At 35.6% G+C, this 71,816-nt stretch overlaps 4 protein-coding genes across 8 annotated transcripts; 1 reads left to right on the top strand and 3 right to left on the bottom strand.

Annotated features, from left to right (window-relative positions):
* Window positions 1-18,470: 18,470 nt before the first annotated feature.
* Window positions 18,471-23,614, bottom strand: LOC103931018 (syntaxin-61). Of its 4 annotated transcripts, none has more exons than XM_009340424.3 (8): window positions 23,460-23,614; window positions 22,529-22,608; window positions 21,992-22,105; window positions 20,311-20,424; window positions 19,764-19,948; window positions 19,192-19,282; window positions 18,954-19,019; window positions 18,471-18,797 (listed from the first exon to the last, which is right to left on the bottom strand). In XM_009340424.3, exons 2-8 carry the CDS (start codon window positions 22,580-22,582, stop codon window positions 18,687-18,689), a joined length of 735 nt encoding a protein of 244 aa, XP_009338699.2. In that variant the 5' UTR covers window positions 22,583-22,608; window positions 23,460-23,614; the 3' UTR covers window positions 18,471-18,686. The 4 variants fall into 4 exon arrangements, with proteins under 4 accessions (XP_009338699.2, XP_048420237.1, XP_048420238.1 ...); XM_048564280.1 differs by having other exon boundaries at window positions 22,529-22,603; window positions 23,460-23,577; XM_048564281.1 differs by having other exon boundaries at window positions 20,311-20,428; window positions 22,529-22,603; window positions 23,460-23,534.
* A 14,847-nt stretch (window positions 23,615-38,461) lies between these two features.
* LOC103931041 (receptor-like protein EIX1) lies at window positions 38,462-41,513 on the top strand. Of its 2 annotated transcripts, XM_048564229.1 has the most exons (2): window positions 38,640-38,782; window positions 38,916-41,513. In XM_048564229.1, the coding sequence occupies exon 2, from the start codon at window positions 38,996-38,998 to the stop codon at window positions 41,321-41,323; it is 2,328 nt and encodes a 775-aa protein (XP_048420186.1). In that variant the 5' UTR covers window positions 38,640-38,782; window positions 38,916-38,995; the 3' UTR covers window positions 41,324-41,513. The 2 variants fall into 2 exon arrangements, with proteins under 2 accessions (XP_048420185.1, XP_048420186.1); XM_048564228.1 differs by having other exon boundaries at window positions 38,462-41,513.
* Window positions 41,514-42,986: 1,473 nt separating this feature from the next.
* Window positions 42,987-46,084, bottom strand: LOC103931017. The gene is made up of 6 exons (XM_009340423.3): window positions 45,833-46,084; window positions 45,593-45,723; window positions 45,246-45,415; window positions 44,804-44,881; window positions 44,153-44,297; window positions 42,987-43,554 (listed from the first exon to the last, which is right to left on the bottom strand). The coding sequence occupies exons 1-6, from the start codon at window positions 45,936-45,938 to the stop codon at window positions 43,141-43,143; spliced, it is 1,044 nt and encodes a 347-aa protein (XP_009338698.2). The 5' UTR covers window positions 45,939-46,084; the 3' UTR covers window positions 42,987-43,140.
* A 21,751-nt stretch (window positions 46,085-67,835) lies between these two features.
* Window positions 67,836-70,406, bottom strand: LOC103931014 (uncharacterized protein At4g14342). The gene is made up of 4 exons (XM_009340420.2): window positions 70,250-70,406; window positions 69,375-69,460; window positions 69,150-69,273; window positions 67,836-68,157 (listed from the first exon to the last, which is right to left on the bottom strand). The coding sequence occupies exons 1-4, from the start codon at window positions 70,253-70,255 to the stop codon at window positions 68,110-68,112; spliced, it is 264 nt and encodes an 87-aa protein (XP_009338695.1). The 5' UTR covers window positions 70,256-70,406; the 3' UTR covers window positions 67,836-68,109.
* Between the last annotated feature and the right edge of the window lie 1,410 nt (window positions 70,407-71,816).

Here is a 71,816-nt window from a genome sequence, read left to right as displayed (position 1 = left end):
ATAACAATTTTGATATTCTTTAGTGTATATAAATGAAGATCTATAAAAGGTGATATAAATAAGTAGTGATTAGTAATACCACTCATAGTGTAAATAGTTATAAATAAACACTCGATTTATAAATTGTTAATGCATGAAGGGTTTAATTATAAATAGCCGAAGACAATGAATTATTAAGATTTTGGAGGAAATTAAATAATCATTTTAGCACTTGAGCGTAATATAAGTGTGGTACCCATGAAGGAATATGGGCATTGTTCGGGGTGGCATTACGTTATCTGCAATGAAGTCGTAGTTACCATGGATGAACATAGAGTACTCAAAACATGTATAGAGTGGCCAATCTAGCCTAGGTCAAGGCTAATCTGGTCCAAAATGACCATTTTCGGCATTTAAGAGTTTGGAGCGAGCCATGCGATTTGGATTTCAAGCTCATGTCTACCCAAGCCTTATACCAAACCCTAGTTGTTCGTAATCTTGCTAAATATTCCATATTAAAATTATTAAATTTTCGTAGGGATGCGAACATCAAATAAGAAGAAGCTTCATCGACTTCAGCACAAAAAATGATCATTATTATTATTTCTTTAATAATTTTCAGCCAACATTCTTCCATGTTATGTTCATCAACAATTGACAATGGTTCATATTTTTGTCCAAAGTTATACAAAAATCCGGCTGCTACGTGGTAGATATCGTTTGTGAGACAAGTGAGAGAACTAAACACTAAGAAACATCAACAATGGACAATATAATTCATATTTTTGTTGAAAGCTATACAAAATATGACCATAACGCGATAAAGATTGTCTGTGAGAGAAGCGAGAGAACTAAACAAATGGTGAAAAAGAGATAAATTTAAGAGAAGTGCCGGAGCGCAGTGCATGTGGTCAGCACCTTCCTCTATCCTTCTTGCAATTCTTGAAATTTTCCTTGTCAATATCTGATTTATTTTTGCTTTTCTTTGCACTTTAGAAAGGGAAGACGGGCAGGTGGAGGCCTACTGGCTGTTGCTCATACCCGGTTTCTTGCAATACTTTCTGTTTGGTTGGTGGGAAAATGGTGAGAGGAGAAAGACAAGGGCCAATCTTCTGAAGTTACCATTTAAATTTTCAAAATTAAATAGGAAACAAAAGACATGATTTTTGTGTTCAAAATTTAGTCGGTTTTTATTTTCTAAGATGGTTCAATTTTCTTATCCGATATTTATGTATGAACCTCTTTGGCTCACCCCAACTCCATCATCAGTCCTTCAACATTCTAATTTGCTTTAGTCATTAAATTGACAGAGATTGTTGAGGAAATGTGAGTCGACTAAACTAAACTACAAAGAGCCATTGGAATGTGTCATTGTCTAGCAAGTATGATATTGTGATATATATTTGTTTTCTTTTGGTCAAAGCAACATTTCATTGCAAAAACAAACATTACAAAGCCCAAGTAGTAACTAATTTGAAAGAGACTCGACAATAATTACAAGTAGAAGTTGAGATAACTTCGCGAACTAGCAGCTGCTGCGGCCACAAAGCTCAACATAGTAATCATCAGAACGCAGGTCCAGAAATAGGACATGTGAGGATGGGGGCGAACCAACACATACTCTTTTGGTCAAACAATGGACCGAAAATGATCCTCAACTCCCAAGACCTTGCAATCAATATCCATCTAACATCGAAGATGTGATGTAGGTGAAAGGGGAAAACGGTGGTGAACTTAGCTGTTGGGGGGAATAGTAAGGATGCGTTGGGTTATCAAATTGGGGAAAATAAAGGGCGCAAAAGCTAAATCGGGAGGTGGGAAATGGAAAGATGGATAAAGAGATGAAAGGAGGAGGTGACTGAAGTGAGATGCTAGATTTACACTGGATAAACAAAGAAGAGAACCACCAAATAGGGTGGAAAATCCATCATTACCAAGTATTGTGATATTTGTTTAGTTTAAGAAAATAAACAAAATTATTCTACCAAGTATTGTTACCAAGTTAGTCACCAACTGGACTTTTTTATGTTACCAAGTATTTCTTTCGAAAGTTGGAAGAGGTTTCAGATTGAATTTTCCCCTCCCATTAATGCATGTCACATTTATTGTTTACTCTCGTATCTTAGTGTTTCTAGGACCAAAGAGTCGTCTCAAATGTGGGGTATTGTAGGAATTTGAGACCCTCTTATCTCACATTGGTTAACAGTATTTTTTTACTAGCCTTTATATAGGCTTATTCCTTTTTCTTAGTAATTAGAACTTGGACTATTTGGAAATGGATTGAAGGCTTGGACCTTATAGTTGTGTAGATTAGGCTTGATGATTATACTATAATATTAATATTAATTAATATTAATTAATCAAGACAAGGGCCTTGGGCCTTGGGCACTTGGGGCCAAGGAATTAAAATTAATCTGATCAATTAGTTTTAATTTGAATTAAGTTTTTAATTAAATTAATTAAAAACGTTTTGATTAATAGACACAATTCTTTGGAAAGAGTTGTGTAGCTTCAGATACATCCAAAATGTGTTTGAAGAGGTATGAAAGAGCCTATATAACTGGAGTCCTCAGTTCCATAAAAAATCATCTTTTTCTTCCCCCTTGTCTTCCGTACAAAATTTCCAGAGAGTAAACACACAAAGCAATTCGCTAGAGTTCTATAATCCAGTGCGGGTTGTAGAATTAGGTAGTTGTATCCTGGTCGAGCAGACGTTGTAGAACTACAAGCACATGAAAGGGACGGAAATACTGTTCGAAGGACATAGCGTTTGCGCTAGCCTCTACCTTCAATTCTTTCAAGTTAGTATTCTTTTAATTTTTTGTTACTATAACATAATTGCACTGTATTACAAGTATTTTTTGAATAATAAAATATAAGTATTTCGGTTCTGTATTTTTGTTATTTTATTGTTTCTAAATTGTTCTCCAACATTTGAAACATTTCAGTAAAGTATGCTTAACCTAACACTAACTAGTTCTGAGCAGCTATATAAAAAAAATAAAATAAAAAATAAAAAAAAGAAATCTGGACACAAAAAATTGCTCAAAATTTAATCAAAATTAACAAACTTGCCATGTTTTCTACGTTCAAAACAAATAAAAGATAGATTTTTTTTCTTGGGTTAAAAATTGAGCGAAAAAAAGTAGGTTTCTGCAAATATTTTTGATTGATTGTCCTTCATGTTATGCAAACTACATGCCCTTCTTTATTTGTAAAATTTAAACTTACATCTCCTTAATAGAAATGTTATTCAAACATACAAAATTGAAAATATATTACATCTCCCTAGTTGAAACATTGTTCAAACTTCAAATATACGAAATAGAAAATGTAACTTGGTATCCTATTTTTATAAGTATGTTGTACCCTATTATGTCTCATTTGGAAGAGGAATTTTCCCCTCCGGTGAAGCTGCATTTGCATTAAATGCTAAGTGTGCATTTGATATGGGGTTTCCCACCCGAGAAGTACGTAGATGAATGAACGAAGATCGAATATCATAAGCCATCGGATTAGTCCAAGTGGTGAAAGTAGGTAGAGAAATGAGTTAGAGTTATATATTTATCTTATTGTTGTGTTTTTATGTCATATTTTTGTTACTTTTTTTTCTAGGATTGTGTATTATCTTGGTTAGCTTGTGAAAGTTGTGTGTTGTACCAAAATAAGTGACTTTTGGTAGTTGTGAGCTAGGGGTTCCGGTTGTATGCAATGCCTGAACAAATGGACTTTCTGTTTTCATTTCATTTAGTGTTATTTGCATTCGATATGTTGTCCAATAGAAATATGCAAAACATAATAAATTTACCAAAAGATTTTCGGCCAATGCATTATTCTCTTCAATTGTTCCTTGAAAGAGTGCATTGTCTGCCTGTGTTGCGAATTCTGAAAATGAGATAACATTGTAGCTCTTACCCACAGATCCTCTCAAGGCTGGACTGGTCCACATAAATAACCACTAGCGGGCTGCTACAATTAAACCACCTGCCTCCTTCAATTGGAGATCAATAGTGGCGACCAAATCGATAGTCCTTGAGTGGATCTCTTACTTCATTAGAACTAAAACTTATACAAACTATGAATAGACCTCTAGTTGAACGGTTCACTGTTGATCCACCGACCGACCGTTTCTCTCAGAGTCATACATAATGTATTAAAAACTTAGTGCCGAATGTCAATAATGGCATGCATGATCTACGAGTCCAAATTAATGTTACCCTCGTATATGAACTTTTCATACTAACGCCATGGTCTTAACATATTTATGATTGAAAAATCAAATTCTAATCTACACATTTGATTGTAAAGCTTTAATCTTGACATTAAACATATTTTCAACCAAAATTTTTAAAGGTAATAAACATAGTGAAAACATCAGATTCAACCATAATGTATAAGACCAAGCAGGGCCGGCCTTGAGATTTCAGGGGTCATGTGTGAAAGTGAATATGAGGCCCTAAAAAGCACTAAGAATTTTATTTTTTTATTTTTTTTGTTCAAAAAAATAATTTTAGTTTTCAATTGAACTTCTATAAATTCTAACAACACAAACAAATTTAACAAATCAACAAGTGGAAATGTGGCGTATTGTTTTTTCTTAACTATTTAGAGGGTCAGGGTTCGAATTTTTATGTTATTGTGTGGAATTTTTATATTATTTTATGGAAACTTATGCATTTAATAAAAATAAACTGAAAAGATGATGGAGATGAGTTTCGAACCCATTTCCTAGGCCGCTGTAAAGAAGCAATAATACCACTTGCACTAAGACTCAAGTTTGTAATATTCTACACATACTACTATATATACGTAAATGCATGCAAATTTGAAAAATCGGGGGCCCTGTGCAGTGACACCTATTGCACCCCCTCAGCGCCGGCACTGAGACCAAGTATAGTGAGAAAAATAATCCACAAACACCCCATAATATTTAAATCCAGAAACAAAAAGTGATAGAGAAATGATAACTGATATATTTCATATATTTATATCATCCATTCCTAGTCTCTTTGTGATATTTTTGAGTTAAATTAGTTGCGTTTTACCCTCCTTTGTTTTAATGTGCAGTTAATTGTATTTTAGAGTCCATTTGAGGGTAAATGAGGCACAATAATGCTAAAAGTGAAGAAATGAATAAGAATTCTGATGTAGAGAAAGATTCAAAGTGTACAACTGAATATGATGATGAATATGGCCCTTTAGACCAATAACAGTCAACAAACGTTTGAAATAAATGCTCCATTACTAGGATGTCTTGGCATTCTATAACAGTCTCCTTAACATTATAAAACCTAGTTTTTCAGCTACTTTTACACAAGCTCCCTCTTGGGGACACCCAAAGCACTCTCTCTTCTCTTTCCTTGGTTTTTTTTTTTTTTTTTATTTTTTATTTTACAAAAACCCCATTTGCATTCACCATCTGCTGCCACCAAAGAAACCATGCATCCGTGCTGTTCTTGGAGAAGTTCAACATTAGAGTTGCTTCAAGGGGGTTTCTTCTATGAACTTTTATTTCACTCATGTTGTTCTTGATATTTATATATTTTTTAATCATGTTGTGTAATTAAGTTCATAGCTGAGGATTTCGAACAAAAACCCCATTTCCATTCACCATCCGCTGCCACCAAAGAAACCATGCATCCGCGCTATTCTTGGAGAAGTTCAACATCAGAGTTGCTTTAAGGGGGTTTCTTCTATGAACTTTTATTTCACACATGTTGTTCTTGATATTTATATATTCTGTAATCATGTTGTGTAATTAAGTTCATAGCTAGGGATTTCGATGTAGCCTTGCAAAACTACTCTATGTTATTCAGTTAAAGTATTCAAATTACCAATCTGTTTTCTTGTTTCGTTCACTGGTTTTATTGTTTAATTTGTTTGTTAATCTTAATGTTTGATCACCATTAGTGCTGCTTATGAATTACACATCCTGCTTAATCTTGGTAGACATGTGAATGAATGAAGAAACGTTATGCAAACATCCTGCCATGTGATTTCTTTGGTTCTTTGAAGTTTTCTTGTTCTTAATGGATTCTTAATTGGTAATCTAAGTTGAACTTCACAACTAGGTTGCAAATTATGAGTACTTGATCACAACCACACATCAAATGGATGATAAAAAATAAGTAAAACGAACCCTAGTTGCAGATTGGAGAGTTGAATACGTTTTGACTTAATTTTCATAGAATTGGCTTGTAAATGGAAAAATCGATATTCCTAGTTCCATTCCTATCATTTTTGAATCAATCTATCATTCATCTTTGTCTTTGCTTGCAGTTTTAATTTATTTTAGCTTTCAAAACAAAAATATAAATTCAGTTTGCATTTTCTTTGTTTAGTTAGGGTTCACATAAAGCTAGTAATTGTAGAGGCCTAATCTGTCTCTGTGGTTCGACACCCTTACTTGTGCCATTATACTATCTTTGTATTTGCACTTGAAATGAATACAACAAAGTTTTGGAGCTGTTGTCGGGGACTGATTTTAGTCCCCTATAATTACTTGCTTTATACACCTTATCTGTTTTTCTTTTCTTAGTTTAGATTTTTAATTTACATGTTAGGTTGTTTGATTTTAGGTGGTATAGAGAGATGTATGGCGAATGTCTGTTATGTTCTAAAACTGGCCATCATCTTTAATTCTGCCCAAGGAGAGATGAGTTTCCTACGTTTGTCTGAGAGTACTCACACCTCATGTGTTTCTCTAACCAAGAGCCACTGCAACCATTGCCATACACATATAGCCCTGCTTGGATAAGCTCTGATCATGGCTCTTGGAACAACATAGAAGCTCCAAATCAAGCATTTGCACCTCTATCATAGCAAGAATCCTTTGACACTACTTTGGATGACACTTTGAAGATGCTCGCTCAAAACAATTTGCAATTTCAACAATCAACGAGTAGCATTATTTAGAACCACTCCATAGCACTAATTAAGTTGGAAATTCAAGTGGGTCAGATTGTCCAAGCTTTAATTGAACAACCAAAGGAAGCTTGCTGTGCATATTTTCGTGTGGTTCCTGAGTTTTATGAAGATGAAAAGCCTTACACTCCTCCCAAGCCATATGTTCCATCAATTCCTTTTCTAGGGAGATTTTTCAAACAAAAGCACGATGAGCCACCCATAGATATGCTTGGAGAAATTGTGCCAGACATAGCGTTTGAAGCTCTTCCTCAATCTTCTAATTCAATTGAATGTTATTCAAAATCTATGTCAGATTCTCCATGTTGTTTTACATCTTTTCATGTGTCATATTTGGAGTCTTTGGAAGATGATTTGCTGCCATTTCAAGAGGAAAATGAATTGAAGTTAGATAACAAGACCTTGCTACCATCTCAAACAAAGGAAGATGATATGGTCTCGCATTTTATTCACAAGGAGAGACGAAAACGCGCCATCACAAATGAGTCATTGTGAAAATTCAATGCACCATATTCAAAGTCCCTCGAAAGAAACCACTTATTCTGACCAAGGTTCGGACGTACCTTGATTTTCTACCACCCTAGATGTTCATCTATCATGGTACCATGTCTTGCCTATACGTTAAATAAAGCGCTTTCTAGGAGACAACCTAGCTGAGTTGTGTTCTTTTATTTTATTTTGTGTCTTTTAGTATTTGTTTTATTTCATTCCATGCTTACTTTGGCTTGCTACATTCCATTCATTTTTTACACATCAAGGACAATGCTTAGTTTAGGTTTGGAGGTGTTGGATTGAAATTTTCTGTTTGTTCTTAGTTTTGGCTAAAGTTTGCTTTTGCTTACTAATGTGAATGTATATGAGGGCTATGTTTACAATCAGGACTATGGCGTTGTCATGAAAATGTTTCGTATCATAATTTTTTTTCTTTCACAAAGCTAGTACTCTTCGATTCATTATGGTTAAAGTATCATGCTCATATTCTGGAAGAAGAATAGTGGAGACTAGTGAGCTATTTTGAGCCTATTTGCTTCTTTGAGAGGGTTTAAAGTGTTTTGAATCCTATCTTTTTCTTTCAATTTCACTTCAAATGATCTCATTGCTTCTATTTGATTGAATGCTATGAATTATTCTCTTTTACAGATACCATGTGCTTCTTATCACCTATGAATGAACTCACTGAGAAGATGTTAGACGTTGCATGTTTTAACCACTAAAGGCCTAATTCCATCCCTTTGTGTGCTCCATTCACCCTTGTTGCAGCCAAACACTTTTAACCTGATTATTTCATCACCCACACCAAACTCTACCCATCTTAGCCCATTACAGCCATACCTTATAGTTTGGGGAATACCAAAGTGATGAAGACAAAGATAGGTTGAGCTCTAGTTCAAGAATGTGGCGTGTACCGAGGTAACATGTGCTGGAATTGCAAATATAAAAAAAGTTATAGAAAAAAACAAAAAAAAATCAAAGAGGATGCAATTTCCAAATCTTCCCATTATCACGCGTGGGTCCTGGAAGCCAAGAACAAATAACAAAGACCAATTTAAGTGAAGAGCTTGCTGGTTTCACAAGGAAGGCACTTTGGTATGTCCCAAGCTCTAATATTTCCTACCCATTCTTTCATAGCCCCTTGCCTAAATCTTACATTACAACCTTATGAAAGACTTAGCTGATCTTTGGCGATGTATTCATGGGTGCTGATAAGCATATTTGTTATCTATATTCTTAGTATTTGATTCCTTTCATGGGATTTGCTCAGAAATCGTGCTTTTATTTCATATTTCGTATGTGAGCATTTTAATTCCCTTTTACATAACTTCACTCACATATATTTGTTGAGGGACTACACCTTAGGATCTGTGTGAAAATTTGAGTGATATTTGTGAGGACTAAAGTTGAGGCGAATTTTATCTTTGGCATTTGAGTATGGTGTCTTTGAAGTCATGAGTCATGGAGTAATATTTTTGCGCTAAACACATGATACGATTCATTGACGTGGCAGACTTTTGATTGAATGTATGACTAAGCTTTCATTGGTTCTTATTAGTTTGTGTCAAGTAAGCTTTAACCAATTTGTTTGCAAAGTATGTAGATGTTTGTCGGCGTCATCACTGTAAACCCTCAAGAGACACAACTCTTCATACTAGGGACACCTAGAGGTTTAAAGGCTTGTTGCAAATGCTCAGTGCAATCGTTTAACCAGTGAAAGTGGTCTGGTTAAATTTTTCTTTGTTTTGTTCGTTTCTAGTTTTAGTTTTGCTCGAGGACTAGCAAAAACCAGGTTTGGGGGTATTTGATAAATCATATATTTCATACATTTATACCATCCATTCTTAGTGTGTGATATTTTTGAGTTAAATTAGTTGCATTTTACCCTCTTTTGTTTTAATGTGTAGTTAATTGTATTTTAGAGTCCATTTAAGGGTAAATGAGGCAAAATATGTTGAAAGGAGGGAAATGAATAAGAATTTTGATGTAGAGAGAGATTCAAAGTGTACAACTGAATATGATGATGAATATGGTCCTTTAAGAGACTAATAACAGCAAAAAAACATCTGAAATAAATGCTCCATTATTGGGATGTCTTGGCATTCTATAACAGCCTCTTTAACATTATAAAACCTAGTTTTTCAGTCACTTTTACACAAGCTCCCTCTTGGGGACGCCCAAAACTCTCTCTCTTCTCTTTCTTTGGTTTTTTCCAGAAACAAAATCCCCATTTCTATTCACCATCCACTGCCACCAAAGAAAACACACAGCCGCGCTGTTCTTGGAGAAGTTCAACATCAGAATTGCTTCAAGGGGGTTTCTTCTATGAACTTTTATTTCACTCATGTTGTTCTTGATATTTATATATTTTGTAATCATGTTGTGTAATTAAGTTCATAGCTGAGGATTTCGATGTAGCCTTGCAAAACTACTCTATGTTATTAAGTTAAAGTATTCAAATTATCAATTTGTTTTCTTGTTTCATTCACTGGTTTTATTGTTTAATTTGTTTGTTAATCTTAATGTTTGATCACCATTAGGGCTTCTTATGACTTATTTGATCAAGGTTATAGTACACATCATGCTTAATCGTGGTAGACATGTAAATGAATGAAGAAACTGCTATGCAAACGTCCTGCCATGTGATTTCTTTGGTTCTTTGAAGTTTTCTTGTTCTTAATGGATTCTTAATTGGTAATCTAAGTTGAACATCGCAACTAGGTTGCAAATTAGGAGTATTTGATCACAACCACATATCAAATGGATGATCATAAATAAGTAAAATGAACCTTAGTTGCAGATTGGAGAGTTGAATACGTTTTGACTTAATTTTTATGGAATTGGCTTGTAATGGCGAAATTGATATTCCTAGTTCCATTCCCATCATTTATGAATCAATCTATCATTGTCTTCGCTTGGAATTTTAATGTATTTTAGCATTCAAAATAAAAATCTAAATTCAGTTTGCATTTTCTTTATTTAGTTAGGGTTCACATAAAACTAGCAATTATAGAGGCCTAATCTGTCTTTGTGGTTTGACATCCGTACTTGTGTCATTATACTATCCTTATATTTGCACTTGAAAGGAATACAACAAGAAGTCCAAACATCATTTTGAATTACATGTACTAAAACAAATTCTCACACACTTTGATCTAAACTTGAAACAAATAAATCGCAAAAACCCTAAAACAAAAATTTGCTCAACGCTTTATCACTTCTCTCAAGCTTTGAAGTTTGGTGACCTATTCCCGTCGATCCGAATTGTGTCGTCGACTTATCTTCGTCTTTCAGCTTCGAAATTCAAATTTAAGGTACAAATTCTAATTTCAGGGTAAGAAATCAAGGAGGGGTTTTGTTTAGTTTCAATATCAGTGAGGCATTGTTAACAGCCGGTCGTTAGGAGTTGTAACTGCAAAACTAAGACTTGAATTGTGTAGTTGTTTAATAAAAAGCAACTTTAGTGTTATTGTGAAATTTTTCAAATGTTGTTTGTTGTGCTTGCTGTAAGTAAAACTAAGTTTCTTTATAAAGAGTTACTAATATATAAATAAGGAGGATTTTCTTAATAATAGTATAGATAACTCTATGCACTAAGATAAAACAATCGTGAAAGGTGACGTGTGGCATATGACAAGTGTACAACAGGCCGGCTCGGCTCGACCACTAATTAAATAGCGTTAGCTTTTTGTTAGCTCATATTGAATATAATTCAGCACAAGTACGGGCCATTATCTTATAGTTTGTTTGATAAAGCATAAAATATTCTTAACTACGTTAACTTTATGTTGAATTTCAATAATGCTGTAATCAAATAATTATGCACTTCTATGACTGCTTTGTGCTTATGTTGAACGACATCCCTCCTGGGATTTGAGGTCGTCGATGCTGCAAAGTTGGGGCTTGAGGATGGCTGTGAGACGTTGTGTCCTATGCAAAGTTTCCAGTTGTTACCGCCAGAGGAGGCGTCGTGGCGGTGGTGGTGGGGTGGCTGGTGCGGGGAAGTTGGGACGTCCAGCTTGGCCACGGGGATTATCTGGCACCGAATGCCATTGCCACCGAAGAACTGCCCAGCCCAGATTCCATTCTCACCAAACTGAAGGGAATTTTCTCTACAAAGGGCTTCACGATGGTAGAGATGGTAGCATTGTCGAGATGAGGAGCTGTGGGTTTTTTCGTGATCATGTCCACAACAGCAGGAACAAGGGCTGACAGTACACAACAAGGCTGCAGTCTATATGTCCACCGGTCTGGGGCGATTTGAATGTGGCAGTGCTGGAACCTTGGAGCCCCGACGCCTTTGATGGTGCCTATTACGGCAGCGTAGTCAAGCAAAATGGTTTATTCTAGTCGGACCATGCACTCTTCGATAATGTGACGTCCGAGGTAGAGGAGCGGGTGCTCTGGTACAACAGGAACGACAAACCGTTCCAGGTCGACTTCGCAGTGACAATGGAAATGACGTCCAGCTTAAGCCTGCAAATTCGATCTGACAGGGAAGCACGGGCCAAGTGTCGGCAGAAAAACCCGGCGTAGTTTGATGGAGGATTTTGTTTACTGTGCATCCACTGCACTTTGTATGGCTATGGTGGTTAAGAATAAATAAATACAATTATTCTTATGGAGTTTTCGGAATGTTGAGTAAATTCTGATTTTACTCCCACTGTTAGTGTTTCGTATTTAGCTTTGATTAATTCAATTTTATTAAATTTTACTTGTCGAATTTTTAATGTTAAAACTGAATTCTGCATTAAAAGAAATTCACTTGTGCTTGGACCGTGCTTAGGCCAACGCACTTAAACCACGGGACAAACTGCCTCATTTCATTTAGATAAAACATTAGGCACAACCCTCCCGCGACCCTAGCACATGTAGTGTTAGGCCAATAAATGGACTGGCTTCACCTCACCTAAGTTTAGTTATACTTTCATAGTAAAAGTAAATTGTAACAATATTTTCACAGCTTAATGTGCATGGTGTATAAGGAAGGAAATTGCTTGGAGATATATAGCTATGTCGTGCATATATGTTGTACCATACAAGAAGGATATTTGATCGTCCCTAGCTACTATTAAAACGGGACCGACTACTTAATAAATGGAATGGGCCAACCTAGTTTATTTTAAAGTTTGATCTGTGCACAAAATAAAGTTCAAAGTCTAACTCTTGATCACTAGACCTGCCATACAATTTGGACTTGGATTGCTTGTGTAAGTTGTCATATTCTGTTAGGTGACGAATCAATTCCAAAACAAAATGTTCATCAGCACGCAATTAAAAAAAATTAAAGAACAAGAAACTATATTACAGTTTAAGTGATTTATTATGTATTCATGTTTAGTATCTCTCTTCTTGGAGATCATTAATTTCCATCCATGCTCCACCTTTAGCTCTAGAGGGCATGCTAATTATATATACTACACACCAGCAGCAAATGGGCAATCTCTTCCATAACAGAAATTTTTTTGGAAAACTTTTGATAAGCTGCAGAAGTATGGCCTTTCCTCCTCAATTGCTAATGCTTCACACAACACTTCTAACCCCTATTCCTCAAAGTGTCCTGAAATGATGACTATCGTCGAACGTCATGTCTGCACTGTCATTTATGATGAGACGCGCATGGCAGCCTAGCTCATCAACCTGTTCTTTCACAACTGTTTCGTGAATGTGAGTGTGCAACATCTGCTAGTTCATTTTGTCTTTGTACAATATTTTGCTAACTGTATCTAAACTATACGATGGCATTCATAGTGGATATTAACATTATTTGTTTTCTTCTTTGTAGGGCTGCGATGCCTCCGTTCTTCTGGATGATACGGCAGAAATGATAGGAGAGAAGTCTGCTCCGTAAAACTTGAGATCCCTTCGTGAATTCGAGGTGGTGCACGACATCAAGGCAGCATTGGAGGCTCCCACAACGTGTCTTGTGCTGACATCCAAGTAGTAGCTGCTAGAGATTCTATAGTTGCGGTAAGAAAAACTCATTTTTCTTCTTAAACCCATATCCTGTGGTGTTTATGTTCTCTACTCATCCTAATTTTGAACTTGGAATTTTCCACAATAAAGGCTTTGCCTCAAATTGAAGAACTTAAGAATATATTAAAAGTATGAACTACAATTATTATGTTGTTTAAATGTTTGGATAATCCTAACAGCTTAAAATGAATTTGAGTAGATAATTCAAACCTTGTTTTCTCTAATTAGTTAGGGATCAGGACTAAGTATCATGATTTAGACTGCTTACCATGGATTTTGAAAGTTGAAAAAAAAATAACCAATTTTATTTCTGTCTAAGGCTCTTGATTATTGAGAATGTTAACACTCTAACATGAATATCATTTAGTTAATAATCAATATCTGGTCACTAGAATTGTGTTTTAGAAATAAAATGGGTTGGTCTGTCCCATTTATTAAGTGTATCGACCTAAGCATGGTATAACACATGTATTGACTTTAAATAAATCGGCTAAGACGGCCAACTTGTTTGTCACCTCTACTAAGTGATCCTTTAAATAACAATCTACCCTCCTGATGTAAATTGGATTTGAATTTCGAATTTTCTAATGCAAAGTGGATTGGCATTTGAAAATTTTGGATTCGTGGCAGGTTTGGGCTTACCAAGTTAAAGGAGAAGATGACATAAATGGCGATAAAGAAAATGTTGCAGTCAAGCTCCCTTCTACCTTTGCACTCGAAGGCCAGTCTGGCCCCATGGCTTTTACCAAGAGGTCCAAATTGACAAAACTTACGAGAAATTGCGCCTTCAATTGACAGTTTATTTGCAAAAATTAAAAGTTTTAAAACTAAAAAAGAAGGAATAAGTTCGATGAGCACAAAGACTGGAACATGGGTATAGTCCATTATTACTCTGGGATTTAGATCATCTTTGGATCCCCTCATTAGGGATCTCGGGGATCAATGGATAGTAACCGTTCATCAAAAATCGTGCGGCCACAATTGAATGTTTTTTATATTTTTAAAAATCAAGCAGCTTCGTTTTGCGTGAAAAATATAAAAAAAGAAAAAGTTGTGGCCGCACGATTTTTGATAAACGGTTACTATGCATTGATCATTGGGATCCCCAATGAGAGGATTCGGAGAGGATCTAAATCCATTACTCTGGCTTCCCGTCCACGAATCTTTCACCCAATGAAATTAGGGATGTAAGGTAAAAAAGGAATGGTCATCATCCGAAAAAGCAAATCACATTGGTAGAAGCTTGATGACAATATAGGGTGTTAGGCAAACGAAATAGAAGCATTTTTAGTTCTAAGATAAGAGTCACCAATTTTTAAGATAGATTATATTCACACATCTTAAATTACTTTCTCCACATCCTTTTAACTTTTTAATATTCTTTTATCAAGTGTTAGTGGTGTGTAGAATATCAGAAATATTTTAAAAAAAAAATAAAAAGGTGTCGGAAAAGTAATTTAGGGTGTGTGAATATAATCCATGAGAATTAATTAAGACTTGGGCTAGGAAAAGTCCAGAAGAATGGTGAGGTTTCCACCAACATGCAAGATTAGTCTAGTTAATTCTAGCAAGGGAAGCTAGTGGAATAAATTAGATATTTCTAGAATGATATTCCCATACTTCTCCAAGGTTCCGTCTATGCTAGAAGACATTCACCCCATTTGAATTCAACAAGAACTAAGAAGTGAGACGCAACCAAGAAGTGAGTTCCACTCTAAGTGTGAGTGAGATATAAAGTCTTTGTGAGAAGTGTGAGTGTTCACAGTTTGTCTCTAGAAAGTGAAAATGTCATACCTTCCAAATTGGGCCTTTAAGAGTTTGTGTGTTGTAATATTTGTGAGTGTATTACACGTAATTTGTTTACTTGTTTTGTATCTGAAATATTTTTATTAGAGTTGTGTACCCTAATTTTCTTAACAATTGGTATCATAGCAGTACGAACAGAGATCGACTCTAGTGAAACTTTCGAGAATCGTGAGAAGTTCAGTGCTTTGTAAGATTGTTGATCAATCTTGTTTAGCGTATCGAAGCTTTATCGGCACAATGAGTGATCTTTAAGTAGTTGGAGGAATCAAGAAGCTCAACAACAAAAATTACAACACGTAGACAACGTGCATGGAGTCATACCTACAAGGTCAAGATCTTTGGGAGAGTCATCGATGATAATAAAGTTACGCAACCAGAGACATCAGTGGCATTTTGCATAAATGGAAGATCAAAGCAAGTAAGACTATATTCACCCTAAAACCCACAATGAAAAGGATATGTTGGAGCACATAAGAAAAGCCAAAACATCGAAAAAAGCATGGGACACCTTCGGCACACTCTTTTAGAAAATGAATGATACAAGGCTACAACTTCTCGAGAATGAGTTTTTATCAGTGGCACAAAGGACAAAATGAAAGAAGATTGGAATGTTGAAGCATCATTCTTTATGGATGACCAGAAGTTAGCTCTCACAGCAACAAGTCCAAAATCGATTGACTACAACAATGATTGGATCGTCGATTAGGATCTTCAAATCACATGATGTGTGAAAAGAGAAGTTGTAGTATCTTTTTTAATACAAGGGAAGTTGTGTGGTAGGGATAGCCGATAACACAAAGTTACCGATAACCCATGTCAGTAAGGAGATATTTTTTAGTGTGACTGGAACACGGAGTGGTACACCACGTGTCACTATATTAATGGTGGAATATGTGTGCTGAAAAGTTAATAACTTAAAAAAATACAATTTCCCACCACTTACATAAAAACATGTGATGTACCACCCATATTCCTGTCACAATGAGAATTTCTCATCGGTAAGGTAGTAATGATGTAGTCCTAACCAGGTGTCACTACAAGATGTTTGCCATGTTCTGGGCATGAAGAAGAATCTGCTCTAAGTGGCGTAGTTGGAATCGTCAAGTTACTATTTCTTGTTCGGACCCTAAGATGTGAAGGTGTATCAACACCTCAAGATCTCAAAAAATCTAATGGTGAGGGACAGAGATTGCAGCTAGTCTATGTGCCTGCATATGTCAACAAGACAAGCATAAATGAGGCAATAAATTTGTGGCACATAAGGCTAGGCTACCTTAGCTTGATGTGAGAAAAGACATGCTTTGTGCAAGATGCCAATAAGGTAAAGTACACCAACTACTTGACGAGGAGTCGAAGTTCAAAGCAAAAAAACTATTAGAGTTACTTCACTCTGATGTGTTCAGGCTTATCAAGCAACCATCGATAAGTAGGATGCGGTACATGTTGACGTTCATTGATGACTTCTCTAGGTATGAGTGGGTCTTCTATATGAGAGAAAAATCATTTCAAAGTTTAAAGAGTTTAGAGAGACATTCCAAGGAAACTTGGGAAGGAAGATCTGCTGCCTACACCCAATAATGGAGGAGCATATACCTCGAATGAGTTTTCCCAGTATCTATGAGAATGTAGAATATGTCACCAGTTGACCTGTGCCAACACGCCGCAACAAAATGGTGTAGTAGAAAGATCTATCGAAGTACGCTATATGCCAGAAATGTACCATGAAGGTTTTGGGCTAAAGCCATGAGAACTGTGAGTTATGTGATCAGCAGGCTTCCTCAACCAAGGTTAGATTTGTTTCTCCCTTTGAGAAATTGTGGGATATGAAATCTACAGTTAGCTACTTTCAAATATTTGGTTGTGTGTGCTATCTGTTTGTTCCCAGTCATCCAATAGCAAGTCTGATAAAAAGGCAATTAGATGTATCTTTGTGGGATACGACAACCAGAGAAAAGAGTGAAAGTGTTGTATTCCTACAAATGGAAGATGTACATCACGACATGTGATAAAGCATCGCTTCAGTGGTCCTTACAAAAAGAGGTGTTGTCTGACTTGAGAGAAATTTAAGATAAGATGCGGAGATGATAGGGGAGCAAACTGTCCAAATCTTGTTGATTCAAGATAAGCTTGAAGATTTGCTTGATGGTAAGCAAGAAGTACCTCAGAATCCTTGACAGATTGGTGTGTATCAACAACTAGGAGAAGTTAGGCCTAGTGGAGTGGAAGTTTCAACCTCACAGTCACAACTAAGGAGGTCAACGAGAATATAGAAGCCAAATCTTAAATACACCAATGCATCCATAGAAGAAGTCGTTGAATTTGTGATGTGTGAAGAAATCACAGATTTCCAAGTGGCTTCAAGATATAGGCAGAAGATATCACTGCAATGGAGAAAAATCAAACTTGGAATCTGGTGCCAAAGAGATGTGAAACCCATATCATGCAAATGGGTGAACAAGATTAAGTGTTGACAACTCAATGAGGTAAAAAGAAGAGATGGCGTTGAGGAGGAATGTTGAAGATTAACACCAGCCTAAAGAATAAAGGCCTAGCCTATGAGAACTAATTAACACTTGAGCTAGGGAAAGTCTAGAAGAATGGTGAGGTTTCCACAAACATGCAAGTTTAGCGTAGTTAATTCTAGCAAAGGAAGTTAGTGAAATAAGTTAGATATTTCTAGAATGGTGTTCTCATGCTTCTCCAAGGTAAGGCCTCCACCCCATTTGAATTCACCAAGAACTAAGAAGTCAGAAGCAACCAAGAAGTGATTCCATTAAGAGTGAGATATGAGGTCTTCATGAGGAGTGTGAGTGCTCGAGTTTGTCTCTAAAAAGTGAGTGTCATAACTTCTAAAATTATGTCTTTAAGAGTTTGTGTTTTGTAATATTTTGTAAGTGTAATACAAGTAATTTGTTTACTAATTTTGTCTCTCTAGCTCTTATATTATAGTTGCGTAATCTAATTTTCTTAACAATGCACACCACAAATTTGATCTGTTCCATGATGCTCACGAGAATTGTGAAGTTGTCACACGTCATTGGTTACGTGAGAATTAGCGCCTGAATTAAATAACCAATTCGGAACAGAATTAGCAGACGCAGAAGCTCGAGAAGAGGAAGCAGCAGCAACATAGACTTGCAGCTCGAAGCTTGTTATTGATGCTGTCCCTAGCCAAGTGCTCCTCCTCTTTGGAGTTGGGGACCAAAATCTATAGGGATGGGGCGAGTAAGGAAACACGTACATACACAAGAACGAGCTTTTTGACAGAGAAGAAGTCCCAAGTAATAAACAAATAAAACAAATATAAAGCTTCTGTTTCACATTCATCATCCAACTCTGGTTGTTCAACATCAAATTCTGATTGACCTCAAAACTTTTAAAGAACCTTAAAAAAGTAACGCTTATACGAACAAACCTAGTGTATCCAGTAAATTCTGTACTTGAGAGTTCCATAGTTGTATCTGGAAAGCAGATCCCTCCCTCCCCGAAGACGTGTTCCATTCTTCAGACTAGGTGAGGAAGACCAATACAAAAAGGATGATGAACAGGACGAGTAAAAATAGTATCATCATTAACTGGCCCTTTACACCCGCCTTCTTCATCACTGTAGCCACTTTTTTCTGCAAATATCAGAAAAGCGATAAATCTTTTCATCTCTTCTGGGATCAGTAATTATATATTTCAGTCAATTAGCATGCTGAAGAAAATAAAAGCGAAACTATTCCAGTGGACGGAATCTCTTGGTAGGAGAATCTATCAAGTCAACAAAAACTCACCTGAACAAAATCAAGACGATTTGATGTACCGTCCATTTCTGTGCCCAATTCATCTATAATCTTCTCCTGAAGCACCAAAACACTAAAGAATTTAGTAAATGAAAGTGGAAGTAATAGACACAGGTTCAGAAAATGCATCAAAATGCTGATCTGTTTTCTGTTGCTCCCATTCCATCATATTATTCACAGTTCATATGCAGTAGTCACAATACTGTACAGTGATATACAAAATTCTTACCTGTGCGAGGAGCTCTTCATGAATAGTAAGTCCAACACCTCCAATTCTCTCCACACTTGCACTAAGTTCGTCCAACTCGTCATCCTGTTGCCTACAAGCATCAATTGACAGACATAAGATCAAAAGAAACAGAGTTATACAGACAACTGGCTAAAGGATTCAGGAAATAAAAGAAAAAATGCCTTCAGTAAGAAAGCATTTTTCAAACCCAGTGAGGGAGAGAGGAACAAGGGGAATTCAGATTTCAATTAGCAACATTTGATAAAAGGTGCATACAACTCCGTATTTATGATAACAAAAAAGGTTTACCATCAAATTACAAGCTTGGATGGTTTGACCCAAAGAGAATCTTTATATTTCCTTTTAGAATTTAAAAGCTTTCGTAATTCTGATGATTAATTCAATAACTTTAATAAACAACGTAGACAATTCATTCCAGCTTGTATAAAGTATGAAGTATGAATAAGCACCCGCCAAACGTTGAATTTAACAAACACTTTCCAAACAATTGAAAGCGAATTGTGTGTGAAAGGTTGAAAAATAAAAAACAAAAAGAAAAGTCAAAACCTTACTTTATGAGAAGCAATTGTCTATCTGATTCTGAAGTTATGAAGTCATCGTTATGTTGTGCAGCATACTGCTTGGATCTATCGGTCTCCTGAGAATTCGTCATCCTCATTAGTTCTCGACGCATCCCATTCAAGCTAGTTCCAGAAGACTCCCTTCCAGCTTCCACTGCTTTCTTTACAGAACCCACCTGATAAACTATTTGATTAATTGAGGAACTGCCATACAGTCATCCAAAGGAAAAAAGCAAGCATGTAATATGCTACACAGCAGAGCGTAAACCGCACAAAGGATCGTTATGCAATAAAATATCCAAAAAACACAGAAAAATTGAAGCTGTATTTCTGGTCACAAAACCCCACACTCAGAATGTGAGAACCCCACAATCAGACTGCTGTTAGTAAAAGATGTGGGTAATGTAATTGTAAGTCATCAAGACAAGGTTTGCTATGACTTATGACAACACCACAGGTAACAAGAATTACCAGATATGAGATCTTCAGTCACTAAAATGTTCAAAAGAGTACAGCTTAACACACGATACAATTATACCTGGGCACGAGCAGTGCTTGTCCATCTTCTTCGTTTTTCAAGTTCTACTTCATCAATGCCATACCATGTAGGATCCCTAGCTGCCACGGAAATTGCTTTGTTCAACTCATCTACCTTCCTATCAAGAAAGCATGCTTTCAGTAGTTGCAAATAGAAGTTGAATCAATTAGGATCGCGAAAAGAAAGGAATGAAAATACAAAAACAAGAAAATTACTTTACACCCCAAGTCACCTTATCTCTGACAAGGATAAAATGTCAGTCTACAAAACTATTATTGGATTGGATTTACAGAGTTTTCAATGGATGTATAGAGATCAATAAAAATATTTTTTTTAGGAATTGTTATTAGCACTCCAAAACATTCCAAACTTTCTACATTTAAAAAGAAAAATACACTTGCAAGGAGTGCACAATGAAATTTTTGGAGTGCCAATAAGATTTCCCTTGTTTTTTCAAAATATGAAAATTTGAAGGAAACTTAAAGATTTGCTAAACCAATCTTTGATGCATCAAGTATATGACATGTAAAGTTAATTTAGCGCACACCACTAACCAGTATGGATATAATGCTTCTACTACAGTGTAGAAACTATCTTTAGTCATTTAGTCCTCAATATTTAGCACAACAACAACAAAGCCTTTTCCCACTAAGTGGGGTCGGCTGTATGAATCCTAGAATGCCATTATGCTCGGTTCTGTGCCACATCTTCTGTTTGATCCAAAAGTACTCTAAGTCTTTTCTTAGAGTCCCTTCCAAAGTCTTCCTAGGTCTTCCTCTACCACTTCGGCCCTAAACCCAATATTTAGCACATAAAAAACATAAAAGCATACATTGGATGTTTCATGCCTTTGTGCACTAACTGTGGGAATGATTTTTATTTTAACATATTTGGTTAACGGAGTGGTTAATGGATGGATACAGTAAATAACCATTAGTTGGTCACATGGGTTCATCTTCTATATTTTCCGTTTTTCTTTTTAGATGAGTATTTGTGCAGTCTTGCTGACGAAGTAACACATAACCAATTCTTGGGCTTAATACCACAAAAAATCTCAATGCTGTACATGTCTGAGGTCAAGGGAAATTTGCTACAATAACAGATATTTTCATTTGAGCGATGGACATATAATAAGCTATACTTAAAAAGTTAAATTGAATGCAGTATTCCATTTCTTTAATTATTTTGAGAAATTGTCTTGCTAACAAACCCAATTTAAATGGTCTTCAGCCAGCCTATTTCCAAGACATATAATAAGCTATACTTAAAAAGATAAATTGAATACAGTACTCCATTTCTTTAATTATTTTGAGAAATTGTCCTGCTGACAAACCCAATTTAAATGGTCTTAAGCCAGCCTATTTCCAAGAAGTAAAGAATCAACTCTCTTGTTTAACTAATCACAGTTTCTATGACAGGCCACTCACATTGAGAAGAAAATTTTAGTCGTTATTGATATGTTCATGAATATTCAACAAATACCACTGAAATTGTTATGTGTTACCAGCTATTTCTATTGTTTCATTCAGACATCCATGTGATCACCAATGTGCCACTAAAAGTCCCATATTTTGGTTATATGCCAACTCCTGCATCACAGCACTGACAACCACCTATGATCCATTCTTTATAATAGAGAAACACAGATAGAATTAAATCAAATGTGGTAGTATTAACGCACCTGCCATTCAATGCTACCACAAGAAGCAAGCAGCTCCTTTGTGAGATGTGCTTGCTCTCCATTATCAGACGAAATACGCTCCCATTGGTGAAAAGAAGACTGCAACTTATCAATCTATTCAAGAAGGAAATGTCATAGTCTGGATTAATTCCTACTCTCAAACATAATGCACGGAAAAAAAAAAAATTCTGCACATATACTCAATACCAAAATCATCTGTCAGTGAAAAATTGGAAGATGTGGATGACAGTGTGTTGAGGCATCTGGGTTTCTCTGTGTGTGTGTGTGTGTGTGTGTGTGTGTGTGTGTGTGTGTGTGTGTGTGTGTGTGTGTGTGAGAGAGAGAGAGAGAGAGAGAGAGAGAGAGAGAGAGAGAGTGTGTGTGTGTGTGTGTCAAGAGCAGAAAGTAACACTCCAAAGAAAGTATAAGAGTCTACTAAAGGGGGGCTTTGAACTGGATAATATGTATAAAATGAAACATATAAATTATACATCATTCCGGGAGCTTCCAAATGACTTAAGTAATTTGACAACTTACAGATTCTTGAATCTCCTCTTTCACAACATAGAACGGATCTTGTGCTGATGGCATTGTGAACCTTACGGAACTAACCTATCCTATGAGTATCCGAAAAAGAAACTTCTGTTAGAAAAACCATATCCCTAACTGCAACTAAACATGAGAATACATGCATATATAAACAAGAAATTCAATTCTACTGAAAGATCCACTAAATAAATCAACTGAAACAGAACATTCAGCAAGAGTTAGTGAAAAGTGTTTGGTCGGCCTTAGCCCCAATACATTTTGATTAGCGTGAACTGAAACTCAATTTCCGAATATCCAAATGAGTTTTAAGTAGAACCGATCTGCACCTTTTCCTTCATTTTATGTTTCCAAATATGCAAATGAGTTTTTTTATCTTGTATTTAATAATTTTTTTGAAATGGCAACCGAGTAATCCTTAATGTCATGAAAAATCAACAATCATCTTTTGCCATCAATGCCATAATAATATTCCCGAAAAATATAATTACAAGTTAACCATACACAAAAATAATCAAGTCCTACAACAACCAGATTCAGACAAGGAATTTTCGACATTCATTAGTGACATACAACTGCATCGAAGAATGAAAGTACAAATTACTTGGATAATTAGCTGAATTAGATCCACTTAAGCATATTATATGCATACTACTTGCTTAATCACATGAACAACTGATCAAATCATTGAATCCATTCCCCACTTCGGATCAGTAACTAATCAGACAGAATTTCAGATCAAAATCACCCAAGAATTGAATAACCCGACTGATTTTCCGCATACCGAACACGTCATACGAATCAAAATTCTCGCCCAATACACCAAAATTCCGATTTGAAACAGCAAACAGACATGGAGATATATATATACATATATATATATGGGGACAGAAAATTTGAGAATAGTGAGGGAGGGGCATACCTGTACGGACTGAACGGAGAGACGGGGACCTGATGTGTGAGATCCTCGTGAGGACTAATGCACGGAAGCAGACGGAAGAAGCTTTGAGAAGACGAAGTTGTGAGAGAAGAATTGTGTGGGCTTCGGTTTTGGACATGGAAGAGCTTTAACTTTTACTAAGGCCCAGAAAGGCCCATATATTGTTTTTATGAATCCCATATACCCTATATTCTTATTATTGGTAGAAACGAAGTAAGCCGTGGCAGTTTTTCTTAACACGTCTTTAATCTCTAATATGAGAAAGTCAGTAATCAATTTTGGTGTCTTAAGGCTTCATCAATGTGGTCATTCCGTTAAAAATCTGTCAAAAATTCTGTTATGCGCTGATATGACACATAATTGGGCCCCACAATATAATAACTATTATTATAAGAATTAAAAATATTTAATTAATAAAAAACAAATTTTCTTTTTGCATAAGGGCGGTTGCTCGTTCAGTCAAGCTTTGTACTCCTTTAAGGTAGTTAAAGATTTCATCTCTAGGATTGCTCGAATTTGTTTGGGATGTGCTTCAATTCCTCTTTGGTACTATGTACCCCAAAAAGCTGCCTGCAAATACTCCAAATGTGCATTTGGCGGGATTGAGCCTCATCTTGTACTTTCTAAGGATGTTGAAAGTTTTTGCTGAGTTGCTGATGTGGTCTGATCGCTGCTTGCCCTTCAGCATGATGTCATCGACATAGACTTCCATGGTTACTCCAACTTGCTTCTTAAACATCATGTTTACTAACCTTTGGTAAGTGGCTCCCGCGTTCTTGAGGCCAAAGGGCATGACCTTGTAACAGTAGGTGCCTCGCTCGATCACGAACGTAGTTTTTTCCTTATCGGGCTTGTACATGGCTATTTGGTTATAGCCGGACTATGCGTCCAAGAAGCTGAGCAGCTGGTTCCCAGAAGTTGAATCTAGTAATAGATCAATTCGGGGAAGTGGATAAGGATCATTTAGGCATGCTTTATTGAGGTTGGTGTAGTCTACACAAACCTTCAATTTGCCCTTCTTTTTTTTCTTTACTAGCACAACGTTGGCAAGCTATACTGAGTTTGCTACCTCTTATATGAATATGGCCTCCAGTAGATTGTCAATTTCTGCTTTAACGATCGTCACTCGTTCTGGTACAAAATGCCTTCTTTTTTAGATCACTGATTTGGCAGCGGGGTCGACATGCAGCTTGTGGGAAGCTATCTTGGGGTCGATGTCGGGCATGTTAGAAGGTGACCATGCGAAGATCTTTCAATTTTCCCTAAGAACTGTGAGTTCTTTCTTTTCCTTCGGGCTCAGACGTGAACTGATACTAGCAGTCTTCTCTAGCTGCTGGGGATCAAAAATGATGTGCTCGGCATCATTTTAGGGTTTTCATCCCGTTTCGTCTGCTGGCGCGTTGGTTTGGGCACCATCTTCTTGATCCGTCTATTGTAATTGCTATTTGGAAACTCCCTTGTCCCATCGAACCTCAATAGCCTTTACGAGGGTAAAAGTCTTCTTCTTTGATTCCTTCAATACTTGCACAGTGCATAGTCAAAATGTAGCCTGGTCAAACTTAATTTCTCCGACTCCTCCTCCTGAGATGCGAAATCGGATTTTTTGAAATTTGACAGAAGTGATGGTGTCTAACTTTATCAGCCAAGGTCGTCCTAAAATCCCATTGTAGGGAGACGTGTCACTTACTATCATGAACGTATTCTTTAAGACAACTGGCGATGTTTTCACATCTTCACATCAAGTGTGATGTAGTCGATAACAGTTGTGCTGCCTACTCCAATGTGAGGTGGATGATGCTTCTTGTGGACCTAGCCGCAAATGAACACTTAACCTAAAAGGTTGTTCATGTTGATCATTGGAGTATGGGCCCAACTGTGAGTGTATGCTTGTTTGCGGGCCTAACCGAGAGTCCATGCTTCTCCGCTCACTAAGACGGGAGTATACGCTATCTTAGGGCCTAGTCGGGAGTGTACACTGCTGAAACGCTCGATCTTCAGTTGGTCAAGTGGCTGCTTACCAGGACTTTGCTGGAAAGGTTCTTCGTCTGTCCTTGTCCTACTTCGGGACATCTCGTCAAGGGAACGTTGCATCGCGGTGCGCTGCAAAAGCTGATTCACCAAGGTCGTCTGTTGTACGAGGGTGCTCATCAACTCTATAACTTGTCGAGACAAGTGTTGTTCTCCATTTGGGTTGGAAGATCTTGGAAAGAATGCATCTCCTTGAGTAGTGGAAGTGAGGTAGACTCCGAGGGCAAGATTTGAGTTAGGAAATGTCAAATCAGCGAAAAATAGGGTGAAAATGCCCTCGGTTCAATCGTTGACCCAGAAATTTAGAGCCAGGATAGTGGAACCAGTCTTAGACAGGCTTGGGCTGCTTGGGACACCACGAAAGTGGGCTGGATTGCATGTGGCGCAAGTTGGGCTTGGGCTCAGCACGATAGGTCCTGGGCTCGACTCTGCAACTCTTGGGCTTAGGCCCGTGGAGCTTGGAATGGCACGGGGCGCTGGGTTGGCGTGGCTTAGGCTGCCCTTGGCACCTGGGCTTGCTCCTCCCCGTGAGGTGTGGGCCTTCCAAAAGTGGCCATGGTGGTTGCTGCCATGATGGCTATGGTGGTGGCTGCTACCGTGGTGCCACTTCACTAGTCGTCGCGTTAAGCCTAAATGTTGGAATTTTTGTTCGTCGTGGTTTCCGAGTTTCTAGTCATTGTACTTTCTTTTACGTTTTACCAAAGAATTGTTATAAATAAAAATTCCAAGAATAAGAACGTACGAAATATCTACAAATGAACTAGAAACAAAAACCTTGAATGTGAGAGTCTTTTATGAGCGTGTGAATCAAGACCCTCAATGAAAGCACCAATTTGTGGATGCAAATTTATGCCTCTTCTTTTTGGACGAATATGCACCTACAAAATAATTAACACCTAAGGTCAAGGCCAAGAGCCTCACGCCCCCACGATGAGTGAGGGGGCTTTGGCCGAAGAAACTCCGATGCCAAAGTTAGAATTTGAGGGAGAAAGTGTTTAATTATTTTATTTGCCACGTCATTAAAATATGTGGGCTTATATTTGCCACGTCATCATTTAACGATTAATTTAACGGTCCGGACTAACGGTTGTACGAAGTTGAAATGAAATAATACTAAAGGTATGAGATTGAAATGTTTTAAAGATATTGCGTAAGGTTGTAATTGCACTCAAATTTAAGGGTGTAAATTGTAATTTACCCAAAATTTAAAGTGGACTTCAACAAATCAAGTATGGAGGGAAATGATAAGAGCAATATCAAATGTTGTCACCTTATTTGCGTTACTCCTTTTTTGTATTATACCATCAGAAGTAATCTTCTATCGCAACATTTGTCAGGAATCCTCGTTAACACAAAAGCTCTGCCACTAAAACCTAGAGGGGCGAAAAACAAGGGTGAGTAGGCTTGAAAATAAAGTTTTGTAAAACCTTTTCGAAAACGTATAACCCCTCGCCGTAAAACAAGTATAATTTCCAAATATATATATACTACATATAGTATGAAAGCACTTACCATAAACAATAATATTTCAAAAATACGGTAAATCATAATATTTCACATATAAAACATATAACATCAGATGATCACAACCTCTCGCATAACGAACATATAATATTAGGTGCTCATTGACATATGTTAACACACAAGCTCATGCAAAGATTTTCTAACATCAATAAGACTAGGTGTAATCATGATTTACACTCTAGTACTGCAATCACATGAAGACTAGCGCTCTGCACGTCCATACGAGTCCTAATTGCTAGTAGCAATCTAGGATATGACTAGCACCTAAAATGGATCCAAAATGAACGTATCTGTGCAATGTGAACATACTTGTGAAGACTAGCTCTGGCCCGAGCGAGTACAAACACCATTGTAGCATGCATGATAAGCAGTTAATATAAATATGATCATGCAACGGTAATTCGATAATTCTAGTCAATAAAATAATATTCATGGTCGCAAATATAATTAAGACATCCCATAATAGTACACATACCTGTGCATCCTGTAAGATTTAGGATAATTTCATAAATTCCATCAATCCGCTAATTCTTATAAACGTTAGTTTAATCTAGGCGTAACGTCGAAAATTCTTTATTAAATACACACACACACACACACACATATGGAAACCAAACAAATATATAATATTTAAAAGCAAAGACCCACTCACAGATATGTCACATGGTCATAACTGTCCAATCTATTCTGCTCGCGGTACTCCTCTTGGTGGTCCTCTTATACCGGAAATTACTACATTAGTCAGGTTCAATCCGGCTCACATACGCTCTCTTACATTTGTCACTTTTAGGTTTAAATTTACTGACATTTTCTACACCATTACACTTTATGGCTTCGTCACCTTCCAGGTGTCAGCCAGCATAACTCAATTCTGGGTCCCAGGTGGACTTCCAGGTCAGAGTATGTTAGTTATGTTTTTTAAAAGATTGGTAAAATTATTTCCAAAGCTTGAATCAGTACTACCTCTGTTATTTTACAAAAAAAAATAAAAAATAAAAAAATAACATTTTCTTAAACAAACTGTTCAACATTTTATTACAAAAAATTATCAAAATTATCATAAAATTCTGAAAAGCCTTGATTTTCTTAAAATTACTAATTTCAACGTTTTCCTTGTCAAATAAAATTAAAATTTCAATGACCCATTAATTTATCAATATAATTGTCATCGATGGGAGTTTATCATTAATCTTGCAGTTGGTGAGAGAGTGTGTTAAGGAAAAGAAAGGGAGAGGGACAACAGTGGAAACCAGTGGGTGGCATAATTATTAATCGACTGATTTCGTCTACAAGAAATTTTTTGAAGGAAATGTCCAATATGATCAAATGATACTAGAGTAAATTGTAGCAATGATCTCTTGATTTTAACTTAATTGGAGCAATGGTTTCTCAACTAAAAATGCATTACCATTGGTCCCTCAATTCATCAAAACGTGCAGCTAGGGATGGGCACTTGGAATCGAAAACCGAAACCGAAACACGAATCGAATCGAATCGAACCGCACCGAACAGTTTGGTTTTATGGTTTTGAAACGGTTTCGGTTTCAAAACCGAACTGCGGCAAAGAAAACGATTTGGTTTCGGTTTTGGGTTTTCAAATTACACCGAAACCGAAACCGAAACCGAAACCAAAACCGCACCATATAATAAAATTAATAAATAAATGTTATATTTTAAACTTTTAATCTAGTTTTGCACTTCGGCTCCTGAAGGCTGAAACACATCTTCATCTCCTTAACTCATCTTCCTAAAACTCATCTTTTCCTTAACTCATCTTCTTGAAAATTATCTTCAATTTTGCGACCTGGTGCAGATTTGGTGCAGTTTTGTTGAGTTTTCTGCAGCAGTTTTGGTGCAGTTTTTCTGTTGTTTTGCTGAATTTTTTTTGCAGTTTTGCCACTGTTTTTTGCTGCATTGTTGTTGCTGTTTTTGCTGCATATTCATTAATTAATATACGAGGAAAATAAGACCGTCTTATGCATAAATAGGTGTATATATTAAATTGTACATTTTTTTCTCAAAAACCAAATCGAAACCATTTGAAACCGCACCGAACCAAACCAAACGATTTGGTTTCATTTCGATTTTGGCTTCAATACCGCACCGAACCGCACCGCGCCCACCCCTACGTGCAGCTATGGTCCCTTAACTAAAAATCCATTACCATTGGTCCCTCAACTTGATCCCTCAATTTTAACCCAATTGTAGCAATGGTTTTTCCAACATAACTCGTTTTGACAAAATTCTAACGAAGTTGACGAAAAGGACCATAGCTACATGTTTTGATGAGTTGAGAGACTTCAATTGTAGCAATGGTCCTTCCAACATAACTCATTTTGACAAAATTTTGACGAAGTTGACGAAAATGACCATAGCTACACATTTTGATGAGTTAAGGGACCAATGATAATGAATTTTTAGTTGAGGGACCATTGCTCCTATTTGGCTAAAGTTGAGGGACCATTGCCACAATTTACTCAATGACACTAAGGTATTCTCCAATGACTCGAATGGCTCCAATAAAAACAAATATGGAGTCAAATATATTTAATTTAATTTTTTAATGTATGAGTCCCACTGACAAATAATAAGATAAAAACTAAATCAATTTTAATTATTTTTAATAGTTAATAAAAAAAATGGAGCCCAATATATTAATAGGGTCTATATCACCAATGGTTCCTGAAATTGACCCACACCATCAAAATGGTTCTTGAAATTGAAAATCGATTAATGTAGTTCCTGAAAATAGGTGTCGCAAAACAATATGGTCTTTCCATCATAATTCTGTCAAAAATTCTTTTCCGTGTGCAGTAAAATTCAAAGTAAATAAGACACAATATGTACGAGGTTCGACAAGTGTGCCTACGTCCTCGGGGCAGCAGTAATACTTTCTCTCATTATCTGAAATAATAAGAGTACAAAAATGACTTTCACTATTTTTCTCTCTACCTCTCTGGCATTGATGTAGCTTACATGAATTTCTCTATTTTGTGTTGTGTTCTTCAATGATGCAAATACCCCTTTATATAGAGGTTTTCATTCTTTGTCATATTTGATTGGCAATGTTTTTCAACCTAACAAACTTACCAAATTTTTTTTTTCTTTGAGAACATTGTAAATCTACAGTCATATTTGTTTGCTTATTACAATGGGCATTCACACCTCCATTTACAACAAAATGTTTGTTTTTAGGAGAACTAATAAAAAGTTCCTCATTTTATTTTATCGAAAAACTCTTAATCAACTTTTCTTATTATTAAGGACATTTTTTTATATTATAAAGATAAAAAAAAAACAAAAATGAGTCAAGTCACATTTTATGAGGGGTTTGAATTGAAAAAATGAGGGGTTTGAATTGAAAAAAAAAAAAAGTCCTTAATAATAAAAAAAATGTTAAAGTTATCCAAGAACTTTTTAATAAAAAAAATTGAGGGACTTTTTTTGAATTTTCTATTATTTTTTAATTTGTTTCAGTCGCAGTAGAAAGTGTAATGGAAAAGGAAAAATTACACATAGAGTATATTACACAGAGTACACTTTTAATACTTAATTGTATATTAAGACAACAATTTTTAAACATTATGAGGTGAGACAAAAGTTAATACTTGTGTAAGTTACAAAATTATCCTTTATAGCAGAAAAGACTTTTTTCACACTTTTATCTTTTCATTTATTGTCCATTCTCTTGCTTTTTTTAAAAAAAAAATATATATATATATTGGTTCCAATTCATCCGGCTCATTAGCTGACCAGGAATTCCACCACCTCATTTTTCACACAACCCACAATTTAAAGAATTATAAAATAAAACATAATGGGGTTTGCCCCACTATCTCGCCTTCCTTTGTCTCCCTTCTCTAGGAAACTAAAAGGTAAAAATCATCACCACTTGCATCCAAATGTCCGTCGCTGCCACTTCTAAGACCACCCACTTGATATTGATTCCTTCCACCCAACAACCACATCATGCCCACCACCATGAACACCCACCTGAAACTCCAATCTTCATATTTAAATATGAATTTCATACCTTGTGCTTCTTTTTCTCTAGTCATGCCAACTGAAATATGATTTGAAAGAGACATCATCATTCTGAAATCAAACAGATTTTGAATAATGTAAATGAAGAAGTGTCAAGTTATGGTTGGTGGACTCCATGTTAGCTAACGAGCCCGGAACTTAGAATAATTTCTCTTTGTTTGGGGCCACTATTCAGCCAATATGCACTGTTGGAGATCCAATAAATGGTGTGGTTTTATAGTCACAATTTAAAAGAAACTTTTTTGATAATTTGATTTGTCTGGTTAACAATTGCGATCAAAATAGTTGAAATCTTTTTACTTTTCAAGATAATATTGGTTTTTTGTTAATAGTTTTTTTATATATTAGTTTGTCCAGTGTCGAATTGAATCTCAAATCCACAACTCACTGGCAATAAAATTAAAATATAAAAAGTGACCAACTTTATTAAATCACTAATATGAAGAACAATACTAAGCTGAGTAAGTTTGAAAACAGTAGTTGGTGTATTGGTGAGTTTTTAAATGGATGACAACAAATGTACACATATAGGCATGGTGACATATGATGACGATAGGTTGAACTGATTTTGCAAAAATGGTCGAGAACGGGATAAACTGATTCTGCAAAAATGGTCGATGATCGGACTGATTTTGCAAAAATGGTCGAGGATGGGTTGAATTGATTCTGCAAAAATTGTCGAGGATAGGATGAACTGAGTCTGCAAAAATAATCGAATTGATTCTACAAAAATAGTCAATGACAAGTTGAACTGATTTTGCAAAAGTGGTCGAGGATTGATTGAATTGATTCTGCATAAATGGTTGAAGAAGGGTTGAAATGATTCTACAAAAATAGTCGAGGACGAGTTGAACTGATTCTGCAAAAATGGTCGATGATGAGTTGAGTTTATGGCACATATTAATTTTGTTGGAGTTGTTAGGGCTGTTTTCCTAAAGCCTTAGGGGTATGGTTAGTATTTTAAAGTATTATTTCCATGTTTTTAGGCTGAACTTTAATTATTTTTATGTTTTTGTCTCTCATGACATGTTTAAAATTTAGTGGAGTTCCTTGAAATATAGTGAAAGTTTTTACCTATATATATAAAGCTCCTAATAAACTAAATTATTTACTATGGTTGACGAAAAGCTTTGATGTGGAATGTAATTTTTCGTAAATAATAAAGAACTAAAAAAGAAAAAGCTTTAAATAGATTTAGCCTCAAGATATTTGAATCCTCCAATCTTAAGGGTAGTTGGCAGGTAAATAGTTCAATTCTCTTCTGGAAACTGTTTTCTTAAAACTAATTAAGAGTGGGCCCAGTTTGGCAGGTGGTCATTTATCATAATAGTGGAAATATGTTGTACCCTTACATGACAGCGTGAGTTCTAATCTCGTTGGTGACTAATCTAATATTTAACATTTAACTTACTTCGCTATCGTTTCGCTCAAAAAGAAAAATGAAAAAAAAAAGAGTGGGCTTAGCACTCATTCATCAAACAAAACGCGTATTTCAAAGAATCTTAGCGGAAGAACCATCATTGGAATATAATACTCCTACAAAATTGTTGTTTGGGTTTCTAGCCCACTCAAGTTGAACAATTATTGCTAGTGTGCCTGATTTCAACCACATTGGTAATGAACTATCATTGTTTGGAATTTGTTTTGGGATCAACCATTCTTTTTATCTTAATTTCTGTTGATTGACTTGTAAACTTTTCCATAACGACTTTGTCTACCGTCTTTATGGGGATGGATCTAGAAAAAGGCAGCTCTTTGCATTGGAAAAAGTGAGAGCTACATAATATTATGAGATATATAATTATTTATGTAAGTAGTGGATCAGCCTGAGATTGGGCTTATACACACTCATATGTGTATTATAGATCTTTAAGAGAAAGTTTCAAATTGCCTTTTTTTTTTTTTTTTTTTTTTAAAAAAAAAAAATTTAAATATGCTTATGATGCAATGGCAGATCCATGATTATAATGTTGTGTAATCTCAATATAAAAGTTTCAAAAAATTTAGACAAAACAACAGTACAAACTACAAAGATTAAATTTGTCTACGATGTGGTTTTATAATTTTAAAATGTTTTATGACAGTTTCCTTATCAATAAAACACTTTTTGCATATAAAAAAAACATAAATGGTATCCCTTTCTAGGGCCTTATTCTATTCATTACTAATGCATATGAGTTATACCAGCACATGAACAAAAAGGGTAAAACTCTATGTAGTTTTCTTACAAGTCATATCAATAACTATAATCTATTGTGAATCCAAAATTTTCATCCAATACACATTAATTTCAATTTTTAACATCATATCAATAAGAATTTGGATTAAAAAACTTAAATGAAAATCGGGAATTATGTGGTGGTGGAGAGAGGTGGACCAAGTGGTGGTGGAATGGAGAGAGGTTGACCCGATGATGGTTTTAGATTCAATATTCATCTTCACTTATAAGTGAGAGGTTTTAGACAATGAACTATCATTGTCTGGAATTTGTTTTGGGGATCGACCATCCTTTTTATGTTAATTTCTATTGACTGACTTGTAAATTTTTCCATAACGACTTTGTCTACCGTCTTTGTGGGGATGGATCTAGAAAAAGGTAGCTCTTTGCATTGGAAAACGTGAGAGCTACATAATATAGATATATAATTATATATGCAAGTAGTGGATTGGTCTGAGATTAGGCTTATACACACTAATATGTGTATTATAGATCCTTAAGAGCTAGTTTGAAATTGCTCTTATAAAAACAAAAAAAAAAAATGCTTATGATGCAATGGCAGATCCATGATTATAATGTTGTGTGATCTCAATATGAAAGTTTCTAAAAATTTAGACGAAACAAGAGTACAAACTACAAAGATTAAATTTGTCTACGATATGGTTTCATAATTTTAAAATGTTTTATGACATTTTCCTTATCAATAGAACATTTTTTGCATATAAAAAAACATAAATGGTATCCCTTGCTGGGGCCTTATTCTATTCATTACTAATGCATATGAGCTATACCAACACATGAACAAAAGGGGGAAAACTCTATATAGTTTTCTTACAAGTCATATCAATAACCATAGTCTATTGTGAATCCAAAATTTTCATCCAATACACATTAATTTCAATTTTTAACATCATCTCAATAAGAACTTGGATTAAAAAACTTGAATGAAAATCGGGAATTATGTGGTGGCGGAGAGAGGTGGACCAAGTGGTGGTGGAAAGGAGAGAGGTTGACCCGGTGGTAGTTTTAGAATCAATATTCATCTTCACATATAAGTGAGAGGTTTTAAACAATGAACTATCATTGTCTGGAATTTGTTTTGGGGATGGACCATCCTTTTTTTCTTAATTTCTGTTGACTGACTTGTAAATTTTTCCATAGCGACTTTGTCTACTGTCTTTGTGGGGATGGATCTAGAAAAAGGTAGCTCTTTGCATTGGAAAAAGTGAGAGATACATAATATTATGAGATATATGATTATATATGCAAGCAGTGGATTGGTCTGAGATTGGGCTTATACACACTAATATGTGTATTATACATATTTAAGAGCCATTTTGAAATTGCTTTTTTTATGCAGCGGCAGATCCATGATTATAATGTTGTGTGATCTCAATATAAAAGTTTCAAAAAATTTAGACGAAACAACAGTACAAACTACAAAGATTAAATTTGTCTATGATGTGGTTTTATAATTTTAAAATATTTTATGACAGTTTCCTTATCAATAGAACACTTTTTGCATATAAAAAAACATAAATGGTATCCCTTTCTAGGGCCTTATTCTATTCATTACTAATGCATATGAGTTATACCGGCACATGAACAAAAGGGGAAAAATTCTATGTAGTTTTCTTACAAGTCATATCAATAACTATAATCTATTGTGAATCCAAAATTTTCATCCAATACACATTAATTTCAATTTTTAACATCATATCAATAAGAATTTGGATTAAAAAGCTTAAATGAAAATCGGGAATTATGTGGTGGTGGAGAGAGGTGAACCAAGTGGTGGTGGAATGGAGAGAGGTTGACCCAATGGTGGTTTTAGATTCAATATTCATCTTCACTTATAAGTGAGAGGTTTTAGACAATGAACTATCATTGTCTGGAATTTGTTTTGGGGATCGATCATCCTTTTTATTTTAATTTCTATTGACTAACTTGTAAATTTTTCCATAACGACTTTGTCTACCGTCTTTGTGGGGATGGATCTAGAAAAAGGTAGCTCTTTGCATTGGACAAAGTGAGAGCTACATAATATAGATATATAATTATATATGCAAGTAGTGGATTGGTCCGAGATTGAGCTTATATACACTATTATGTGTATTATAGATCCTTAAGAGCCAGTTTGAAATTGCCCTTTAAAAAAAAAAAAAAAAAAAAAGCTTATGATGCAATGGCAAATCCATGATTATAATGTTGTGTGATCTCAGTATAAAAGTTTTGAAAAATTTAGACGAAACAACAGTACAAACTACAAAGATTAAATTTGTCTACGATGTGGTTTCATAATTTTAAATGTTTATGATAGTTTCCTTATCAATAGAACACTTTTTGCATATAAAAAATCATAAATGGTATCCCTTGCTAGGGCCTTATTCTATTCATTACTAATGCATATGAGCTATACCAGCACATGAACAAAAGGGGGAAAACTCTATGTAGTTTTCTTAGAAGTCATATCAATAACTATAGTCTATTGCGAATCCAAAATTTTCATCCAATACACATTAATTTTAATTTTTAACATCATATCAATAAGAACTAGGATTAAAAAACTTAAATGAAAATCGAGAATTATGTGGTGGTGGAGAGAGGTGGACCAAGTGGTGGTGGAAAGGAGAGAGGTTGACCCGGTGGTGGTTTTAGAATCAATATTCATCTTCACTTATAAGTGAGAGGTTTTAAACAATGAACTATCATTGTCTGGAATTTGTTTTGGGGATCGACCATCCTTTTTTTCTTAATTTCTGTTGACTGACTTGTAAATTTTTCCATAACGACTTTGTCTACCGTCTTTGTGGGGATGGATCTAGAAAAATGTAGCTCTTTGCATTGGAAAAAGTGAGAGATACATAATATTATGAGATATATAATTATATATGCAAGCAATGGATTGGTCTGAGATTGGGCTTATACACACTAATATGTGTATTATACATCTTTAAGAGCCATTTTGAAATTGCTTTTTTTAGAAAGAAAAAAAAAAAATCTTATAATGCAATGGCAAATCCATGATTATAATGTTGTGTAATCTCAATATAAAAGTTTCAAAAAATTTAGACAAAACAACAGTACAAACTACAAAGATTAAATTTGTCTATGATGTGGTTTTATAATTTTAAAATGTTTTATGACAGTTTCCTTATCAATAAAACACTTTTTGCATATAAAAAAAACATAAATGGTATCCCTTTCTAGGGCCTTATTCTATTCATTACTAATGCATATGAGTTATACCAGCACATGAACAAAAAGGGTAAAACTCTATGTAGTTTTCTTACAAGTCATCTCAATAACTATAATCTATTGTGAATCCAAAATTTTCATACAATACACATTAATTTCAATTTTTAACGTCATATCAATAAGAATTTGGATTAAAAAACTTAAATGAAAATCGGGAATTATGTGGTGGTGGAGAGAGGTGGACCAAGTGGTGGTGGAATGGAGAGAGGTTGACCCGATGGTGGTTTTAGATTCAATATTCATCTTCACTTATAAGTGAAAGGTTTTAGACAATGAATTATCATTGTTTGGTATTTGTTTTGGGGATCGACCATTCTTTTTTTCTTAATTTCTATTGACTGACTTGTAAATTTTTCCATAACGACTTTGTCTACCGTCTTTGTGGGGATGGATCTAGAAAAAGGTAGCTCTTTGCATTGGAAAAAGTGAGAGCTACATAATATAGATATATAATTATATATGCAAGTAGTGGATTGGTCTGAGATTGGGCTTATACACACTAATATGTGTATTATAGATCCTTAAGAGCCAGTTTGAAATTGCTCTTTTAAAAACCAAAAAAAAAAAAGAATAAATGCTTATGATGCAATGGTAGATCGATGATTATAATGTTGTGTGATCTCAATATAAAAGTTTCGAAAAATTTAGACGAAACAACAGTACAAACTACAAAGATTAAATTAGTCTACGATGTGGTTTCATAATTTTAAAATGTTTTATGACAATTTCCTTATCAATAGAACACTTTTTGCTTATAAAAAAACATAAATGGTATCCCTTGCTGGGGCCTTATTCTATTCATTACTAATGCATATGAGCCATACCAGCATATGAACAAAAAGGGGAAAACTCTATGTAGTTTTCTTACAAGTCATATCAATAACTATAGTCTATTGCGAATCCAAAATTTTCATCCAATACACATTAATTTCAATTTTTAACATCATCTCAATAAGAACTTGGATTAAAAAACTTAAATGAAAATCAGGAATTATGTGGTGGTGGAAAGGAGAGAGGTTGACCCGGTAGTCGTTTTAGATTCAATATTCATCTTCACTTATAAGTAAGAGGTTTAAGATTTGATTCTTGCCAAAGGCGAATTTGAACAACATTATTGTTAGTTCATTGTGAAGCTAAGCTCACCCACTTCCCTTGGTGTAGATAATATCGTTTTCAAAAGAAAAAAGAAAAACCATTCATTAGTCCTTGAATGAAATAAAGGTATTTAGTTCTTGTACAAGCCCAAACTTATTTTAATTCCAAATATCTTGTTCATTCCCCCCCCCACCCCCCCCCCCCCCCCCCCCCCCCCCCCCTCCCCCCCCCCCCCCCCCCCCCCCCCCCCCCCCCCCCTCCCTATTAGCTGATCTATAAATCAAGGAAGAACATTATCTACTATTAAAAGAGATGAATGACGAAAAATTCATGAAGTTTATTTTATTTTATTCTATTTTCAAGGCACTAAGTCGTTGTTAACTTTTGTTAAGAAATATTCATCTAAGTAAGTGGATGACTGCTCATTCCACAAAAAGAACACGTATTTCATAAAACTAATTAAGTGGATCAACTATTGCAACCACATGCTTTTGAGTTTTGACTACCTTATAAAATTTTCCATGACAACTTTGTCTAAAGTTTTTGTCAGTTTAGTGGTATTCTTTCTCACTTATAAGTAAAATATTTTAAATTTAATTATTAAAAAGCATATTTGAATAATATTATTACTAGCTCATAGTAAGACTTAGTCCACTCTCCTACCTTCTCAATATAGGTAATATCATTTGTTCAAATAAAAAATATATATATATATAAATTAATTAAGAGTAGGGCCGAGGTTTGACCTGTACTCTTTACTAATGTGTGTATATATATAGGATATTAGCACTCTAAATTACTCATTACTCACATCCATCACCTACTTGATATCTATATGGATAGAGTCATGAGAGTTGGTTCACTAGTCAGCTTTCTCCTATGCATTGCGTCTTTTACAGTTGGCTTATGCAAAGGGGACCTGTATGTGCCTTGCAAAGAAAATGAGAGACAAGCACTTCTTCTGTTCAAGAAAGATCTTGATGATCCGTCACATATGCTTTCCTCCTGGGGTGGTGCAAGCGATTGTTGTAACTGGATCGGTGTTGCCTGCGATAATTTAACCGGTCATGTCCATGAGCTCCACCTTGCTGGTAATTATGATCAAGAAACTGGTGAAGAACATGGTTTGGGTGGTAAGGTAAATCCTTCTCTACTCAATTTAAAGCATCTCAGCTACTTGAACTTGAGCCACAATAATTTTGAAGGACTACAGATTCCTAGCTTTCTAGGTTCTCTTAAAGGTTTAAGATATCTTGACCTCTCGTATGCAGGGTTCAATGGAACCATTCCTCATCAGTTGGGGAATCTCTCGAGTCTGCGTTATCTCGACCTTTCTCACAACTTTGGTTCGATGGTCGAGAATCTCAAATGGCTCTCTGGTCTTTCTCTGTTGAAACATCTTGACATGAGTTCTGTAGATCTTACCAACGCATCTCATTGGTTACAATCAAATACACTCCCTTCTCTGCTAGTCGAGTTGCATTTGTCTAGCTGCGAACTTTATCACATACCAAGTGGTATTGCGAACTTGACAAGTCTTAAGGTTCTTCATCTGCATCGGAACCATTTCAACTCTACCATACCTAAATGGTTGTACAGTTTGGGCCATCTTGAGTTCCTCTTTCTTTCTCATAATGCTTTCCATGGTGAAATTTCGAGTTCCCTTGGAAACTTGACAACCCTTGTTGATCTTAGATTGGGTAGCAATCAGCTTGAAGGGGAAATCCCAAACTCTTTGGGAAATCTTTGTAAGTTGACTGCTATTGATCTATCGTCGAACAATTTTAGGGGGAGGGTATCAGCAATCTTTGAAAGTTTGTCTCGATGTAGTTCTGGTCAAATATATTATTTAGATTTGTTGGATAATAATTTTTCAGGTCATTTATCTGATCAACTTGAAAGTTTCAAAAATTTACGTTATCTTTATCTTTCAAATAATTCAATATCAGGTCATGTTCCAGTGTCTTTAGGAAATCTATCACTCTTAGAGGAGTTGGCCATTGATAACAATTCATTCGAGGGTGTTGTCTCTGAAGTTCATTTTACTAATCTTACAAGATTGATTAACTTTTTTGCAAATGAGAACTCTTTGACTCTTAAAACCAGCCCAGACTGGCTTCCTCCTTTTCAACTTTCTATCTTGACTTTAAGTTCTTTGCATCTGGACCCATCAGAGTTGCCTGCGTGGCTCAAGAGTCAAAAACATTTGTCCGCTCTTAACATGTCCAATACAGGAATTTCAGGTACCATTCCCATTTGGTTTTGGAACATTTATTCGAATGATGCATATTTTGTGGATCTCTCGCGTAATCAGTTGTCCGGCGAGATTCCAAACATAGTTTCCGCCAACTGGCCAAAACAACAGCGTTTCGATCCCCAAGTTTCAGGAATCCTAATTGACTTAAGGTCTAACCAGTTCAATGGTTCATTGCCTCTTGTGTCTTCGGCAGTGTCTACACTTGATCTTTCCAATTCATCATTTTCGGGAACTCTCTCTCACTTACTTTGTGATAGGAGCGATGTACCTAAAAACCTTCTTGTTCTTCATCTTGGCAACAATCTCCTCACTGGAGAAATTCCTGATTGTAAGTTACACTGGCCAAACTTGACAGTTGTGAATTTAGAAGACAACAACTTGACGGGGAAAATTCCAAGCTCTATCGGGGACCTAATTTCCGTTCAATCTTTGCACTTGCGCAATAATAAGCTATCTGGAGAATTACCTGTGTCCCTACAAAACTGTGAGCAATTGTTACTTCTTGACCTTGGTGGAAACAAGTTTGCTGGAAGCTTTCCATTATGGTTTGGCCAAAGCTTGGTAGTTCTTAGTCTTCGTTCAAATCAGTTCCATGGCGCCATTCCTTATAAGCTTTGTAGTCTTACAAATCTCCAAATCTTGGACCTTGCGCATAACAATATCTCGGGAACGATACCCAGATGTTTCCAAAATTTGTCATCCATGGCCAATACCTCTTCAAGCGAAGGACTTACCAGTATTCAATTCTTGGATGCTTCTTTTTTTGGTTTTGGTCTTTTTGGGGAATCCTACACAGAGACTGCAGTTTTTGTGACCAAAGGTAGAGAGGTGAACTATAACACAATGCTTCGGTTGGTAGCTAGTTTGGACCTTTCCAACAACATGTTAACTGGAGAAATCCCGGAAGAGCTAACCAGCCTCAGTAGATTACAAACGTTGAATTTATCCGATAATCTTCTGACTGGAAGAATCCCTTCCAAAATCGGTGATATGAGAATGTTGGAGTCGCTTGATTTGTCCATGAACCAACTTTGTGGCGAACTTTCTCCAAGCATCTCGAACTTGACATTTCTCAACTATTTGAATTTGTCCTATAACAATCTGATAGGGCAGATTCCAAAAGGCACTCAGCTTCAGAGCTTTGATATGTCTAGTTATGCTGGCAATAAACTTTGCGGACCTCCATTGGAAGAGTGTCACAGTACAAAAGAGGCAATGCCACCTGTAGGTGATGAGAAGCATGGAGAAGGTCAGTTACTTGAAGATGGCGGGTTCTATCTGAGTTTGGGGCTTGGATTTGCATTCGGGTTTTGGATTGTTCTTGGTTCATTGTTGTCTAATGTGCCATGGAGCAATGCACTTTCTCAGTTCCAAAATATCATTGTGAAGAAGCTCTATGCTGTAATCGTTAAACGTCATTAATTATTCTGTGCAGATAGAGGGAGTTTATGTGGTTTGTTTCTACTTTTTGGTTATACAGATAGAATGTTACACTGTTGTATGCTTCTTTGTTTCTAAATCTGGCATGTTTGCACAACTCTTTCTGATCATGTGATTATATTTACAAGAACAAAAATGAATAAGCAACTGATTCCGATTCTCTTCTTTTTAACCAGGCCATTATGTTCCACAGTTTGCACATTATCTAATAAAAAACAGAAGTTCAACCTGAAAGCAATAGCAGTAAGCAAATGAGAATCGAAAAAGTGAAGTGACTTGAGAGTTGATGTTTTTGACTAAGATGTCATGCTTGAGTGCTTGTGGTATCATGGTACTGAATTCGACCTTCAAAATACAAAGCGTGTTGTATTTCAAACCAACAACGTACATCTACATATTCTCACTAGTCCTTACTTGTTATGATGCATATAAACATAACATTCTTAAATTCTTTGATTGGTGGACGCTAAAAAAATTTGTATGTGTCAGTTTGAGTTGAGGCACGCCCAATGTTTAAAATATTGGTATCGGTAAAAATATCGATATGTAAATTTGTGAAAATATCAATGGATATATTGATATAGATATCGTTGCCTTCGATAGAAATGATGGAAATTTACTAAAAAATGTGGACATTTAAAATGAAGCTTTAGGAAAATATCATATGGAATTTTGTCGATAATTTACTGATATATAGGAAATATTTTTGAAATCTATCTATTTTAGCCGAAATTTAAGAATTTTTCCAGTATCTTATGAAGTTTAGACTTCACCTCCCCCTCCATATCTTTTCTTTAATTTTTTCCATATTTCCACAGAAATTCAATCGTGTAGAAAAAAAAATTCAAACACTGGGCAAATTTGATCACCATTGGAAGATAAGACAAGGCCTTTGACAATTTCCTAATGAAAGTGATGCAGATTATGTTGACCTTCCTCTTTCTAAAACTCTTTACACAATGTTTGGACGAAGGAAGTAAATATGGAATTTGTCAAAAGCCAGAATTATAGATTAACATATATCAATTCTTTTATTTGGATTCATAAACATAGAAATTTAGAATTCCCAAGTAAAAAAAAAACTTGCAATTTGGGACTCTAACTCCCAAGTTTAAATATCATGAATATGTGTTATTTCCAAATTTCTATGAGTGAGAATTTAAAAACAAAAAATTCCCTTGTATTTTTTTAGGTTAACAAAGAAGAAAATTTACAAATTCTAGAAAATAAAATTCCGTCATTTCTGTTTATGTCATTTTGAAATTTTTTAGTAATCCAAACACAATGTTAGGATTATTTTCTTGTGTTTTCAGAAAGACTGTAATTTAGTAGTGAAATAAGAGAGGGATTGTGGTATTACTAAATTTGGATATCTGGGTTTGTTTTCTAATTAAAAATTAATGTGAGGTTGTAGTGTTATTTGTTTTCTAATTAAAAATTAATGTGCATTGCTGGTCCTTGTTTTTAGGGTTGCGTGAAAATACCTGCAGGTTGGTTAATTGGAACCGATTATTTTGGTTTCGGCACAATCTGAAATTTAATTTGGTAGCATGCGATACTAATAACCCACACTATTTTTTAAACTAAACCAAAATAATCCACACTAAACTAGCAAAATAATAGTTTATGATGGTTTTTGGTTAAATTAAACTTAGTCCAAGCCATTTTCATTAAAGCTCCCTTCTTGAAATTACTAATTGCATGTGCATAAGCCACGAACAGTACAACACATATTCATTTAGCAGCAAAGTTGACGAAAACCTGGTACGTTTGAAGGTAACGCAAACAAACAATATGTGCTAGTTCCAACTGTGTAGAGATCTGCTCGCTCGTGAGGCTAGAGCGACTGCCTTTGCTCTAGTATCCGTCATCACCCAGTCTCTCTCCGCACGTCGCTGATGCTGCCTTGCATTTTTGGCTCTCTTGGGGGCTAACCGAGTATCCCTTTCCTCAAATGCACGTCTAAACTTTTCAGCCACAGACAACTCCACGGGGCTGGAAAGAGATGAAGGTATTGCCTTTGGTGTAAAACCACGCACCGCCCATGTTTTGGGATCAATATCCTTGACAACAGAATCATCCAATTGGATGTCTGGGAATGCCTCCCTGGGAACTTGGGTTCCCCTTAATCCGAAGGGTGATGGCTTTGGATTTACTGTAATTCGCGGGCATTCGGTGGCAAATCCCTCAAGAGAATCATTATCAATCTTTGGCTGCAAAACATGAAAGGAGGAATGAAAACATCACAAGGCAGGAACAGATAAAGAAGCAGAAAGTGATTCTCCTACTTGTTTCTCTAGGGGCAGAATAATTGAATGGTCATAGCCGACCACAAACTTGGGCACCGCTTGCGGACCCAACTAATTACTAGTACGGGCTGTAGCCCCCTATTAAATTTCCTTTATTTTATTCAATCTTCTATATACATCTAAGCTTTCCTTGTGACACTGTTTTACACATCCCTACTCTTACTATTGCTGACATGCTACCATTTGAAGCCCAAAGATGGAATCCATTTTTTCTTTTTAATCTTTTCAACTTTTCGGATAAGTTCACACAGAAAACCGAAGAATGTGTCCATTCTATTCATGGCATCAGGCATGGGATCACAACCTGTCTCGTTACAAGTTATCATTTGGTAATGCAAAGCATGTATGCGTACGACAATAAAGGGAAAGTAAAGACAGTCAAGCATTCTACTATGTAGGGAAGAGATGAAACCACTTCATCATAACATAGTGGTCACCAAAGATCAAAGAAATCAATCATTGATGAAGAATAGTATCATAAAAGGACATGTTAAGTACATACCCATACAAGCCAACGCAATGACTCTGCACCATTCACAATTTCTGCAGTATTCAGTTCTTCCCAGGAATCTCCCTCTACATCATTCAACTTCGGTTTAAACACATCCAAGCACCTGCGTGCAGTGTGGTCACTCCTAGGGCTCCCTCTGCAATTCATAGCCTGTTATGAAGTTACTGGTAGTCAAACACAATATTACGGGCCACTAAAAGCACAAGGGGTGGAACCAAAAAGTAAAGATTACTTGGCCTATACTAATTTTATTTAGTGGAGACAATTTCATATGATGATTACGAAGCAAAGGAAAATGATTTTAGAAGCACGATATACTAAACAACTTCATATCTTATTATGATCAAATTGTTATTAATTCATTCCACAAGGTCAAGGTACAACTAAATTTTTCTACTTCGCAGTTAGAAAATTGAAAGTGAGTCACATTAACAACAAAGGAAAGATAGAAAAAAGCAACCGGGTCCAAATTCACTCTGGTGTTGGTATATCAATAAAACTTCTAATGTATAACAATGTCATCTGGTTACGGAATCATTTCAACCACAAAAGCTCTAATCAAGACCATGGCAAAGATTGATGCGCATATAGAAACTTGTAATGAAGTTTAAAATATTTTTTTAGTTAAGGAAAGGTGTTTACCCGCATCTCAACGTCTCCAATGATTGGCAACGCTGCACAAGTTCAGAAACTCCAGCAGCAGTGATTTTGTCACACCGACTGCAGAAGAAATGTCTCAGTTTAACCACAAAGTTTCTTCAGACAAAACAAACTAGAGAGTTTGAAACCAAAAAATATGTTGATTCCTTAAGTATTATCCAATCGCTACTCAGGTGATTGAAACAAATATTAACTAAGACCAACAATTTATATACATTTGTGCCTCAAGGTTACTATAAACTTAAATACAGTTACAAAGTACCACACTTCACGGATTGAACATCGAAGCTAGGACCAACAATCATCCGATTTCTGCTAAAACATTTCATCTTCTCCATGTTCAAAGTATGTTGGTGTTACTCAAATATCTTAATTAATCCACAGTTAAGCCGATACACGATATTATCACACTGAGCATCCGTACCTAATATCAACAGCTTGAAGTGACCCACATATCTCGGCCACTTTTGCTAACCCAAAATCCGAAACATCTGATGCCGAAAGGTCAAGACTTTTCCATGTGTGATCAGCCAAAGAGACAATAACATCGTCGTCGAGTAACTTTCTTCTTCTGGCAATTGCCACCAGTGCCACCTACCATATCAGAAATTGCAAAAATCTTGAGATTTCAGAACCAGCAAATGTTAATTAGCTTCACATGTAAACAACAACCCATCCACAACAAAGAAACCCATCACAGTTTTTTCCAAAAGAAAACAAATTTACAGAAAAAAAGTGATATGGATTTTGCGAATAAGGATAGAGAAAAACCTTTATATCCGGCGGAAAGTTAAATGCAATCTCGGCCAAGTCGGGGATGATATCCTCCAAATGCCTGCCGACGATTCCGATACACAAACTTTGTAAACTCGGAGGAGTCTTGGCCCTTTCAAGCTGTGTTCCTGCCATGGATATTTCAATTAAGCTCACAAATCGTGCATATATACATACATACACATATATCTGTGCGTGTGTAAGCATCTGAAACAAATATTCAACTTTGGGACGTACTGGAGGATTGGATTGGAGGGATTTGGGGGCTGGGATTGGATTTGGAAATCAAATCCAACTTATTCAACGAATTCGTAATCGAAACGATGGCTCTTCCTTTTTCCATCAAAATAAAAAATCAAAGACTTTCTTCCCCGACTTTCAAAATCAAAATCAAAATCCCTAAATCTAAAGCCGCAGGAGACTATTTTCCCGACTTTTCCGATTTTACAAAAAGAAAGAAGAGAGAGCTAGGTCTAGTTGTCATCAAATTTAAAGGTAAAAATAAGTTTCATATATTACGATCATATTTAAAATAGGAATGTGATTGCGTAAATTCTAGGAAGTCTGAGGAATTGACGCATCGTAGGAGGAGGCTATCATCCACCACATTCAAATGCTTATTCGTTTTCTGCTAATCAAGTACGCTTAAAATAAAGGAAGATATTTGAAACGTCTACGAAGCATGAAAACATTCCCCATGATGCATGAACCCCTCTATGTTTATATTTTCCTTTCAATATATATATTGTATATGTTCATATATATATTTGTTTCTTGCATTGTACAATTAAATTGTTATGTGGAATTTGTGAGTCAAAATATATAAAATAAATTAAAAGCATATTTAGGGTTTCCTAAACCCTTAGGGATTTTGAAGGCTTATTCGTTTTCTGCTAATCAAGTACGCTTAAAATAAAGGAAAATATTTGAAACGTCCACGAAGCATGAAAACATTCCTCATGATGCATGAACTCCTCTATGTTTATATTTCCCTTTCAATATATATATTGTATATGTTCATATATATATATATATATATTTTTTTTTTTTTTGTTTCTTGCATTGTACAATTAAATTATTATGTGGAATTTGTGAGTCAAAATATATAAAATAAATTAGAAGCATATTTAGGGTTTCCTAAACCCTTAGGGATTTTGAAAACTATATGGGAATGGGAAATGGTGCGGTATACCACTGCACCATCACTATGGACACAGCACCAGGCCACGACCTGGATTTCAACTCAGTAGGGCCTGAAGCCCCATGCCTAAAACACTGCCAGCTTAGATTGGCTGGGTCTACTCCTGCATGTTGCAGCCTTTATGGTTGCTGGGCTCATTGTCTGCCCCGACCTGCATTCAATCCAGCTCAATTAGCTAGACTTTTCCCACAACCCGCGTCCCATGCAGCCAACCCTCGCGGCTGGGCTTTCCACGCCAAACCTGCAAGCTTTTGAGCTTTCTCCCGTGCCCCCCTCCCTCGGTCCAACTTCGGAACCCAGCTGCGGCTGGGGTTTCCTTCCTTACCCGTGGCCTGCAGCCATCACTCGAGGTCATTTGGGCCTTGCCTTATGCTTAAGGCACTTAAACCCGTGCCATATTACCCATGGCACTAAGCCCAAATTATTTTGGGGTTATATTTTTCGACCAATAATATTATTTTGCTTCTACAATCGATCACGTATAGCTCGATTTATTGAATTAATTAAAAGTGACCTGCAGTCCATTAATCTGATAATGAATCCAAAATTATCGACCTGAATATCACTTTTGGACATTAACGATTCAATAATTTATTTTTATACTTTGAACCGTCACATACTTTCGTAGTAATGAAGCTCTCACACTTGAATTCCCGAAAAACCTTAAATCCACTATATCCAAATTAGTATATTGCATTATGTGTTTCTTGCAAGAACCTCTCATTATGAACTAATTGTTCATAAAAACTAAATTGAACCTCTAGTTTCAAATTTAGTGCCTTTGAAACCTGAAGTTTTCATTCAAAACATACCACATGAAACTTGTAGTTTTCATGCATAAATTAAACCACTACATGTCTATAGAACCTGTATGTTCTACGATATATGTCTATGGCTTACCATATGACTAATCATGTTTTCTCCCTCCGTTTTAGGGACATGTCGAACTTGAACTAGCTCGATTTCTCCACTCTAGAAGTCTCTAGAAGAAACTATCTGAAGTGGGTACAAGACGTGAAGCTCCATTTAACTGCAAAGGGCATTCGAGCCACCATCGAGGCACTTATTGCTGACAAACCTATTGACGAAGCTAAGAAGGCTACTGCAATGATCTTCATTCGAAGACACATCCATGATGCACTGCAAACTGAGTATCTCACTGAGGAGGACCCACGCACCCTCTAGCTTGTCTAGTCGATTGTTTCGATCACCAGAAAGACATATACTTGCTTGAAGCAAGACACGACTGGCAGTATCTTCGCTTCTAGGACTTTAAGTTCGTGAATGAATACAACTTTGAAGTTTGTCGAATCCGTTCTCTGTTGAAATTCTGCAAAGTGAAACTAATCGAATTATATTTCCTGGAGAAGACCTATTCAACCTTCCATGCCACCAATATTGTCATGCAGCAATAATATAGGGCACAGAAATTCACCAAGTTTTCAGATTTGATCTCTGTTTTACTTCTTGCTGAAAAGCAAAACCAGTTTCTGATGAAGAATCATCAAGCTCGACCCACTGGCTCAAATGCCGCGCCTGAAGCACATGTAACCTATTCTAGCAGTTATAAACGACGAAAGAACCATCGTGGCTGTGGCAATGGGTGGCAAGCCCAACCATAGGCCCAAGGTCAACAGAATGCCGCACCTAAGGGAAGAATTGTGACCTAGCAGCGTCCACCATTCACCCCTAAGGTCCCAAACTTCAAGAACAAGGGCAAAGCTCCCGTTCATGCTACTTCTCCTGAACTGGTGGATTAAGGGATCATTGGTCACGTGTATGCGGAGCTTCCCTTGAGGCTATTGCCATGTATCGTTCCCGTCGTGGGTTTAACCTTGCATATGTGGATCATCCGGAAGATGCAACTACATCAATGGAGATATCGGATTTTCAGGAGGCGTCAACACCTATGGATGAATAAATTAGACATGTTTTTTTAGGGTGTTTACCTGTAGTGGCCAAAACCACTAGAAGTGGCCAGCCCTACTCCCTTATTTTGTTAGGTTTATGGTTTAATTTTGAACAATTTTTCTATGTATTTGGGATAATTTGTTTGGTTTTGATTTGTTTTGAATTATGGATTGTTATTTGAATGGATATTATTTTCTCAAATTGCTTAATTGAATGAATGGAGTTATATCTATGCATGTGACCAATTCAATCAATTTATTTCTAGGTATGTCTAGTGGGGAAGTTAGTTGTCTGGTAGATAGTACAACCACGCACACCAACTTGCGTGAACGACATTATTTTACTAACTTAATACCCAAGAAAGCTCATTTAACAACTTTCTCAGGCCCATCCAACTTGATTGAAGGATACGGAAAGGCACGTGTCATGTTGTATAATGGTAAAATCTTGACCATTAAGGAGACACTCTATTCTCTACGTTTCGGAAGAACATTGCTAAGTTTTAGGGATATTCGAGATAATAAATATCATCTTGAAACCACTGAAGATCATGGTTCTGAATTTCTTTGTATCACTTCATACGAATATGGCCAAAAGCATATTCATGAGAAGTTAGAACAACTGCCAAGTGGGTTGTACATTACAAACCATTCGCAGCATAGAAACCCACAGTGTGGCCGGCCCTATGCTTGAGTTTCAGGACACTTAGTTGCTTTGGCATGACTATTTGGGACATCCTGGACGTGACATGATGCGATGTATCCTCAAATCTTCTCACGGGCATAAGTTACATCCCTATGTTAGAGTTTCACCATGCAAAGCATGTTCTTTAAGGAAGTTGAATACTCAACCCTTCCATACAAAGATTATTCACGACCTTTCTAAATTTCTTCAGAGGATTCAAAGGGACATTTGTGGACCAAACCATTTAAATATTTTATGGTGTTGGTTGATGCATCGACAAGATGGTCACATGTTTGCTTGTTGTCCACACGCAACGCCATGTTCGCTAAACTCCTAGCTCAAATCATTAAGCTAAGGGTTCACCACCCTAATTATCCAATTAAGTCAATTCGACTGGATATCACTGGAGAGTTTACGTCACAGATTTTTGACAATTATTACATGTCAGTAGGGATTGATGTGGAACATCCTGTTCCCCATGTTCACACCCAAAACAGCCTGGTAGAAGCTTTCATAAAGCGCCTTCAAATGATAGCTTAGACTTTGGTTATGCGAACCAAACTGCCGGTATCTGTCTGGGGCTATGCAATATTGCATGCAGCTATGTTGGTCTGCCTAAGGCCAACTGCAACTCAACCACATTCACCGTTACAGTTGACCACTGGATACGAGCTTAACGTTTCACATTTACGGATGTTTGGGTGCGCCATTTATGTGCCAATAACACCGCCGCTATGTACCAAAATAGATCCTCAGAGAAAAATGGGAATCTATGTCGGTTATGATTCACCATTAATTGTTCGCTACTTTAAACCCTTGACAAGAGATCTTTTTACCACACGTTTTGCGGATTGTCATTTTGATGAGACAATCTTTCCGTTGCTAGGGGGAGATAAGCATGCTAACGTTCCCGTAGAATGCCGCGAATTATCGTGGTATACTCCCACTATGTTTCATTTAGATCCCCGCACTGCCCTATCTGAAAGTGAGGTGGGTCGAATTATAGATCTTCAAAGCATTGTTCAAAGCATGTCGGATGCTTTTAATGATCTAGCTGTTGGAAATGTGCCCTAAAACCAATCATATGATGATACTTTAAGGACATTTCACATGTTAAACTAATCTAGTTTAATATTAAGGGCAAACATTATTGTTTGAGCCGTCTCATATAAATGTTATATGCTTAAACGATAAGTCCAAGGAATATGTGATTGGAAGAATGCGATCTAAAGAAGTTAGATTCATGAGACCATTCTTTCGTTGACACATCCTAAACGTTCCTGATCATAGGATTGTCAATTAGGCATTAACAGTCCGTTAAGATCAGTACGTGCTATGTCTTCTCTTAGGGAGAGTGACTAGTCTCGAGTCATTGGTGTGTGTGACATCAAGACAAGTACGTAGGTGCTCAATAGAGAATGAGTTCACTTAACACGATCAACGAAGAGTTCTCATATTCATGTCACATGAGAACTCATGGTTGGGATAATGCAAATTAGTCTTTTGACCTGAGGCATCACAGTTGTCTTGTGGTTAGGTCCTTAATCTTTGATTATGTCAAAGTCACTCTATCAGGGTGTCCACGGCATCGTCGGGGTTAAGCCACTTAGCCATGGAGGCAAGTGAATGCGCAACAAGGGATCTCTAACCTTCAAACTGTTTGAGGGAGAATACTCTATGATATGATTTAGAATCTCTGGCCAGAGTATGAATGAGATGTTGGAATGCGTTTCAGATCACATTCAAGGTAATCATATAAGTACAAGATTCACATTGGATAGTAGACATGAATAAACTATCAAACCAAACAATGTGGTCAAGAGTATTGTATTAGAGAAAGACCGTATTGCATTTGTAATCCTAAAACTGAATAGGTTCTCCACCTCTTCTGATTAGCTTGGGTAACCATGACATGCTGCTAGGCGTCAACCATGGTTTGTGGAAGCCCTAAAAGTGTATTATCACTAACGGGAGAATTGAAAGTAAGTTTCAATTCACAATCGATTTGAAAGAGTTTGAATCGCCCACTGCCTCGCTAAAAGGAACCTAATGGATCGTACACCGTGTAAGGTAGAGATTGAAGATTCAACGGAGATGAGTAAGAATAATTAAATGGTTTAATTATTTATGGCAAGGATTAATTAATATGATTATTAATCAAACGAATAAGTTCGTTAAAAGACCTCGGGATAGTTTTGGACCTTAAGGCCCAATGGGCTTCGAACGTCAAGTCCATTGACTTAAGTTGTATGACAACTTAATGAATAATGATTCACAAAGGCCCAAATAGCCCAATAAATCCCTAAGGCCGGCCATGTTAGAGAAAGAGTGGGTTTTGACTTATTTACAAGTTTGCCACTCAAATGAATTAAGGTATAAGTTTGACTTAATAGCCAAAATTCATTAAGTGTTGTTTTTGGGGAAATTGGAGAAACACAAACTCTCCTTTCTCTCTAGAAATGGCCGGTCACCTTGAGGATAACATCTAGCAATCTTACTTCCTCAAGGTCACTCATTTCTTCTACAATATACCTTGGTGTGGAGACTTAGAGGTTCTCAATTTTGGGAACTTGGAGAAACCTTTTCATCCATCCAAATCCATGGATCTAAGATGCAAGGAATGAAGGCCCTCTCTTTGGGTGATTAGCCTTTGCTTATGCAAAGAGGAATCTACAAAGGTATTGATTTCTCAACTCACTTTGTTTTGAGTTGAGTCTTGGTTCACCTATCTACTAGGCTTTGAATTTCATGGGTAAATGTTTTGTTTTAAGTGCATACAAGCATGATTCCGCCTTTAATTGTTAATTACATGCTATTGATGTTGCTTAAATGAACATGTTTTTCACAAATTTTCCTTGAGTGGTATCAAGAGCCTAAGTCTAGTAGTTGGTGAATCCTTTTGGGTTTTGTAGTTCATAGTTTGTGATTTGAATGTTGTAATTGTTACAAGCTTTATTCTTGCTTCTTTGAATGTAAATTTTGTTAGAAAATTTGCCATCTCAAATGTTGTAGATGTAGTTCATATGAGCATGAATTTTGGAGCTAAAATTTGGTGCCATGTTTTTGGGGAAATTCGGCCAAATCCAAAGGGTGGAATTTTGGGTTCTTGTTTGACTTGTTAAAAGTGTTTTAAAGTGATTTTTGGAACCCCCTATGTACCCTAGTATGGTTGTATGTTATTTCCCTTAAGTTTGAGTGGTTTTGGTATGTTTTTGGGTGAAGAATGTTCATGGAGCTCTTATGGGTTTTCATGAATGTTCTTCATTGTTCTTGATATGTTCTTGCCAAGAACAAAAGGTTTGGTGTTTTGATTCAAAGTTTTGATTTATTTCATAAAGTTTTTGTTTTGAAATATTTCTTATGTTTAAATATATTAGATATTTATTTTGAAAAATTAAAGAAATTTTAGTGGGTTTGATGTGTAATGATTTATTCCATTACACACACCCCACTTACAAAACTTTGAATTTTTTTTATAAACTTTGCTTCAATGGCCGGCCACCCTACTCAATTAGGGTCCTTGTGGGGCTTTCATGCAATTATATAAAGTTTTGATACTTTTGTGTATTTGCATTTTGACCCAAAAGTTTACGTTTTTACGTAAAGGTCCAAAATCACTAAAAGGACAAATTGTTTTGCTCCTTTAATGAAGTTTTATTTTTTGTGGAAATTTTTGGGTTCTAGTTGTAATTACATGAAGTAGTGGACTTTTGTGTTTTTACAAAGTGACCCCAAAAGTTTAAGTTTTTGCAAAATAGCCCAAAAGTTGAGGTTAATTGCACTATGGCCCAAACAAGTTGAGGTCATAGCATTTTGGCCCAAATTAGGTAGAGAACAAAAATTGTTTTGTCTCTTTAAATGAGAATTGGATTTTCATTTCATTTAGCTCCATTTAAATCAATTCTATGGATACAAAAACCAAATGAAAATGTTGCATTCAAGTTTAATTAGTTAAAGCGTTAATTAATTAAAGAAAGGGTGATTATGAACCTTAGCTTACGATAATTGAGCTATGTGAAAGGCCGTTTCAAATTTGTTTGAACCATGGGAATGTGTAGATTAAATTTTGGTTGTAATTTGATATGATCAATTGTTGTAAAAGAGCATAAGCTCTTCTTTACTTTAAAGTAATTTGATTTGATCAATTGTTGTAAAAGAGCATAAGCTCTTATTTACTTTGAAGTACTCCTTTCTTGTTTTATTCGATATGCATGAAATTGGAGTAGTTGGGTCCAACGCCCTAAGACAACACGCCTTAATGTGATTAAACGCGTAACTAAAATCAATCACCATCCCTAGACCGAGATTCAACACAAGGCTCGTGTTGGATCTAATCAAAGGTTCATAGTCATCCTAAGGCCCTAAGGTAACTATATAGTCCATCAATGAATGCAAACCTTATGTTAGTAGTATCATATACTCTTGCTTTAAAAACCGTTTTAAAAGCTTAGTGGGAGTATTATATACAACTAAATCAATCAAATGGACCAATAGTTGTAATAGGACCAAAATGTTTTAATTGGATTAAAATGTATGTTTATATGTGATGAGACCTAAAAACCCTCAACCAAATCAATATTAAGTTGATAAGCGAGAGATGCTTTGAATATCTCTTCGTGGCCTTCCACCGTGGTAGGCTTCAATCGTTTGTGACTTGTACACCGGCTTCACCCTATCGTGGGGGAGTACAAAGTGCATGCTTACACTCAGGAGGAGTCTATATGCATATGATGAGGTGAGTGTAGGCAACGAGGATGGCCAATATCATATCATTGTGAGGCTATTCTTGAACCCCTTCATGAACTAAGCATGGTGGGAATAACTTAACTAAGTGCAATGGCGCCGATATCATATCATTGTGAGGCAACATTCTCTAGAGGCCAAATAAGATGGGTACTTGCAAGAGATGCAAATGAGTAAGCGTACTCTCTCATTATTATTAATGCTAGCCGATATCGTATCATCGTGAGGTGGGCTTGGTAATAGTGAGCCTCCCATACCCTACTAAGAGTTTCCTCCAAAACTCTCGAATTCCGATGAGGGATATGGAATTTGCCAAAAATAGTGGGTGGTGCTATTTGATTTAAAGACCCGAATCAAATGGCTTAAAATCAATCAATTTATATTCGTTATGTATTTGTTTACCAATATATTTGCAAACGCTATCCAAAACTTGACAAAGAAAAGTCGAATGCTTTAATTTCCGGACTTAGTTCTACAATCCCATAGATTGTCTTTAATGGCTTGTAGATGTAACTAAGTAGTCTCATCCTCACAATCTTCCTATTGATAATATATCATTGGAAGAATATGTTAGATAAGTCTAAAATGAGAAGGACAACACTTTTAATGTCATAATTCTTCAAATACAAATTGTTGTATGAAGAAATAAGAGTTGCTTTGAACAACCCTTAATCAACACAAACTTTAGTGCTTGTCTCTTTGTTACACGAACAAGGAACTTGAGAAGTAAGCACAAGTGCATGGACACTTTATGTGCCATGATTCTTCACTTACAAATTGTTGTATGAAGAAATGAGAGTTGCCTTGAACAACTCTTGAAAGTTTGTTATTATGTTTAGAACATAATGGTTGGTTGACAAAAATAGTCCATTTATATGGACTTATGATGATTTTGAATCATTGAGTGTTGAAGTGTTAAAACACTTAACGAGACGGAAACTAGGCAAGGACTTCACCTTTGTGTCCCTATCCTAATGGTTCACTAAAGTTTATCGTAAACTATATAGTGAACAATAACCGCACGCTCTCCAAATCGTTTGATGTGTATAACACATTTGAAATAAGTTTCAAGAGAGATAGTGGGAGTTTAGGGATCATGACTATTGTAGTCAAAAGGGAAGTCAAATGAAGAAGGCAAAATAACTCCAAGGGAACAAACTTTCTTTATGAAAGGATGGACATTGGAAGGGGTATTTGCAAAGAAATGTCTTGCAAGTGTCAAGAACACACCTTTCGAAGGTGTTGTAAAATGTTCTTGAAAAGTTCATAACAGTTGGTTCTTCTACTTGAATGCATGATTCTGTATTAGTAACTATGTTTTACAATTGTTGTAAAAGTGTGCTAATAAGAAGTAGAAGATATATGAGAGAAGAGAAAGTACTTCACATTTCAAACGTGAATCGAATATAGATCTCTGCGAAAGCGGATTGTACTTACTTCCTCATATGAACTACCAAAGAAATTGGAAAATACTAAAGATTGTCTTTACATTCCAATTTTAAGGAACTTAAATTCGTCACTATAGTAGAGATGGATAAATGTTTTGTTTGACAAAAACATTGTTCTTTATTAATCAATAATTAGATTATTGTAATTTAATTGGTTGTCTTTATAGTAGAGATGATGTGGTAGTTTAACTGTTTAGAATACGATGATGCTTAAAACCCAAAAGGTTGCAGGGTAGTGACTAATCCCAACTGAGTTGTGATACCTCTAAAACATAAGTTACGAGTTGGTCATAGATGGATGCTTTGGATCGTTAGATCCGGATCCAATACCTTCTTGTTAAAATTGTATAGAGGCGAAATGTTCGAATCTTTATTCTTTTGGAAAGAAGAAAGAATCACAAAGTTGTTGAGGTTAATTCACTTAGATGTTAGTGGCACTTGTTCACAACATAATACTACTCATGTTGTATGACATTCACCGAAGATCACTCTCGGTTGGACTATAGTTTATTTTGAATAAACACAAGTCCGAATACTTTGCAAAAGGTTTCAAAGAATTCAAGAAATGTAAGTAGATGAGTAAGACGTCTAAAGTATTTACCTCCTTAGATTTGATCCAAGGAAAAAGTAACACTTTAGATTAATTTCCTTGAAAAATATCAAGGAAAGTAGCATCGTAAGATAATGAATTTCTCCATTAGGAGAAGAATGAACATAAAGAAGATTTAGTTCGTTGGACATTATCAATTACCCATATATATATGATATATACTTCTAAGACATGTTAGTTGTAAGAAGATCCATCCATCATGGATCTTAGCAAGCTAGTGGGAGCTATAAGCGTCTTATGAGAAAAGATCAATTGTTTGATTTCTCATAAAGATGTAAATGAATCTTTTGTTTACTAGGTTTACAAAAGATTAGTGGGAGTTGATCGTATTCCTAAATTAGAATATATAAATACATGATATATATTAATTTTGAAAATGAAAGGAATTCTTCATCGTTAAAGTTATGACTTTAAACATTCTATAATGATAGAATGTATATGGGAGACATAGTCTATATACATGGGATGGAAATCTATAATGATAGATTTCAAGATATAATTGGATTATATCAATCCCTAAAATAGACAATAAGATGCTAGGAAGTTTCTCATATGATGATAAACTTCAATTAGAATGACAATTCTAGTGAGACTAGGAAGTTGTTCTTCTCAAAGGGAATGTACCCTTTGACTCCCAAAGAAATAATGCATAAATAGAATCCTTTATACATACGCAGAAAGGTGATTTATGTATTTCATATTGTATGAAAACATTGATATAAGTCATACCTAGAACGGTACAAGATGATATCAGTGCAAGCCCAGGATCAGAACCATGGCAACTGTCAAGTGAATCCTTAGGTATTTAAGAAATACTAAGGATGGATTCCTCAAGAATGAGGAAGAATTAGAGTAACGTAATGGAAGCGTAAATGTATTAGATTATGAATCTAATCCATCATAGAATATCTCTTCATTATGAATGAAGTGATAATGAGATATCTCTTTATTATGACTAAAGAGATATTTGGGTGGAAACGTTAAAAGTAAATGACTTTAATGGGTTCCATCATGTATGCAAAATATATTGTCATATAGAAGCTTACAACATTGTTGTTTGGATGGGAAAGTTCATTCATGAACTCTCCATTCGGTTCCAACCAGAAAGTGTATGACACTAATGGGGCGATAGCTCAAGCCAGGGAATCAAGGTCTCATCAAAGTCCGAACTCAAATGAGAGACTGAACCACATGATTGAGAATCATGTATAATGGTGACGTCGTTATTCTCAAGGTTGCTTCTATGGATAACATATAGATATCCATTGTTTAGGCCTACTACTCAGCCATTTATGAAATGAATTATAGAAGAGGTATCATCAATGATGACTAAGCTGATTGGCTTTAGTGCAAGTGGGAGATTGTTGGAAATGTGCCCTAAAACCAATCATATGATGATACTTTATGGACATTTCACATGTTAAACTAATCTAGTTTAATATTAAGGGCAAACATTATTGTTTGAGCCGTCTCATATAAATGTTATATGCTTAAACGATAAGTCCAAGGAATATGTGATTGGAAGAATGCGATCTAAAGAAGTTAGATTCATGAGACCATTCTTTCGTTGACACATCCTAAACATTCCTGATCATAGGATTGTCAATTGGGCATTAACAGTCCGTTAAGATCAGTACGTGCTATGTCTTCTCTCAGGGAGAGTGACTAGTCTCGAGTCATTGGTGTGTGTGACATCAAGACAAGTACGTAGGTGCTCAATAGAGAATGAGTTCATTGAACACGATCAACGAAGAGTTCTCATATTCTTGTCACATGAGAACTCATGGTTGGGATAATGCAAATTAGTCTTTTGACCTGAGGCATCACAGTTGTCTTGTGGTTAGGTCCTTAATCTTTGATTATGTCAAAGTCACTCTATCAGGGTGTCCACGGCATCGTCGGGGTTAAGCCACTTAGCCATGGAGGCAAGTGAATGCGCAACAAGGGATCTCTAACCTTCAAACTGTTTGAGGGAGAATACTCTATGATATGATTTAAAATCTCTGGCCAGAGTATGAATGAGATGTTGGAATGCGTTCCAGATCACATTCAAGGTAATCATATAAGTACAAGATTCACATTGGATAGTAGACATGAATAAACTATCAAACCAAACAATGTGGTCAAGAGTATTGTATTAGAGAAAGACCGTATTGCATTTGTAATCCTAAAACTGAATAGGTTCTCCACCTCTTCTGATTAGCTTGGGTAACCATGACATGCTGCTAAGCGTCAACCATGGTTTGTGGAAGCCCTAAAAGTGTATTATCACTAACGGGAGAATTGAAAGTAAGTTTCAATTCACAATCGATTTGAAAGAGTTTGAATCGCCCACTGCTTCGCTAAAAGGAACCTAATGGATCGTACACCGTGTAAGGTAGAGATTGAAGATTCAACGGAGATGAGTAAGAATAATTAAATAGTTTAATTATTTATGGCAAGGATTAATTAATATGATTATTAATCAAACGAATAAGTTCGTTAAAAGACCTCGGGATAGTTTTGGACCTTAAGGCCCAATGGGCTTCGAACGTCAAGTCCATTGACTTAAGTTGTATGACAACTTAATGAATAATGATTCACAAAGGCCCAAATAGCCCAATAAATCCCTAAGGCCGGCCATGTTAGAGAAAGAGTGGGTTTTGACTTATTTACAAGTTTGCCACTCAAATGAATTAAGGTATAAGTGTGACTTAATAGCCAAAATTCATTAAGTGCTGTTTTTGGGGAAATTGGAGAAACACAAACTCTCCTTTCTCTCTAGAAATGGCCGGCCACCTTGAGGATAACATCTAGCAATCTTACTTCCTCAAGGTCACTCATTTCTTCTACAATATACCTTGGTGTGGAGACTTAGAGGTTCTCAATTTTGGGAACTTGGAGAAACCTTTTCATCCATCCAAATCCATGGATCTAAGATGCAAGGAATGAAGGCCCTCTCTTTGGGTGATTAGCCTTTACTTATGCAAAGAGGAATCTACAAAGGTATTGATTTCTCAACTCACTTTGTTTTGAGTTGAGTCTTGATTCACCTATCTACTAGGCTTTGAATTTCATGGGTAAATGTTTTGTTTTAAGTGCATACAAGCATGATTCCGCCTGTAATTGTTAATTGCATGCTATTGATGTTGCTTAAATGAACATGTTTTTCACAAATTTTCCTTCACTAGCTAAGGTGACAAGATCATATATACCCGCTCCAAACACACTTGCAAGGATAGATGTACCCCGCGTATGTCAACAACCCGCCTGGGAAGGCAGGACCGTCCCCGAAGATGGGGAGGCCGCACATTCCATGCGATAAGGTTAGGCCTGGCAATTTCTGACACGACCCGATAACCCGACACGACACGACACGAAATTAACAGGTGTTTGGGTCGACACGATAACGAATCGGGTCTTATCGGGTAACCCGATAAGCACCTGTTAAGATAACGGGTCGGGTCGGGTATACACGTGGGTAAACACGATACACGATAAGCAGAATATTATTTTTATAATTTTATAACCCCTAAAAAAATATTGTAATAATTATATACATTAATTTTACAATTTTATACCCCTAAAAATTATAATAAATAAATATATATATATATATATATATTAAATTAACTATAAAATTTATAATAATTATAATAATTATATATACTATAATAATTATACCCCCAAAATATTAAGTCTATCTATACTAATTATATTATATATATATATATATATATTAAATTTTATAAAAATTATAATGCATATTAATTAATAATTTAATATGCATGATCATGCATTTGCCAACTTGCCGTCCTTTTTGAAAAAAAAAATGGAGGGAAAATGAAAATGTTAAGAAAAGTTGAAAATAAAACAAAAAAGTGAGGGAATTAGGGAAAGATGTTGGAGGGAAAAGTGAAAATGATAAGAAAAAGTTGAAAAGGAAACAAAAAAGAGAGGGAAAAATGAAAATTAATAGAAGTGGTGAGAAATTTTTTTTTTTTTTAAGTTATTAACTTTTTATCACACACATGACTGTCATGACATATTTCACTATTTTTATAATGAACACGTGACACGTGATGTATGTACTATTCCGTGTACCAGTCAATTATAATTTATACGTACAAAATAAATAGATTTAAATCTACTTAATAAATATATATATATACACACACACACACACGGAACTTGATTGATGGCATACGAATTCTCCAAAACTAATTTCAACGATCCAAACCGTCAAAATTGTTTGTATATGCTTGGAGATCACATCAGCAAAAAATCACAAAAAAAAAACATTCAGAGATCAAGTAACGGGAGAAAGCTTTTCAACGGTTATCAACGAAAAATCACGATTTAACGGTTATTTTAACTCCGATTTTGATGATTTTTTATAACTACACTTCTTGACCCTATATGAATACAATGAATGAATTCGATCTTCAATTTAAAATATTTACACAAGTGGATACCACAAAATCTTATGTTATACTTAATAAAAGTATAAATAAACTCTAAGTGTTAGTCAATCTATCGTTTTACGAATTCTCCAAAACTAATATCAACGATCCAAACCATCAAAATTGTTTGTATATGCTTGGAGATCACATCAGCAAAAAATCACAAAAAAAAAACATTCAGAGATCAAGTAACGGGACAAAGCTTTTCAACGGTTATAAACGAAAAATCAAGATTTAACGGTTATTTTAACTCCGATTTTGATGATTTTTTATAACTACACTCCTTGACCCTATATGAATACAATGAATGAATTCGATCTTCAATTGAAAATATTTACACAAGTGGATACCACAAAATCTTATGTTATACTTAATAAAAGTATAAATAAACTCTAAGTGTTAGTCAATCTATCATTTTACGAATTCTCCAAAACTAATTTCAACGATCAAAACCATCAAAATTGTTTGTATATGCTTGGAGATCACATCAGCAAAAAATCACAAAAAAAAAACATTCAAAGATCAAGTAACGGGACAAAGCTTTTCAACGGTTATAAACGAAAAATCAAGATTTAACGGTTATTTTAACTCCGATTTTGATGATTTTTTATAACTACACTCCTTGACCCTATATGAATACAATGAATGAATTCGATCTTCAATTTAAAATATTTACACAAGTGGATACCACAAAATCTTATGTTATACTTAATAAAAGTATAAATAAACTCTAAGTGTTAGTCAATTTATCATTTTACGAATTCTCCAAAACTAATTTCAACGATCAAAACCGTCAAAATTGTTTGTATATGCTTGGAGATCACATCAGCAAAAAATCACAAAAAAAAAACATTCAGAGATCAAGTAACGGGACAAAGCTTTTCAACGGTTATAAACGAAAAATCAAGATTTAACGGTTATTTTAACTCCGATTTTGATGATTTTTTATAACTACACTCCTTGACCCTATATGAATACAATGAATGAATTCGATCTTCAATTTAAAATATTTACACAAGTGGATACCACAAATCTTATGTTATACTTAATAAAAGTATAAATAAACTCTAAGTGTTAGTCAATCTATCGTTTTACGAATTCTCCAAAACTAATTTCAACGATCAAAACCGTCAAAATTGTTTGTATATGCTTGGAGATCACATCAGCAAAAAATCACAAAAAAAAACATTCAGAGATCAAGTAACGGGACAAAGCTTTTCAACGGTTATAAACGAAAAATCAAGATTTAACGGTTATTTTAACTCCGATTTTGATGATTTTTTATAACTACACTCCTTGACCCTATATGAATACAATGAATGAATTCGATCTTCAATTTAAAATATTTACACAAGTGGATACCACAAAATCTTATGTTATACTTAATAAAAGTATAAATAAACTCTAAGTGTTAGTCAATTTATCATTTTACGAATTCTCCAAAACTAATTTCAACGATCAAAACCGTCAAAATTGTTTGTATATGCTTGGAGATCACATCAGCAAAAAATCACAAAAAAAAAACATTCAGAGATCAAGTAACGGGACAAAGCTTTTCAACGGTTATAAACGAAAAATCAAGATTTAACGGTTATTTTAACTCCGATTTTGATGATTTTTTATAACTACACTCCTTGACCCTATATGAATACAATGAATGAATTCGATCTTCAATTTAAAATATTTACACAAGTGGATACCACAAAATCTTATGTTATACTTAATAAAAGTATAAATAAACTCTAAGTGTTAGTCAATTTATCATTTTACGAATTCTCCAAAACTAATTTCAACGATCAAAACCGTCAAAATTGTTTGTATATGCTTGGAGATCACATCAGCAAAAAATCACAAAAAAAAAACATTCAGAGATCAAGTAACGGGACAAAGCTTTTCAACGGTTATAAACGAAAAATCAAGATTTAACGGTTATTTTAACTCCGATTTTGATGATTTTTTATAACTACACTCCTTGACCCTATATGAATACAATGAATGAATTCGATCTTCAATTTAAAATATTTACACAAGTGGATACCACAAAATCTTATGTTATACTTAATAAAAGTATAAATAAACTCTAAGTGTTAGTCAATTTATCATTTTACGAATTCTCCAAAACTAATTTCAACGATCAAAACCGTCAAAATTGTTTGTATATGCTTGGAGATCACATCAGCAAAAAATCACAAAAAAAAAACATTCAGAGATCAAGTAACGGGACAAAGCTTTTCAACGGTTATAAACGAAAAATCAAGATTTAACGGTTATTTTAACTCCGATTTTGATGATTTTTTATAACTACACTCCTTGACCCTATATGAATACAATGAATGAATTAGATCTTCAATTTAAAATATTTACACAAGTGGATACCACAAATCTTATGTTATACTTAATAAAAGTATAAATAAACTCTAAGTGTTAGTCAATCTATCGTTTTACGAATTCTCCAAAACTAATTTCAACGATCAAAACCGTCAAAATTGTTTGTATATGCTTGGAGATCACATCAGCAAAAAATCACAAAAAAAAAACATTCAAAGATCAAGTAACGGGACAAAGCTTTTCAACGGTTATAAACGAAAAATCAAGATTTAACGGTTATTTTAACTCCGATTTTGATGATTTTTTATAACTACACTCCTTGACCCTATATGAATACAATGAATGAATTCGATCTTCAATTTAATATATTTACACTAGTGGATGTGGATATCACAAAATCTTATGTTATAATTTATATACTTAACAAAAGTATGAATCAACCATAATATTAATAATTATATACATTAATTTAATAATTTTATATCCCTAAAAAGTAAAAACTATAATAATTATATAGATGTAGGTGTAAATTGAATACAATTTCATGATGATCGATGTAAATTGAAGATTTTGTAAATGGAGGTGTAAACTTTTGAGAAAGACTTACAATCTTAAAAACAAAAACTCTTTATCCTTGCACATTTAATATTTGTAATATATTAGTAGTGTATGTATTATTTTTTTTATTAGGCTTTTATTTTCGAGTGTAGATATAGTACTTGAACGAGAAATGTTTTAATGTTTTGAAGTAATATTTATGTGGCAATGTGTGGTATGTGCAAATTTTAAAAAAATATATTTTTTTCTTAACGGGTCATAACGGGTCATAACGGGTCGGGTCACTTTACCCGGTGGGTAAAGTGACACGACCAGTTAAGGACCCGTTAAGATAACGGGTGTGACACGACACGACCCGTTAAGATAACAGGTGTTACACGAAAACGACACGAACACGATAGACACGACCCGTTTGCCAGGCCTAGATAAGGTACATTGGCGGTTAGCCAATCATTTGCTCTGACCCTGAAGCATGGTAGACCCCTTGGTTCAAAGGATTCACAACCTCGGAAGAGGAAAATGGCACTAACTAGTAACCCTAGTTTGAATTTGACCATCACCCTCTCATCCGTTCCAATGCATAAGGTTATTCTAGATTACGGTAATGCTTCAGATGAAACATGATGACCTTCCGAGAATCGTGAGATTTCGGTCCACTACACAGTATTGGATGAGGTTTGGAATAAGCATGAGATGATCGTCGACAATACATTCTCATACTCAGTAGCTACTGACATCATGCTTGGCGATGACATTGAACCACGTTCCGTTGATAAATGCCGACGTAGAACCGATTGGTCAAATTGGAAACAAGCAATCTAGGTCGAACTCGATTCGCTCGCGAAACATAAAGTGTTTGGACCTATTGTTCCAACACCACTGCGCGTTAAGCCTGTTGGCTACAAGTGGGTTTTCGTGAGGAAGCGTAATAAGAAGAATAAAATAGTGCGATACAAAGTAGCGCAAGGCTTCTCTTAGTGCCTAAGGATTGATTACGAGGAGACGTATTCCCCTGTAATAGACATTATAACGTTCTGCTACCTAATCAGTTTGGTAGTTTCAGAAAAATTGAATATGTAGCTTATGGACATGGTAACCGCGTATCTCTATAGGGATCTAAATACGAAAATCTACATGAAAGTTCCAGAAGGACTTCTATTAACTGGCTCAAATAGTTCTAGATCATGGAACACTTTCTTAATTAGGTTGAGGAGGCCACTCTACGGATTAAAACAATCTGGGTGGATGTGGTATAATTGTCTGAGTAAATATTTGACAAGTTAGGATTATGTGAACAACGAACTATGCCCATGTGTGTTTATAAAGAAGTCACATTCCGGATTTGCAATCGTTGCAGTTTATGTCAATCACATGAATCTCATTAGGATTCCTGCAGAGCCTGAGGAAATTACTGCACACTTGAAATCTGAATTTAAGATGAAGGATCTTGGGAAAACTAAATATTATCTCGGCCTAAAGATCAAGCATTGTTCGGATGGAATCCTAGTACATCAATCGAACTACACCCAAAAGGTATTGCGTCGTTTTAAAGCGAAGCCTTCGAGTACACCCATGGTTGTTCGGACTCTACATGCTAAATGAGATCCCTTCCATCCAAAGGAGGATGAGGAAGAGATTTTAGAACCCGAAGTTCCTTACCTAAGTGCAATTAGGGCTTTATTGTACTTGGCTCCGTGCACTAGACCCGACATCTCCTTCGCAGTGAATCTTTTGACAAGATATAGCAATGCGCCCACACGCAGGCACTGGAATGATGTTAAAGACATTTTCCGATACCTCAAATGTACTACGGATTTAGGCTTGTTCTATACTCACAAATCTCCAAGCATACTCACATGATTTTAATGTACTCTTTTTCCTACAATTAGGAGCATTTTTCCCACTGGATTTTTGCTGCCTAACGAGGTTTTAATGAGACACCCATCCTGGGATGATCATACTCCGTTGAGTTTACTTCCTTCATCCAGTTTGACGTTCATTTTTAGACATTATGCATACTTCTCGCTTTTCTCCTTAGTCTATGGGTTTTCCCCATACCTTGGGTTTTACCATAGCAAGGTTTTGTGAGTTTTACTACAAATGCATACTTCACTTAAATTTGAGACTCGCGATCACTTGTTGTGTCGATGACTTCATCAACTATTCTACCTTATCTGCTGAAGATCTGATGCGATGGTTTGTTGAGTATATACACACCCAAGGGGGAGTGTTGTAGTCATATTTAGAATAGGAATGTGATTGCGTAAATCCTAGGGAATCTGGGAATGTATCTTATATTCCTATTAGGAGTAGATTACCTATTCAATGTTGTAATCCTAAAGGGAAAGGTTTTTACCTATCGTACTACTATAAATAAAGGCACAATGGGTTGAATCAAAGGCACCTCACAATTAAATCAATCTCTCTTCTCTCTCAATATTGTTGAACCCCTCTCTCTCTCTAAACCCTAGGTCATTCAATCAAATAGGCCTATAACATCATGGACATATTAATTCGATATAGATCGGCGTACAAATTTTCATAGGAGCATTTTCGAAGCATTTTTATTCACCATCTCCTTATCATACACTTAATTATTTGACAAACGTCTAATTATTAGGTGTATGATGCATACACTATAGTTAAGATGATTAGCAAAAATGCTTCTGAATGTTCATATGTCCAATTTGATATGTGAAAAAATGTGATATCAAATAATCTTTTAATTATGAAAGTAGCCTTTACCACAACGGTGGAAGGGAATTAAACACTTGCATGACAATCTAAGTTCGAACTCCGTCGGTAACTAATTTAACAAATCTATGTCACTTAGTATTACGGTCTAGTGGTATTTCTCTTCACTCTTAAATGAGAGATCTTAAGTTTAATTATCGTCAAATGCAACTTTGAGCTACATTATTGCTAGTTCATTGTGAGGCTAAGCCCACCTCCTCTCCCTTTAGTGTAGATAATATCGTTTGTTAAAAAAAAAATCTTTTAATTATTTATTATGTGAGTCCCATTAATTCACGAAAATGAATCCTATAAATATCACTTATAACTAATAAAAACGTATGAGCTAAATTGTTATTGAATTAATATTTGACATTTATCTATGGACATCTTCATTGAAAATATTTATAGCATTAAGGGTAATTCAATATAGGGCAAATAAGCAAATAACTTATTCTCAGTTATGCCCTTATACCTACAAAAATCTCACGTTGTTGCTACATTTTATGTTGTTTCTCTTTAGTCCTCCGTTCTTCTTTTGTGTTTTACTTGGCTCTATTTTGTGTTTTCCAGAAAGGTTTGAATTACTCTCTTAAAGCAAGTTTTATCTTGAGACAATTCCCTTTTCCATGGAGCAAGATGTTTGGCTATTTCATTTGACATGTATAGTTTGTTATATAAGCTAGTACCTAACACGAGTAGCCGTCATCAAACAAGTATTTCAAATGTTCAACCACCGAACGGCTCAACATAAAGAATTTTCTTTTTCTTAAGAAAATCGCTATATTCACTCTCAAGATCATTGACTGCCTTATTTTTGTCACCACTAACTAACTCTAAGGATTGCAACTTTCTGCACCTCTCTTAAGTGCAGTGCACCCATAAACCAATGTTTTTCTAAATGATTACGTGACGGTGTGATATAATAATGCGTTCCACTTTTCTCATGAATGTGTCAGGGTAGAGTTGATAAGTGAGGAAATAAAAAGAGAGGAAGAAGCTTTGCAGGAAGATCTATATTCTGCAGATTGAAAATTTTCTGAGTATTATAATGTATGAAAATAAGAATCCATGTTTTTGTTCCTGAAATCTCAAACTGGCCTAATTTCGTTTGTGAGATTATGTGACGTGTGTTTTCGCACAAACTAGGTTTTAGAGCAGATGCTGGGAGTTTTGATCAAGTTGATCGAGGGTTTGAAGTTGCAACACCAACATAATTATGTAAGCTTCAAACGCTTGTGATGGTCAATGTGATTTCAGCACTTAGATTTTCGATATGCATTTAACATTTTTGCAAGTATCCTTTATATACGATTCTGTTTTTCTTGTTGAGCATTCTTGAACTTTTGTTGTTGTAATGATTTATAGGACGAACCACAAAAAACATGGCTATGCAAAAGGTTTTATTCAGTTTTCCTATTTGTTGAAATCGGATCTAAACCGATTTATTCAAATAAAACTTTCTCACCCAGAGATCTGTCCAACCTGTTTTCGGCTTCATAAACAGCTTTAGTGAATTAGATGCATGAATTATGGCAATGATAAAAAGTTTGATGTCATAATGCAGCTTAACGTGAATGAATACGGATAAGGGCCACAAGAAGGCATTAGATTCATGAATTGAAAAGAACGATCAAGTACACGTAATCAAAGTCACATATGATCACTTTTTTCAGCAAACGGGATAGATAGGAGGGCAACGTACATGGAAAAAGTTTACTGTCACGTGGCGTTCCAATCCAATAATACTATGCCATGAGTAAAAACCTTACACATGTCAGTGTTTTATTGGGAATGAGGCGCTGTGATGGGTGTACATCATAAAGAGGTAAGTTCTTAGGACAATATAGAGGTAATCAATCGTCTTCTCTTTCCGGGGGAGGACCGCATGGCAAAAGCATTTTCTGCACAACAATGAAAACAAATCAATTCAATAAATCATAAAGACAAGTATCACAGCTCGAGTTTTTACTAACGCATTATCAAATATCTCTACCGCATGAATTTTAAGATCACCGGGTGCAATAGAAAACCATCATAAATTACCCATCACCAGGCCCAAATAACAAAGAAAAGAAACCGACACACATTGACATCAGATTATATGGATACGAAAAAAAAATTAGGAAGGGCTTTACAACACTGCAGACCAGTTGCGGGATCAACTGGACCAAGTGCTAACAAGAAACCAAGATTATATCAGAATTCAGAAGTACAGATAAATAATACTATACGGTCGAGCATGACAAGGTGTCCATGGGATAGTAGCCTATTGTACTTAAGTCTACTATGCTGGTCAACAGGATTTGACAGGGGCAATGGAATACTCAGGCCAGGTAGTTTGGATAGCACTTTGTTCAGTTGAGTTTAGTTAAAGAAATTGCAACAAGATATATTGCAGACTGATTTCTCCCAGGATCTTGGATACCCAGCCTTTACATCAGCGGGAAGTCACTGATGGAAATATCACATTTCAAGAAAACAATGTATAGCCTGGTAAACTTAAGAGTGAACATATTCTGGATAACTAAACAAAACCTTACCCCAACTACTTAAGAAACAGAGCAGTACAAAAAGCACGCAGCGAACTTCCTCTCCATGTTTTACCAAACTAAACCACCTGGAACTTCTAAGAAATTCATCACCCAACTTCTCCTTTCTTGTCTCAGTTACATACTAAATTCAAAATTATCTTCCTTCTAGTTAGGCACCAATGAAACAAGGATCGAAAAAATTTCAAGCCATGCAAACTTACTAACCGAACACGCAACTAATGAACAACAAAGAAGTAACAATCCAATAAAACATAACCAGACTAACAGTAGCTAAACATAAGTATAGAGAAACACCCAATTCATATCCTCAAAGTCATAAAAGTGCAAAAGTAAGAGAGAACCTGCATAAAGTTGTAGCGTTCTCTTCCAATGGACTCATTCTCCGCAAGAGCAAAGTAAGCAAGAAGTGGATAATGGCCAACATAGGATGCGTAGCTATCGCGTTGGATATTCACGGCCCATTCACTACACATTCCAAACGAAAGAGAAGTTCAAAATTAACACATAACCCAATCATAAATACAAAAGATTATTGCATTTTGCAAAAGAAGCAAGACTATACTCACTATCTATTCATATCGGCATGTCCGGTCCCAACATATTTAGCTTGAAGATGTTCAAGCTGGGAATTGATGTTGAACCTATCACTGGCCTGAGCTCAATATAAGAAACACAAACAATTAGCAAGCTCATTACTACTTTCAAGTATTAGAGCATCTCCAAGAGACTCTTTACAACAACATTAGCTAACCATAGCGAAAAACCACCAAAACCTTACTTCAAGAGACTCTTTAAATGGCTTTCTGTTCTAACATAGTGAATAGTCACTCCATAAGAGGAGTAGAGAGAATTTTAGCTAAACATTAAAAAACTCTTCAAACTCTCAAACTTTTCAACTCTCTCTTGAAAACTAACAAAATATTAGGGCTTGTTCGGTAATCCGTCTTGGATCCCATTTTTTTGTTTCAAAAAAATGAATAAGTAGCTAAATTAATTAATATTTAATACTATACCAAACAACTACTTAAGGGTTTTTTTTTCTTTCTAGTACAAGCATATTCTACACTAATATACACTAAGGGGAGGGGAGCGTTCAAACCCAGGACGCATTGGGCTAAAAGAGGAATCTTTAACCACATAGCAACCCACCACTTGCAATATCATTAGAGGTGTTTAGTTAAACTGGATAGCTCAAAAATAGTTCTTTGCCACTGTTAAGCAGCTAATTTAACAAAAAAAAAATATTGAATAGGCTATTGGAGATGCTCTAAATACTGAAAATTAATGTTCTATGGTGATGATATTAGGGTTTTCTGCCGATTTTCTTCCTCTTCTTTCTCCGGAAACAAAGAGAAAATTAGGGTTTTAAGCAATTACTTAGGCAAGAACTGGAGGAGAATATTGCAATTGAGATGAGAAATTAGGGTTGATGTGTAGTTACCTGCATATTGGCAAACGAGAAGAAGTAACTAGCTGAATTGAATAACGGTCACCGAGAGTTCGAGTCAGAGAGAGATGTGAGCTTTATGAAGACGACTCTGCAGCTGCAATTGCAAACCCGCAAATGAAACGTTGGGAAATATGCTTTGTTATTTGACTTTTACCGCGAGGGTGGAGGCAAAACCTAGCGCACCCTAGTTTGGTACTGGGATTCTGAAAAACAATCGCTATAAAAAAAAAAACTACAAGCCTTTTTATGTTTAATAAACGTTCAATTTAAACTTTTTTTCACAGTTTTGAGTGAAAAAAAAGCAAAAAACATAAAGTTGTAAAATCCAGCTTTGAAAAATTAGTTTTTTTTCTTCACATCTGTTTTATATAAAAATTTATCAAACACTATAATAACTGCTTTTTTTTTTTTTTCTCAAACTCTGGGTTTCTTGGTTAAGCAACAATTACCTTTTTATGATATGTATGCATACCTTTATATAGAGTCAAGCATGGCATGAAGATAATTCATTAGGGCATGTGTGACGCTCCGTAAATGCTTGGGTTTTTTTTTTTTTTTGGCAATAAAATGATTGGTTTTAACCCTACATTATCTCGTTTATTTAGCCGACAGCGATTGACTATGAGAGACGTGATGTGGGGCACCCGTAAGAGTCCAATTTAGGGACGATTCTTAACAGCATCAATAATCATGGCCTATGTTTTAGCTATGATTATAGGGATCATTATCTCTTGAAGATTTCCTTATCAGACCCATCTGGGCTGATCTCATCAGCTTCTAGGCTAATGGAGTCCTCCTTAGGCCTTACTTGGCCCACGAAGCCTTCTAACTTTGTTGAGTGGGGTGGCCTAGCGTACTGCTTTACATATTCCATCACGTGACGCATGGTGCACATAATGGCACATCGCTGTTGAGCGTGATTTACATAGATACATCTCTTCTTGTATTTAATGCTCAACCCGTGCAAAGGTTAAGTGTTGATGAAACCCTTAGGGTAATTCCATCAACCAGGTTTGCTTTGGCACACGTGACATCCCCACTAGAGCAAGTGAATTTTGGTTACCACAACTATCAATAGATGTTCCCCAAATTACGTATTATCATGGTAAATCTTTCTACATATGTATATTGTACATGAAAACTCATATTTTGTGCAAGTTTTCACATACTAGAATGAAAATTTCTACAAAAATTTATAGCTCAACCAGTTACGAGAGTTTATACTACTTAATACCCTATCTTCAAATAACCCCATTTCATAATAGAGTTTGTATATTTTTATATTTTGTGGTGCAGAAAGATCCTCCTAATTTGATTCATGCTATTTGGATGGTACTAAATTTCTCTTGAGTTTTAAAGAACAACATTCCAAGATTATTCACATGAATCCAATTAGGCAAAATATGCCCGACTTAAGGAGTCTTTACTTGTTATCCAACTTGTAGGGTACCACCACCAATAGTAACATTGATGCATTGGCAAGCATGACATAAACTCATACGTATCTTAATATGCCAAGTGGATTCTTTCCTTTCTTTATATCCACTCAAATGTTCTC

The sequence above is a fragment of a genome, unplaced genomic scaffold (genome assembly GCF_019419815.1).
Source record: "Pyrus x bretschneideri cultivar Hongxiangsu unplaced genomic scaffold, Pyrus_bretschneideri_v1 Contig38, whole genome shotgun sequence".
NCBI lineage: Eukaryota > Viridiplantae > Streptophyta > Magnoliopsida > Rosales > Rosaceae > Pyrus > Pyrus x bretschneideri.
The sequence above is the reverse complement of the archived record's forward strand: the minus strand, read 5'-3'. Positions and strand labels throughout refer to the sequence as shown.

Bases quoted from the DNA above. Each gene is read 5' to 3' on its own strand.
- LOC103931018 (XM_009340424.3), bottom strand. From the start codon at position 22,582: ATGCCATCAGCACAAGATCCGTTCTATGTTGTGAAAGAGGAGATTCAA. The intron at 22,106-22,528 runs GTAAGTTGTCAA...CTTCTTGAATAG, and splicing joins AAGAGGAGATTCAAGAATCT to ATTGATAAGTTGCAGTCTTC. The intron at 20,425-21,991 runs GTGCGTTAATAC...CTTGATAGGAAG, and splicing joins GTGGTAGCATTGAATGGCAG to GTAGATGAGTTGAACAAAGC.
- LOC103931041 (XM_048564228.1), top strand. From the start codon at position 38,480: ATGGATAGAGTCATGAGAGTTGGTTCACTAGTCAGCTTTCTCCTATGC.
- LOC103931017 (XM_009340423.3), bottom strand. From the start codon at position 45,938: ATGGAAAAAGGAAGAGCCATCGTTTCGATTACGAATTCGTTGAATAAG. The intron at 45,724-45,832 runs GTACGTCCCAAA...TATCCATGGCAG, and splicing joins CCCTCCAATCCAATCCTCCA to GAACACAGCTTGAAAGGGCC. The intron at 44,298-44,803 runs GTAAACACCTTT...TATGAATTGCAG, and splicing joins TTGGAGACGTTGAGATGCGG to AGGGAGCCCTAGGAGTGACC.
- LOC103931014 (XM_009340420.2), bottom strand. The intron at 69,274-69,374 runs GTGAGTATAGTC...TGGAATGTGTAG, and splicing joins CATGCCGATATGAATAGATA to TGAATGGGCCGTGAATATCC. The intron at 68,158-69,149 runs GTTCTCTCTTAC...ATTGTTGTGCAG, and splicing joins AACGCTACAACTTTATGCAG to AAAATGCTTTTGCCATGCGG.